At 40.4% G+C, this 72089-nt stretch overlaps 1 protein-coding gene across 1 annotated transcript; it reads right to left on the bottom strand.

Moving 5' to 3' along the window:
* Nucleotides 1-30778: 30778 nt before the first annotated feature.
* Nucleotides 30779-33646, bottom strand: LOC134577879 (cyclin-dependent kinase inhibitor 1B-like). The gene is made up of 3 exons (XM_063436791.1): nucleotides 33000-33646; nucleotides 32448-32564; nucleotides 30779-31666 (listed from the first exon to the last, which is right to left on the bottom strand). The coding sequence occupies exons 1-2, from the start codon at nucleotides 33535-33537 to the stop codon at nucleotides 32455-32457; spliced, it is 648 nt and encodes a 215-aa protein (XP_063292861.1). The 5' UTR covers nucleotides 33538-33646; the 3' UTR covers nucleotides 30779-31666; nucleotides 32448-32454.
* Between the last annotated feature and the right edge of the window lie 38443 nt (nucleotides 33647-72089).

Genomic DNA, 72089 nt, shown 5'->3' with positions numbered 1-72089 from the left:
TTAGGGAGTTATCTACTAAGCGGCTGCGAGATGCAGCCGCGGCACAAATCAGATCGGAGTTTGGTCCCTTGTTCCTGCCACCGAAACACAGGTTTTCCCACTTCCATATTCTTCTCAGAATCCTTAATTCCTAGGAGCCAAAGCGCGGGAGAAGGGGGGATCGTTGTCCCTTTGTCTCCCAGGCATGAAAAGTATGCCACTCAGTGTCTTCCTCCCATACTTCCTCCCTACTTGGAAAGGACAGCGCAGGAAACCCCCAGCCTCTTTGTTCCCCAGGTAGCAGATAGCCCACCAAAGCCACCATTGTCCCCAAAGGATGTCCACACCAATCCCCAGGGACCCCCTTAACGTTACCTGCCTCGAACAGCCTCCGTTCGCGGGGTCCCCGTGTGAAACCAGGCAAGAGAAGCATCTCCTTTCGGGGTACGAATGCTCCCCCTGGTTGGCGCTCGTCTGTACGAACAGCGGCCACACAGGGAAGCACTCACTCTAAATGAGGTATCGGGGTAGTCCCCGTTCGGGAGGTGAATGAATTCCCTTTGTGGAAAACCTCCCAAACAGGGAGCAGGCACATGAATAGACATATTTAAGCTTGTGCTTTCTGGATGGTATGTGCAAAGCTCTTGCCACAAATCTGAAATGACTTAAGCCATCTTCAAAGCTGAAATACGAAACATTGGACCTCACAGGCTTCCATTATTGAGTTGTAAGTTAACGCATTAATGGATACCAAGGTGTGTTTTTTTTTTAGAATCTACCTATATAATGCAATACATGGATCCCAAGTCTATTGCCAGTTTAAAGGATCACTATAGCATTATGAATGCAGACTTGTATTTCTTCTAACGTTATAGTGACCTAGCTGCAGCATAGTTTTAGCCTCCCCTCCCCCGCCCCCTCCCCCCCCTTTCCGTTTTCTGTAAAAACCTAAAGAGCGGTTTGTACTTACCTCTTCTCCAGCACCAAGACTCCCATGACTCTGCCAGCCACTATACCTTCGCAATGTTTTTCGGCTCTCAAGCCGATAGCCAATCAAGTGCTCATCACTGGATCTGATGCACATGCGCAGCAAGAACCACACAAACATTCAAATGTTTCTCATAGGAAAGCATTGAAATAAACTCTTTCCTATGAGCTGTAACTTCACATAGCCTGGTTTTACTGTAATTGTAGAAGAAGCGCCTCTAGTGGATGTCAGGAAGACAGCCACTAGAGGTGCGTTTATCCCCACAATGTAAACATTGCAGCTTCTACAAAACTGCAAAGTTTGACAATGCATGGTTATAAGGACAGGGATGAAGTGGTCTTGGGGATTTTAGCGGTCCTTTAACCCCTTAAGGACACATGACAGGTGTGACATGTCATGATTCCCTTTTATTCCAGAAGTTTGGTCCTTAAGGGGTTAAAGAGATTGAGATGGCTTACAATGGCACTACAGGTCATCCACCAAGAAAAATGTAGCCTGCAAACACCTGAAGTAATCAGATTAGTAATCTCTGGTTTAAGAACACAGCAATCTTTCTACCGCTCTGTCATTTCTTAGGGACACCATAAATCCACTGCTTGAAGACATGTACCTTTTTTTTTCTGTTCCTTCACGTGTCTTTGCATTAATGAAGACGCTTATAAATCTTGTCTTAAACTCGTAATAATCTCTCCCAGACTCAATACATTTAAAATAAATCTTCCCAGAGGCAGTATTAGTAACAAGCCTTATCATGATCACACTGCAGTTCTGAAAAAAATAAAAAAAATAAAAAATAAAACTTTAAAAATTGACTGCTATATCTCTTTAACCCCTTAAGGACACATGACATGTGTGACATGTCATGATTCCCTTTTATTCCCAAAGTTTGGTCCTTAAGGGGTTAAATGTTAGACAATTTATAGACAGCAGGGTAGAGGTCCAATAAAATGTAAAAAAAAAAAAAAATGATCTTAAATAAACAGTACAGGGTGGAAAATGTCCCTACTGAAACTCCCTAGTAGAAATTTAACCTTCTGCAGCGTGCCTTAAAGGAAATAAATAGCTACACGCTGTGGTTTTGTTCAAGCCTTCCTTAAACCAGCCATTCCCCCTCTCTACTAAAATAACATCTATGGAAATGTGAGTGGAAGTGTATTTACATTGAAATACAGGATGGCTGTCGAAAAATTCATGCTCTTTGACTGCTGTGAGCTCTAGCATGGTTTTATAACGTTCCTGTGTTGAAATTCGAAGAATAACTACATTATCCAAAACAGCATGAACCCAAATGCCAGATTTAAACCTTGTTTTTTGTTGTTTTTGGACCACATTTCACTTCCGCGTTGTCCGTACAAACACGTGTACAAATTTGTACAGAAGTGATAGCATACCTTCCAACAAATGGACAGAGAGATAGCCTTTAATTTTAGGGATGGGAGTGCGGGTGTGGCCAGAGGCTGGGCTGCTTTGAGAAATTTTAAAGGACCACTATAGGCACCCAGACCACTTCGGCTTAATGAAGTGGTCTGGGTGCCTGGTCCAGCTAGGTTTAACCCTTTTTTTAATAAACATAGCAGTTTCAGAGAAACTGCTATGTTTATATTAGGGTTAAGCAAGCCTCTAGTGGCTGTCTCATTGACAGCCGCTAGAGGCGCTTGCGTGCTTCTCACTGTGAAAATCACAGTGAGAAGACGTCAGCGTAAATAGGAAAGCATTGTAAATGCTTTCCTATAAGACTGGCTGAATGCACGCGCGGCTCTTGCCACGCATGCACATTCAGCAGAGGAGGCGGAGAGGAGGAGGAGAGTTTAACCCCTTCCGCCCCCTAGAGCCCGGCGGGAGGGGGTCCCTGAGGGTGGGGGCACCCTCAGGGCACTATAGTGCCAGGAAAACGAGTATGTTTTCCTGGCACTATAGTGGTCCTTTAAGGTTGCTACTGTTTTTTGCTGTTTAGTCCTATTTTGCTACATTTGTATCCTTTTGACTAGGTGTGGTGCTGGATATACTGTGTACTACTACTTCTTAGGCATATAGTATCTCTCCTATTTTTTACCTCCTTTCATTAGGCTACATATATATGCTTTACCTCAGTATTTTTAAGAGTTATTAATAAAGCTTTTGTTATTTTTCTAAGACCTTTTTTAGATTGGACTGGGACCTAATCCTATTGGTCACTTTTTATGAGAGTGGTCTCTTTAGAATTAATTTTATTCCATAAACTACCTGCAGATTAATGATCAAAGTATCTCAAACGTATCCAAAATGTTATATTTACACGTATTTGGACATGCCATTGGCTTCTTTTGGCTTGAATACGTATATCGCAGTCGTAAGTGTCTGGTTTCCAGCCAGCCATGCAGCAAGTCACCATCTTTATGTGTCCTCCGTCTCTGCACATTCACCATCAGTGTGTTTGACACCAGATGCTCCGACCCCATGCCATTTAATGACACCGACACCAGTGACATTGTGCCATAAGTTCCTGACCCTGGCTTGTCTCGGTCCTCACCCCAGCACTGACCTCACGGCTAATTTTCTGCTTCCCTGACTTTGCTTGTCTTTGTTTATGATACATAGCTACCTGCCTCCAGGTACACAGATTCCACTTTAAGGAGGTGTCTACTTGTATGTCCTCTTAATGTACAGTTATTTGCCTCTTCTGTCTCTTACCTGATTTCTGCAGTTAATGATCCAGCATATTGGCAAATTATCATGCAGCGTCGGTATCTGAACAATAACCTTTTCAGAACTGCAGCCAGTATTACGTATTTTGTTTTTTTTTAAATGTCACAACTTCTTCTGTCAGTAAAGCTGACAAAGTTAGAAAGTATTATCAATTTAAAATCAGGCCTAATTTCAGTCATCCGTGTTAAATCGGAGAATCTAGATCAATCACAGATCAATACTGTTCCGTTTCTTCCCGATGAGTGATGGTAAGAAAGAAAAGAACACTGCCGTAAATAGAATAATTTGAAATAAAATTAAAACGTAACTTTTAATGGTGAAGAATGGTTTATTGAGAGTAATTTTTGTATACACCTCTATATGTATATTTTCTTCACCATTAAAAGTTATGTTTTAATTTTATTTCAAATTATTCTATTTACGGCAGTGTTCTTTCCTTTCTTACCATATTCTATTTAGGGTTAACGCCTTCACTGCCCTACCAACTTACTTTACACCAGTCTTCCACTTTGTTTATTTCCCCGATGAGTGAGCTTTATTGGTTATGGTGCTAGGACTGTTCTCTTATTTGTTTACATATGGTTTAATGGGTCCTTTATTATCAAACTGAAAATGGTACAGCTGCTAATGAGAAGTATTTTAATGGTCGGATTTATTTAGATATTTATTAATATTTTAATATATTTTTTATAAAGCACTGCTGTCCATAACAACTGGTAAAACATAACAGTTTGTTCTAGGTTATGTCACAGACAAAGGTATAAATTGGACATACTGGTACACACAGGAACTGGAGAAAATATTGTGTGAATGTATTGGTTTTGACATTGTTAACAGCTTATTATTAGCAATAGTTATAACGCGCCAACAAATTCCACAGCGCTGTTCAGTGGATGGACTAACAGACAAGTATTTGTGACCAGTTGAGTTGGACGCACATGAACAGATTGGTCTGAGAGCCAAGCTCAAATGAGCTAACATTCAAGAGGCTTATCTAGAGATGTTAATGTGCTGTGCAAACGATAGATTGTAATTTATAGAACAATTTCAACTTCATTGAAGGTTCCCATGGGAACTGGGACCTCCATAATTCTTAAATGGAAACAGTTTGGAGCAACCAGGACTCAACCAGGACTCAAGCTAGAGCTGGCCAAACCGAGCAACTGCTGGAGAAGGACCTTGGTTAGAGAGGTGACCAAGAAACTGATGGTCACTCTGGGTGATCTCAAGAGATCAAGCATAAAGATGGGAGAAACTTGAGGAAAGACAACCATTCCTGTCATACGCCACCACTCTGGCCTTTATGGGACATTATAGTCACTGTATAGCTTCTGAAGTCCCCTGGTGCCATCATATCATTCAGCATTAAACAGTTTTGTGATGTTATATGTTTTAAGGTTAACCAAAAGTTCCCAGCAGTCCATCCTCTCTGTGCTGATTTGGCTAATGAGGAAGTATTCACCTGAGCAGCAATGGGCAACTGTGATTGGTTGAGAGTAACAGCTGATCACTTTTAGCCTATCAGAGCTCCAACTGACAATATGAAAGGTATGACTACAAGGAAGTGTGTAATCTCTGCCTTAGCCACACCTCCAATAGGGGCCAGACTGCGGGTGGCCAGGGACCCATATTTAGTAGTAAACTGTACGAGTATGGTTTAACACTGAATGGAGGGACAATGGCAGGGGACTCCAGGCACTATAACCAATTCAAAGACATGAAATGGTTATAGTGTTTACAGTGTCCTTTTAATGGCAGATTGGTTGGACTGAAGCCTCCCCTTATGGCAAAATGCATGAAAGCCCACTTGGAATTTGCAAAAAAAAAAGCACTCAGAATGTGAGAAACAAGATTCCATGATATGCTGAAATGAAGATTAAATCATTTGGCCTCAATTCAAAGTGGCATGTCTGTAGATAACCAGGCACTGCTCTTCAACTATGCAATACCATGCCAATGGTGAAGATGGTGGTTGGTGGTAGCAATATGCTATGAGTGGGGTTTTCAATGGCAGGGACTGGGAGAATGGTCAGGGTTAAGGGAAAGTTGAACTGAGTAAAACACAGATATATCCTCAATGGAAACCTTGGCTAGATTGCTCAGAACCTCAGACAGGGCTGGAGGGTCATCTTCCAACTGGACAATGAGCCTACGCACACAGCCAAGACAAAGCTAGAGTCACTTCGCAACAACTCTGTGAATGTCCTTGAGTGGCCCAGCCCGAGCCCAGACTTAAACCCAATCCAACATCTCTGGAGAGACCCGATAAAAGCTGTCCACCCACTGTCCCCATCCAACCTGACAGAGCTTGAAAGGATCTGCAGATATAAATGGCATAAACTGCCCAAATCAAAAGCTTGTCGCATCATAAGCAAAAGATTTGAGGCTGTAATAACTGCCAAAAGGGCTACAGCTAAATACTGAGAAGGGTCTGAATACGTATGTCAATGTAATTTTTCATTTTTTTTCATGTTCAAGATATTTGCAATGGTGTCAGAAATCTATTTTTTTGCTTTGTTATTGTGGGATATTGAGGGTAGATTGATGTGGAAAAAAATGTAAACAATTGCAGCATAAAGCTGTAGCATAAAAAAAACAAACAAAAAAAACAATTAAGGGGTCTGAATACTTTCTAAAAGCTCGGAATGTATATTTATGTACATGTAGTAGATCTGTGAGCTCCTATCAGAGAGTGAGAGAGAGATAGTATCACATATCTTCGCAGTGTTTCAAAATCATGATATATTTTTAACCCCTTCTTAACAGGAGGACAGTTATAATATCATGTGATTTTCCCAACTCCTCGACTTAAATGGGCCAAACAAGAATACCAGCATGTGCATTGTGTTCCTTCATTTAGGAATGATTAAATCCATTTATAATGTATGAGACGGACTCTGATATCTTTTGCCTCAGGGCAACTTGGTGACCCCTGCATGTACCTGACAACTGTTATAATCAATCATGAATAGTATTACCCTATAGAGTAATGACATTAAAATATTTTACAAGGAAAAGTACAGTTAGCTTGTCACTTTTTTCTAATAAAATCCTTGGTTCTAGAGGTTATTGAGATTATATTCACGGTAATTATTTTATCGACCATGAAAGGATGAAAGGTCAGAAATCACATATAAAACAGCTTACTCCTATCAGCCTCAGCCAGCACAAGGAGCGCCAAGGCAAGATTACAGCTCATTGTGATGAGTAGACCAGTGCAAGATACTTCCATGTTACCAAACAAAGTTTGACTTGTAACATCGGATTTAGGAACAGTATTTTGTGCAAAAATACCATTACACAAATAAATGTGTAGCTGGTATATAGAACAGGAAAAACATACAAAAACCTGCAACCCTCTAATATGCTTGCATGCACCTAATTTTTATAACATTGCATGTTTTAGTCATAGGGAGCTGCTGCCCACGGCTTGAATGCTCTAAGGTTCCAGAACAGACAAGTTAGATGTAACAGTGTCAAAGTAGATTGAAAGCAGTTGATCTGATAGCTGAACACTGAAATAGTATTTGCAATCTGTAAAATGAGATATCATACCATTTACAAAATCATTTACAAAATCTAGGTCAAAAAGATTTTTTTTGAAATGGAGAATTTTTCTAGCTAGACTTTTGGCTTTTTTTCTTCAAAAACGTAAACATTGCACGCCAACTCATTGTTTGGTTAATAAACCCCAATTAAATCAAACAAGCACCATGACCCACTAGGCCTGACTAGTATAAGCTAGAAGTCTAGAGGGACGGAGCTTGTTTTAGAATTAAATGTAACTCTGTGTTTATTGTCAAAATTATTTTTCTCATTATGGTATATGTAGAGCCAACATGTTCAGCAGCGCTGTACAATTTTATTAATATAAAATTAAGAGAAAGAACTGCTCCATTAGTACTATGATTTATTTGTTTAATTTATTATCAGTATGGAAGGATTATTCTCCGATATACGCATAGTTATACCCTGTTTTCTGCCAGCATTGGGGCTATCTCTAGCTTATATATACACAATATGCCCATTTAAATAAAAATAAAAAACTCTATAATCATTTCCATGTTACTGGCATTCCCTGTTCTTTCTCTGAAAAAAATCCTGCCAAGCTCTGTCACCTTAAACGACCAGAAAATCAAAGCTAAAAAGATCTAAACGTTTGTGGTTTAGAAAACATTCTCTGAGCCGCACCTCAGAATTCTCCGAACCACTTTACTGGCATGAGAGGCTGCAGCAGCGACCCAGCAAAATGTGTTCAAATTACTGCTCAGTCTGGGAGGAGTCTTATATTTTTATTTATTTCTTTTTTTTTTTTTTTTGTCCTTCCTCCCCCCCCCCCCCCAATGTTCTAGTTCAAGTGTTATTGTATAAACACAAAGAAAATCTCTACCAAATCCGAACTGGAAAGCCAAGATAATAAAGATTGGAAAAAGTACACTAGCGGACTGTTTGCAGCAATATCTTGAAATTCTATGTATGCACAGCCAGTTTACACACTGTCCAAGTTCAGTACCAGAGTTTGGGATTTTATTTGATGTTTATACAGAATTTGCAGTTTATACTCGAGTTTAGGATACTATTTCTTCACTATACATTACATTCTTTTAGATTGTAAGCTCTTGGGCTATCTAACTAAGCACTTTGTGTAAAAGATCATCAGTGGCTTGATCTCAGCTTACAGGCAGGGCACTCTGTACTTTTTGTGTTTGTCTGTGTATGTCAGGGGTCCTCAAACTCCAGCCCCCCAGATGTTGCTGAACTACAACTCCCATGATTCTCTGGCTATCTATGTAATTCAAAGAATCATGGGAGTTGTAGTTCAGCAACATCTGGGGGGCCGGAGTTTGAGGATCCCTGGTGTATGTTGTGCGTTCTCCCGTAATTGTACAGCGCTGTGTGGAATATGTTGGCGCTTTCTAAATGTCAGTACTAAATAAATAAATTTGAAAATATGAGTTGATACGGTAAACTTTTATGCAGTGGAGGTTGTTTACTAAACCGGGGATGGAGGAAGAATAAATACACCTGAAAAATTGCCCATGCCAACAAAGATAAGCCAAGGTTGGTGTATAAGGCTCACTGCACAGTAGCCCTCCCTAAACCAGAAGCAGCAGAAAGAAAAATGGGGAATTAGACCGTAGAGTCCAAATCAATTAAAGACCAGATAGCTGGGCAGATGTTTTGCAAGGCTGTCTCGTTATTACCTACCCATCCCAGGCCTTTCCTCCCCTGCAGTTGAGTGTGACTGGTACATAGTAGTTATGGTGCATATCACAGTTACCTGACTGCACTGCATATGAAGATAATCTCACATATTGTACACATCCCACCAGTAGCATATGACACCACCCACCCAGGGAACATTCTGACTTATACAACACGGCACAGCCTACTGTCTACCTACTGCTTTATTGTCAAGCTTGGAGACTGGGGTACCCAAAGGCAATTAAACACACAGTCATTTCATCCAATCACAAAACTCTACCCTTGATAGAGACCTCATCAGAGGTTGAAACATTGCTGTGTTCTCCAATAAACCTCCCTGATTCACACACCATTAGTGTTTATTTAGTTTTTTAAACAATGACATACACCCATTACACATTAATATTATTATTATTATATACAAAGCGCCAATAGATTCTGCAGCGCTGTACAATTACACATGCATCTTGAATCATACCAGTACATTTGAATTGGGTGCAATTGGCACACATATACGTGATACCACTGAGGCTAGTTGAGTATAATGGAAAACGTGGTTCACACAATTCTGCAGGTGCGAATGTTAAATGGCATTACATTTTTGACTGGTGACCACATTTCCGAAGCTGTTAATGATGCTTAGTTAGCCAATGGAGGTAGAGGGACAGGATTTTTGAAAGGGCTGCTAAACGGGAAGAACTAACTTATACACACCTACACTTGGTGCAAAAAAAGTCTGTCATTCAACTTTTGCCTGGTGCATTTCAGTCATTCCCACTCTAATCTACATATTATACTACTTCCCAGAAGCCATTGAGTGCACAGAGGGTGGAATACACAAAGTATGGGGGGGCGTTGTTTGGAGACCTTTGGGGAGATGGTGGAAATACTGATTCCAATACAGATACATTGTGGACATAGATAGGGGTGTTGGGAGATTACGAGAATGTGTGAGATATAAGAAACCACAGGAAGAAACATAGCAAGGGTAAAAGATTGTAATTCAAGAGGGAAATCGTTAAATATCTGCAGGGATAATGCGACTGTAATCACAGGGACAGCAGTAACAGCAACACAGGGACACAGCAGTTCATAGCTTCACATGAACCATCAGCAATAGCCTTGGTACAGGTTGGTGATATAGTTAGTTATGGCTAAGAACTAAATTAGAGGGGATAATGGAAGCAGATGAAATTAATACCAACAAACAGGAGGGCCATGACTGATGATAATATAGTGTGAATGCTGGAATCATGTTCATTAATTCTGTCCTGTCTTGTCTTTAAAGTATCTATATCTGCTTCTCAGGTTTGGTAAATACGTTTCCTACTTATGACCTGGGAGAGGCTGTTAGGTGGCAGCTCCAATAGCAGGTTCACTCCAATCTGCATCTCAGGTACCACGTCAGGCAGGCACATGGATACACCTACAGCTATCTCACTGGGAGCTTGTCTCACAATCAGCAGGTAGGAACTTCACGTTGCTGCAGACAGCGCCAAGCTGAAATAGACGCAGACAGCAGCCTACTGTCCAAGATAAATGGGTATGAGAACACAACCTGTAGGAACAGTAGACAAAACATGACACATTATTGCCCCAGCATCGTCACATCTGTTTCCTTTACCCAGTGGCGACTTGGCCATTATTCACCTACCAAATCCTGTTGCTCCACCAGTACTAGCAAGTGCAACCACTGTTTGTCCATGAGGAGAGGGAGGAAAGTAAGTAGGTTTGTCATGGTAGGATCACACCACCATGTCTTACCAGCAATATAAGCAAGTCACACAGCTAACACCATCTACAGCACCACCATCCATTCCACCTGAAACTCCACCAGATCCACCTGTCTTTGCTCCTGGTCCTGTAATGATTTTACTGCTATTGCCATGATCCCAGTATGGCTGTCACAGATTCCACCAAGCTCAGCAAGGCTCACCGATCATGACGTGAATGGTAGCTCACTGGCATCTATGCGGCTAGCAAAGCTACATCTAACCTAGTAGAAAGGATGAGAACTCTGAGAACGGACAAAAGCTTAGAGAGACTCGATAGCTTGTCCTTCAGTAAATCCCCGCTCAGGTCTCAAAATAATTTTGCCCACTTGTGCCATTACAGTGAGAACACATCTGAAGCACATCAGACTGGTACCATCCATACGGGCAGTCCAGAACCGAAATGGCCGCAAGTTCTCTCTGCACGAGAGATACAGCAACCCCAGACGATCGTTTCAGCCTAGAGGGATATCAACTACACCTCACTGACGAGGCCCAGAGAAGGTCAAAACGATCGTCTGGGGTTGCTGTATCTCTTGTGCAGAGGAAACCTGCTGGCATTTCGGATCTGGGCTGTCCGTACGGGTAGGACCAGTCTGATGTGCTTCAGATAGGTTCTCTCTGTGATGGCACAAGTGAGCTAAAATAATTTTGAGACCTGAGCAGGGATTTACTGAAGGACAAGGTATCGAGTCTCTCTAAGCTCTTGTCCATTCTCAGAGTTCTCATTCATTCTTTTTTACTTTAATGCATTAACTTGGCTCTCCTTAAGTTAAAAGAGTAATCCAGACGTGGACCCCGTACTCACTTTGTTAACTAAGCTCGCTAAGCTTTTGTCCGTTCTCATTCTTTCTTTTTTACATCTAACCTAGGCCTTGATTTAATAAGCGTTACAAATGATTCAATACCATTGGAAAAGCTTCAAATGATTTACAGTCACCATTATAATCTATGGGATTTCTTGTAGATAAATCAATTGGAAATTTTTCCAACAGTATTGAATCATTTGGAAATCCTATTAAATCAAGGCCCCATATAGATGTGGGACATTCACTCAGTTATACCCATTCACTGGGATTTGACAGGCTGTACATAATGATTGATGTATGGGTTGGACGGGCCCCTTAAAACAGGCACAGGAATGCCCTCCAACGTTGTATGTTCCCCATCAATATATTCAAAGCAAGGATGTGTAAAATACAACATTCTATGGTGATATTACATTCCTTATTGCGGTTGATGATCTAGGTCTCCCCATTAATGTCAGTACATGTCAGTCTAAGTTGTGAGCAGGCAGGAGGTAGCTATAGATTCAATTACATTCCTATTGTCGAGTGAGTCTCATTGTACTTGAGCTGGGGAGGTGCTACGTGGATGGGTAGTGATCAATGTACCAGGTGTGACAGAAAGTTAACTGACAATATTGTCTTCATCAGATACTTTATCCACCAGGTTCTACATGTGTTGGCTAGACCTTGCTGGGACATTCTATGACATTGACTTTTGTATTCAAGACCACTCCAGTGTTATTATATCCTTGTTATTCTGATCATTGTCCTTCTGAAACATACATTTTATCCCAAATGTTAGTTTTCAGCTCAGTCCTTGCTGATGAGCAGTTTCCGCAGAGCACGATGTTGCCACCACTATACATCACTTCAAACTGTGGCCAAAAAAACTATATCTTGGTCTCATCTGACCACAAAACCTTTTCCCACATTGCAGCTGGTTCGCTCTCAGGCTTACTAACAAACTCCAGATGTAGTTAAGACGTACAGATGGTATAAATGTATTTTTTTTTTCAGTAACGGCTTCTTCCATTGTTATGCTCCCATAGAAGCCCATGATGTGCTGAGCTCCTGTCATAGTAGACTGGTGCTCTGTTACCGCTCTTTCAGAATGATTGTTGGCCTCTTCATGGCTTCTTTCACAAGTCTCCTCTTGTCTGAGCTTGGGTTTTGTATGATGGTCAACTCTTGGTCCTCTGATTGCTGATCCACCAATACTCACAGGGACAGCCAAGTATCTGAATATCATGAAATATAATAACCTAACCTATTTATATTTCTGAACTTCTGTTCCATGGTCATCATTTTCTTGTAGATTGTTGAGCCCTGATTGTGGGATGCTGTGATTAAGTAATAGTGAATTTAATTGTAGACTGGTGGAAGACCAGATAGAAAGGCATGGTGTCCTCATGGTCCTACATGTGAGTAAACTAGGAGCTTCTGTAGTACAGGGGTCATAGTATAATGCAAACTATATACTTACTAATTTTTCTTAATTCTTCCATCAACTGACTTGCATTAAAATCTACTACACAGAGCAAAATATCAATGTATAGTTTGCAAATCAGTACTGGGAAATAATGTGTAAGGTACTGTACATAACAAAAACCAGAAGCTGACCACTGATGGATACTGTAAAACTTGAATTGTTTTGCCGGTAATTGTTGAGTAAAACAAAGTAAAATAGTTACTTTTCTTTTGCTGATCGCTCAGTTTACCTCTTGGATCTTGTCACTGTTTGCCTCTGTATCAAATTGGATGTCTGCCCAATGCTTGAAATTCTCAAGACTCAACGTGTATTCTTCTTGCAGACTAAGCCTCTTTTTTTTCTTACTGTTAATGCTGCAATTATCATCAGTCATATACCACAAGCTCGTTGACTTGGTACAATCTTTGACATTGCCCTCTCTTTCACATCCAGTCAATCTAGAATCCTACAAAGGCAAAGTGTGCACAGCGTATTATATTAGGGTGTTCACCCGTAGAAAAGGACCATCTGAACATTACCTAAAATACACCACATTAAAAATGGAATACAAAAAAAAAATTTCCTCTAAGTAGCACTACAGCTGGTTGTCATTTTATTTCTTGAAAAGCATAATAAACTCACCTAAGATCACATAAATGCGCCCATATAGACATAAATAGAGGATATGGACAAGTTGGCATGGCATTTTGGTGCCCCTGAGCAGACTCAGCATATGCCTAGTTTGTACAAGGGGTTGAAAGTGCTCTCATTGTGTATAACGGGAATATAGCAATCTCTACCACGGGAACTAGCAAGAATGGTGAATTAACAATCGTTCAATGCACTAGGAATGTCAGACGCCTAGCAATAGAACATCAGTGGATAATTACCTGTTAAAGTCAACCCTGACCTTGGGTTGTCCTTGGCAAGGAGAATGCATTTATGAGAATAAAGTTCCCATTCATTATTACATGTTATTCAGGGCCTAGAGGAGAGATGCATGGCAGTGTAAAGATTGACCACATTCCCACTTTGCTTTGGTAAATAACCCCTCTAGGCAAATTTTAAAATAGAGCTGGAAATGGTGTGTGAAAAGAATGGTGAGGAATTTTACATAGAACATTCTTGTATAAGTATAAAAAGTAGGTAAAATGTTTATCTTTACTACAATAGGTCTTCGTTATCAATTTTTCACAATTTTGCATCAAAATTGTTTTCAGATCTTTTTTGACTGGTCGTGGATTATCAACTAAATCACAAGACCAAATAAATGGAAATTATAATTTTAGTCCTCCTGGGAACAGAGACATTCACAATGTTTTATTTTAAATAGCAAAGTTTAAAGTAAAAAACGCGATCCACAAAAAGTCTAGATTTAGGTCTATACTAAGTAGAAGAACCTCCTCAGCAAATATGGACTCCAATAGGTGACTGAGAAACTGTGCAAAGAGTTACCACAGCCTCTATTCTACAAGCAAGAGAATCCAACAACACGTGAAGTCCCAAAACACATATTTATTGGAGCACACAGCAACGTTTCAGACCATTAAAAAACTTTTATCTAGCATCAGCCTCAATTGACGGGATAAACATCCTACAATTCTCCCACCATGCAGAGTCAAGCAAGGAATTATGGGACGGCACTGCGTCTCTTGGAGGTCACTACATCACTTTTGAAATCCAGGTTTGACAATGGCATAAAAGCAAGGCGCAGGAAGGTCAAAATATTAAAAGGTTAAATAACATTCCACGAAAACATTTGCTACTACTTTACATAGATCACAGATTACAGATTACACAGATCACAGATTATTATTTTTTGAAGTGACATCAAGTCATGTTGATCGTAACACTTTAATCTTGGAAATGCGACCATAACTCTGAAAGCCAGTATTTATTTACTTACTATGAGCAGCGTATTGCCTCAGTTTACTAAAAATGTGTCCATAAATATCCAGATTTCTCCCAATACTACTTAAAACATGATTCCAATTTGAGTGAGAAGAACAGGTTGGGAAGAAGCCATCGTTGACATGTTATATTCCTAAAGTGCAGTGGTTCCCAAACCTGTCCTCATGGCCCACCAACAATCCAGGATTTATGTATTTCCCTTTTTTATTCCAATGGAGATACTGACAAAACCTGGACGGTTGGTGGGTCTTGCACCCTGGTTTGGAACCAATATAGTGAAAGGATGTAATAAAACCCCCTTGTGACAAAAGCACCTTTGTCACTGGGATTTGGAGAGGCCTGCTTGCCTATAAGTAGGCAGACATCTTGGGAAAAATCACTTTTAACTTGCCTGCCTGGCTGAGTTTGTCCCACCCTCCCTCCCTGGGTTTTTGGCAGTAGTGGGGTCCCCGTTTTGTCACAGCGGCGGGATAGGGAGCTCTAGGAGAGGAAATAGGCTCCCCAGTAGGAAGGTTATGTTATCCTGCCTAAGCCCTTCAGTAAAGGAAAAGATTGTACAGCAAATGCTGATGCCAATCATTGATTATGGGGAAGTAGTATATGCATCTGCATCGCAATCCCACATTAATAAACTCAACACATTGTATAACTCGTTCTGCCGATTTGTGCTACAATGTAATTACAGGACCCACCATTGTGACATGCTAAAAGAACTAAACTGGCTGTCGCTGGAATCCAGACGCACCCTCGGATGTGACTGTGGGGACATGTTGTTTTTTGGGGTACTTTTTGGGGTTTGTATGTTTTTTCTGCTTAGAGTTAATTGAGTTAGTCCATTGTTTTAGTTAATTTTATCACAGGCAGAGGGGAGGGCTTGTGTGCTGTATGTGGGAGTGTTGGACATTGTTGTATTGTTCTGATTGGTTTGTGTCCTTTGTGTGCCTTCAGGTCCAGGGGGTGTGCCTCTGACCTGAGGAATTGTATGAATTGTGAGTGCTGGCTTGCATTAAACAGACCTGTTCTACCCTTCACCCTTCATGAAGTCTTGGCTCATGTTTAGGGGATTGGAGAACTACACTCTGGTGATTGCTATAATTACTACACTCCCCAGACTCCTCTTGTAAGAGCTGTTCCTGTTTCGCTCTCTGGACTAAGGAGAGGTTCACCCACTGGAAGCTGGAGCCCGGTCTTGGGTTCAGGGTGGGTGGAGAACGGCAAAACCTCAACCAAGCTGCGGCGGTTCGTGGGGTTTACGGTGGTTATGGTGTTACAGTGCAGTGCTTATGGTACTCGCCAGAACTAGGAAGCAACGATTGATGGAGGTACCCGGTCGGTGTGCCAGGTGGTCCATCACACCCCTGATTATCAGAATTTATTATTTACATCCTGTACTTGGGATCAAATGCTATGACAGTTAAAGTTTCCAAAATTTTGTTTTTGTGAAATTTTTGTTTTGTGAAGAAGAATGAACATTTAAAATCACAAAGTGTTCATTTTTTAAAAGAAAAAAAAATATGAATACCCGAGGGTAAGAACTCAAAGTACCATATTGACTGAGGCCTCCAAGGTGGGAATGCATCCTTATTACGCCCATATTTCTTGGAAGAATCAAGGAGGGGTGTGACAGATACCATCATCTCATTAGGAGGGTGGAATTTCAGTCCAGCGGTGTACGTGAAAAAATGAAACACAATTCTATAGATATTTAATGAATTGATTAATTAAAACAGTTGAACAAGAGTCAGGAACACATAACTGTCAACCAAAAACCACTAGCAGCCAACTAACCAGTAGGACCTTATGGGATATCAAGTGATGTCACAATCTACAACAGGAGAATGAAACAAAATAGAATCCCAAGTCAAATTAGCCTAGTACGTGGGTAAGAAAGGAAGGACAAGGAAGGATACAGAATGCATGCACACAGACAGTAGACAGACAAGACAAATGGTCAGTGCAGGTGGCAAACAGCTGAATCGATAAACAAACCAAGGTCAGAATGAGCAGGACAGGAAGTTAAACAATCCAGGTTAAGATGAACCAAACAGGAATGCAATATACAGAAACAGAATATAGAGAATGGAGGTTTATTTAGGTCTCTGTAAGCTACAGAGTATCTCTGATTGAGAAAGACCCAAGAACAGAGACTCATTATGATGTGCAACATCGACATGCAAACTGTTACTCCACGGACATAGACTGGAATCAGAGTGACCGCTCAACATCATATAGACTTAGATTGCAAGCAAATGTTTCTTCGAGGCATGGATGACACCGATTGTGGAAATAATGATACAAGACATCATTGACACTCCGCTTGCACGCCAAGTAATATTGCATCACGAAAATGAAAATGTAATTTTCTGTCCGAAGCCCATGTGCAGTATGTAACAGGAGGAGAGTGCAGACCAATATCTCCCAAGTGTCCCTAGTTAGAAGGGACAGTCCCTATTTTGGGCCCAATCCCTCTGTCTCCCCTTTCTGTCCTAATATCCCTCTTTTCTAGGAGCTCCATATTGTTGCTGTGTTTGAATGTGTAACAGAGCTCCAGAGCAATAATACTCCCAGTAATGTGTCTTTAAACTACAATAAATATGTTTAGAAATCAGCCTGTGTTAATAAGATACATTGTTCTTGTATAAAGTACATTTTAGTGCAATAATTGTTATTAATATGTCACCTAAAATTGGCCACACCACCACTCACACCGCTAAATGTAAAGTGTCGCTTTTGGTCCGTTTGAAATGTTTGGAGGTATGTAGACCTGTTAAGTTATTGTTATTAATATTATTATTAACATTTATATAGCGCCAACGTATGCCGCAGCCCTTTACAATATTATAATGGGGGACATTAAACAGTAAATGAGACAATTATAAAATGTTACATGAACAATTGAGGTGGACCTTGCTCAAGTGAGCTTACAATCTAGAGTTGTTCAGTAAATGCCAGTCCTGTCTAAACACCACAGATTTTGCTCGTTCCTCACCATTTACCTTCACCTCAGTATATGTTCTAATATTTCCTCAGACGTTTTTTTTCCAGGACTTGTTCGAAGTGCATGTAGGATTAAAATCTGGCTTTCAATGCACAATAAATTGGCCCATGTAACAAAAATGTCTAATTGTCAGAGTTCGTATTCTCTGATTCTATCTCTGAAAGCAAAGGCCAAGTGCTTACATTTCCAGCTGAGATGCTCCTGTATTTCTTGGCTGGAGAACGTTGCTTGCTGACGATAAAGAGACATGATTTGTGGGAAGGGAAAATAACACGATTCCTTGCAGGAGAGGGAGGGACAAAGTTTGGAAGGGAGTTTTGTTTTTTATTTTATGGTTGAATGTGGAAATCAATCAGATTGCAAGTGCACGAGGTCAGGTGTAAGGCAGCACAGTGACAACAAGTGAATCTGTGCTGGACACAATAACTGAGGGACAGTTACAAATCAGACGCTATTCAAATATTGACAGGGACATCTTTAAAGGGACATAATAGGCTGGAACCGACCCATACGTTTTAATGGATTTTAAAAATAATGCATTGAAAAGATATGTAAAAACAATAAAAAAGCAAATGATATGTAAAAAGTACTCACATTTGGTGTTACTGCATTTTCAAAAAATACCCAGGATATGAAGGTTCGGCAAAAGGCTCTCACCAAACCAGGAAGTGACTGAGCTCCTTTAATTTTCTACAGTATAGGTGAGCTTATCATATAGCTGCTATAATAGCTTTATGGGAACAGCCAGGGCCGGATTAACATAGGGGCTGATGGAGCTGCAGCTCCAGGCCCAGGCCCATGGAATAGGCCTATTGGTTTAAAAAAAAAAAAAGATTATTTTTTTACATTTTTATTATTTTTTTTTACACACTACTTAGGGTTGCCAGGTATTTTCCATGTATTTCTTAGGGTTGACAGGTATTTCTCAGAAGTATTTCTCAGGTATTTGAGGCTGCCTAGCCGGTGCCGGTATTGCAGTAATACCGGCAATACAAATGTCTGTCTCAGTATAAACATAGATTATTCTGCAATACCAGCGCCGGCCAGTAGGGGTCACTGTTTGTGTGGAGAGAGGCAGTGATAAGAAGTTACGGCATCTCCCTCCCTGCCTCTCTCTACTCACTGATGCGCGGGGGAGCAGCTCTGCACAGAGAGTCCAGACAGCAGCTCCGAGACATGGGGACGCTGAGACATTGGGACACTGGGGAACATGGGGACCCTGAGCATGGACGTCCGCAGGAATTTTTCTGGGGGGGAGGGGGGGGGCATAATTGTAATGACATCCATGCTTGGCCCCTTTTTGACAGTGTCATGAAAGGGAAGGAGCATAGTCATTTTCACATAAAGCAAGGATGAATAGCGTTTTCACAACTATGGTGTCAGGAATATATGTTTGTATTCCTGACACTATAGTGTTCCTTTCACCAAATTACAGGAACATTCTGGTCACCATAACAACTTTATCTAAATGAAAATGCTGTGATGCAAGGCGGCCCCTGGGTGCTCTTTCTTTGAAGGGGTGAAACCGCTCTCAAATGGTTTACCCCCAAAGGCTTCCTTCAGCTCCAGATCTCCAGGCCGCTCAGTGGTATTCGACTTCTGAAACAGAGTGTCAGGAAGTGCAGATTGACGTTGGGCATGGGTGCCGCTGATTGGCTAGAGTGGTCATCTGACACTCTAAGCCAATCGCTAGTTCCCGATTCATAAAAATGTTTTACGTTTTTATGAATGGGGAGCTACTGATTGGCTTAGAGTGCTAGCTGACCCATGTAGCCAATCAGCGGCACCCCTACCCAGCGGCCCTCTGTGTTTCCTGACACTCAATAAATAAAAGTGAACACATTAACACTGATATTGTTTGTTTTTACCTGGTTTGATGAGAAGGTCCAAAGTTTCCCTGCCAGGCCCAGGTACCAACGCCTTATGATGTGGTGTCCAGAATGAAGTGCTCCAATCTCATTTTCTTCTCCTTCATTTGACACAGTCTTCTTTGTCTTCTGAGGCTCCTTCTGCTCCTTTACCTTTCTGCTACTTTCTGCTTATTTTGCACCCTTCTGCTCCTTTCTCTTTCTGATCCCTTTCTGCTCCTTGATGACTCTTCCTGCTCCTTGATGGCCCTTCCTGCTTCTTGCAGACCCTTCCTGCTTCTTACTGCCCTTCCTGCTTCTTGCAGACCCTTCCTGCTTCTTTCTGCCCCTTCCTGCTTCTTTCTGCCCCTTCCAGCTTCTTGCAGCCCCTTGATGATCCTTTCTGTTCCTTCTGATTCTTCCTGCCCCTTCCTGCTCCTTGCAGACCCTTCCTGCTTTTTGCAGACCCTTCCTACTCCTTTCTGCCCCTTCTTCCTCCTTGCTGCCCCTTCCTACTCCTAGCAGACCCTTACTACTCATTGCTGACCCCTCCTGCCCCTTGCAGACCCTTTCTACTCCTTGCTGACCCCTCCTGCTCCTTGCTGCCTCTTCCTACTCCGTGCTGCCCCTTCCTACTCCATGCTGACCCTTCCTACTCCATGCTGCCCCTTCCTGCTCCTTGCAGACCCTTCCTGCTCCCTCTTCCTACTTCTTGCTGCCCCTTCCTACTCCTTGCTGCCCCTTCCTGCTCCTTGCTGCCTGTTCCTACTCCTTGCTGACCCCTCTTGCTCCTTGCAGACCCTTCCTACTCCTTGGTGACCCCTCCTGCTCCTTGCAGACCGTCCCTACCCCTTCCTGCTGCCCCTTCCTATTCCTTGCTGACCCCTCCTGCCTCTTGCAGATCCTTTCTACTCCTTGCTGACCCCTCCTGCTCCTTGCTGACCCCTCCTGCTCCTTGCTGCTCCTTCTACTTTACCCTCCTGCTCCTTGAAAACCTTTTGACCCCTTCCTGCTTCTTGCTGCCCCTTTCTATTCCTTGCTGACCCCTCCTGCCCCTTGCAGAACCTTTCTGCTCCTTCTACTTTACCTTCCTCTATGCGGTCTCCCCCACCCCCCATCCCTCACTTGCCTGCTCTGTAGGCTGCCTCTGTGCTGCTCCCCTGCGGTTTCAGTCATGAGAGAGAGGCAGGGATACGCTGTAGCTTCCTGCCTTTCTCCATTCACAGCGCCACCTACTGGCCAGCGCTGGTATTGCACTGTATTCTCACACGAAAAATAGTAGCACAAGCTGAAAAATCCGGGGGGTCTCCCAGTGTTCCCTAGTATCTGTGTCCCCCATGTCTCCCAGTGTCCCAATGTCTCTCAATGTCCCCTAGTGACATGGGGACACTGGGAGACATGAGGACACATACACTAAGGGACTGGGAGACATAGGGACACAGACATTCCCCCTTTTTGTGTATGTTCGCCCTTTCGGCCGTTTTGGTTATGTGATTTGTGTCAGTAGCCCACCCTTTTACCGCATCCATAGACTTCCTGCTTTACTGGACCCTGCTGTTAGGGGGTATGGGTTTACTTGAAAGATGAAAGCATGAGATTAGCAAAGGGTATGTGTTTTCTCATAGTTGCATCCTATGAGTTTCCCTACAGCATCATCTCCATCAGATACATGATGCTTAGGAGGTAGGACTGTTTTAGTGTTTTTGGTCAATAAGATTTTGTAATAAGGCCCATCATAATTATCAGCACCAGGCCCACTGGGCTCTTAATCCGGCCCTGGGAACAGAAAGGCTTTGTGGGAGTTGCAGTGCATGTCCAATAATATGTATGGCCATGAAACAGGGGTGTGGAACTGCACTCAATCCCGATGAATCTGGGTGCAACCAGGCCGGTCCCAGTACCAAGAACCAAATACTTGATTCTTGGTTCAATAAATTGCCTTCTTTGTATTCTGGTGTGCCTGGACCTCTTTCTAATTTTCGCCAATAATATTTATGGAGCAAAAGCAGAAAGATTGTTAGAAGAAAGGGATGGAAAGGTTTAGGGAGTTCAGGGGGCATTAGCATTGTTCTGGCACTCATAGACCATTCCCTCTGCTGCCGTAGACATAATGCAGAATGTCACATTTACATTATCGGTAAGATGTGCCGTGCGTATATATTGTTAAGAATCTCAAATTGATCAAAAATCTTAATTTTCAGTCATTTAGTCAGAAAAAGACAGAATGACAAAGTGACCGAATGGCTCACAGACAAAATCCATTCGGTTATTCAGTCATTCCCTCAAGCAGCCACTGTCTGCTCGCTGTTTAGCATACATGCCCCCACTGACGGCATGGCAAGCAGGGGCATGGAAGAGGAACAGTTGTTAGTAACATACCCGCCATGCCCCCAATTTACAGAATAGAGGAATTTACTCCCTGTGCCCCACTGTGTGGCTAAGCCAACTATACTAAAAAATATTATTAAAACGTATCCTAATGTCCGTTCCTAATGTCATCCATGTTGAGCGCTAATTATTATTTAACAGGAAGAATCTAGTGTGCCCCCTAGGCCCTCACCCGGGGAGTCAGGTTGGGGCTCTAATGAAAACCCAACAAAAGGTCAATAGCTTTCCAGTTACTAGTAGTTTTGTTTAAATTACAGCAAACAGTCAGTGCCACTGGCAATCTGCTCGCTCTTTAGCAGACTTTTTTTTAAATATATTTTGTGGCAGTTGGCTAGCCAGTGCCACCACATGGCTAACTGAGAGCTATTAACTAGAAACATAGAGAACGGTTGACTGGAAATTTGGTGATCACCAAATATTTTCACAAAATTTCAGCCAAAAAGAAGAAACATTTGAACGAAAGTCAATCAAACCGAAAAAAAAAATTATCTGAACAAATTACAGAATGCACCAAATATTTTCTGTCTGTCTGGCTGGCTGTGAGGACTTGGTGACAATCACCGCTGTCCGCGTTTGGACAGATTCTGCGGAAAATGTAGAAGATGTGAAAGTAAATTTGGAAACTTTATATATAAGTTTACAGATTCCTCCTTCCTTTGAATGCCATTGCTTAACTCCCTGGGTGAGCAGTGCTTGCATATTTTGGTTTTCACTATGAGGGTTTCTGGCTACAGTAAGAATTCAAAGTGAAATTAAAATTTAAAGCCAATATGGATGTATAGCTGACTTTTATCAATTAGACTATTTTGAGCTTAGATTTGAAATTCACTTTGAATTCAAACTTTAGCCTAGAACCCTGAAAATGTACTTATATTTTCTGTTTGTTGTTTATTGCCTTATTTTTTTTTTTTTTTTTGCAGTGCATAGAGTTGGTACATGCAGGCTCAAAGTGCCCCAAAGGCATTCCTCAGCATTTCCCTCGCGTAACAAGCGGGGCTTTGTAGTATCAGGCACAATTTTATAATAACATAGCAGGTTAAACATTGTAGCTTCGACTATAGGTATTCAATTATGCTATAAACAGGCTTGGTTTGAGCGTAGGTTAAAGTAGTAGTTCACGTTTGGTATATGCATACATTGCTAGGCAGGTAGATCATGCACAGTTGTTATGGTTAATGTGCTTGGCTAGTGTCATGTGTTGCTGCTCGTGTTTGGCATTGAAGTGTAGTGTCTATGTGTGACAAGCTGAGTAAGCAACAGCATATATGACAAACATAACATAGCTTTGGAAGATAGGGTTATTGTTGCTGGCTATTGTGAGGCTAAGTTGAGGTACTGTTATCAGTGTCTAAGTGGTGTGGTCAGGGCTCAGGCCGGTGTCATGCTTCAGGAGGTGAGCTTATGGATGTGTTGTCCGTCGTCCTCAGCCTATGCCTCTTGCTTGCCTCAGTGTAGAGTCCGCGTCGAGGTCTGCTTTATCTGATCCATTTCCTGATGTGTGTGAGCATGGGTTGCCCTGTTCGCTGTGCGAGCGCGGTGTGCAGCATGGCAGGTCCCTGTCTCTTCGGCTCCGGGCTTTGTAGGGAGCTAGTGCCCTTTGTCCGTGGATCTTCCTCCATCGAGAGGTCAGCGGCTTGCGGTTGTCCCCGCAGGTGGTCGGACTGCGGCCTGGAGTCTCCTCCAGTTGGGCCCCCGACCCGGAAGGGAGGCAGGTGTCCGCTGCTGTGTGGCAGGTAGGTGCTATGTCAGGGGTTGCTGGCAGGGCCCCACGTTTGGCTATGCGGTCCCAGAATGCTTGGCAAACAGCCTCATAGCGGGTTTCAAAAGACTCTCTCCAGCTCTGGTGCGGTAAGCTTGGTGGACTGTGCTGGGATTGCGCTGCGGCGGCCATCTTGCGGGTGCCTCGTGGCTCACCCAGGTTTCCCGATCAGGCCCTGGTACAGTAGCTCTCGGTGTGTACTACAGTCACTTGGTTGCTTAGTTTGGGCTGGGATATCCCCCACCGGTCCAGGGGGGGGTGGGGGGGGCAGGAGTTCGGAGGTGTGCTGAGCCTGTTTGCCAGATCTCTAGTGAGGAGAGCGGCCGCCTCTCCTCGGTTCAATCTCCAGCAGGCCTTAACTGGGTTGTAGGGTTCCCGGCGGCTGTTAGGTTAAATTCGGGTGTCAGGCGGTGCCCCCGGGTATCCCCTTCTCGATTATCGTCCTCCTGATACCAGACGTGCCGGTTTTTGGGGGGTTTTACCCCCAAATCTTCAGTTTTGGTCAGGAGCTCAGTTCCTGCACGTCTGTTCAGGCTAGAAGCTAGGCTCCTCCCCCCTATATTGCCTTATTTTGACATTGTTCTCAAATATACACATACAGCTACATAGACGTGAATAATTTCTACTCAAATCCCATAAAATCCACATTATAAAATTTGGGCTGAAAAAGTCAAGATGTGATATTTTTTTCCAGGTCTGATATTTTAGCCTGAATTTTGCCATTTTTATTTGAATCTGTTGCCTTAGTGGATAACCCATGATGATTACCCACTAAACTGTGAATTGTTGACAATTGAAATAGAATTTCCAATTTTAGGGAATAAATTAATCTCAGCGATGTTGTTTGTTTTGGCTTAAAAATATTTTTAATTTGAATGATCAACAATTCACACGTTAGTATATAACCCGGCAGATGCACTCTGCTTCAGCAATTAAAAAGTTAACATTATTCCCAGTTATGCTGTGAAGTGAAGAGATTTAAATCATCTGATGTGACAGGGTCCCATTATTGCCAAATGTTACTGGCCATCCAGTGACGCTTTTCTTATCTGGCCAACACTTGCTCTTGGCTTCCCAAACTAGCCATCCAGACAGCTGGGCTGATGACATGTTCTCTTAATGCTCACTATTTGTTTGTATGAAGCTGTAAAACTCAATAGCAGTGGTAAGGAATAAGGAAGGGGGGGGGGGGGGACAGGGGTGATTGGGTGGAGGATAAGGGCACTTTAAAAAAAAAAAAAAAACACGCACACAATAGGAGCCACAGGCAGCCAGCTGTCTCAGAATGATTTGGCTTTCCAAATAAAATACACTACACTACAAAATGTAAGTACTTTATCCCATCCCCCACCCACCAAAAAAAAAATAATAATAATAAATAACAGTAATAAAGATCAAAAATAGCACAAAAAACATAAAAATAAATAAATAAATATACTGGGTTTTTTGTTTTTTTTAGTAATAGGATAATTTAGTAATGGGATTTAAAAGAAGAAAAACTACCACAACAAGAGGACATAGTCTTAAATTAGAGGGACAAAGGTTTAAAAATAATATCAGGAAGTATTACTTTACTGAGAGGGTAGTGGATACATGGAATAGCCTTCCAGCTGAAGTGGTAGAGGTTAACACAGCGAGGGAGGTTAAGCATGCGTGGGATTGGCATAAGGTTATCCTGCTAGACTTAAGATAAGGCCAGGGACTAATAAAAAGTATTTCGTAAATTGGGCAGACTAGATGGGCTGAATGGTTCTTATCTGCCGTCACAGTCTATGTTTGTTTAATTGAAATTTGTAAACAGGATTTTATGACAAGTGTTATAAGTATGCAAATAGCGTGCTGCCTACATATCCTGCAATGCTTTATGTTTATAAAGCAGGGATACAGAACAACAGGTAATTGACAGAAAAAACTAATGGGACAGATACAAGAAGTAAAGATGACGCTGCTCAGGTGAGCTTACAATTAATGGCCCTCTGTGAAAATAGCTAAAAACTCAACATTCTGTGTCGGCAGTGACGCTTTGTTATGTCTACTGGAAATTTAAAGGATGATTCGCTAAACACTGAATTGGAAAACAGAGGCCAAAAAATGCCAATTTTAAAATATCAGCTCAGCTATAATCGCAGTTCGGCTGTTTAAATATGGATTTTTGGTTTCCATTTTACTGCAATTTGCAGTTTAGTAGCTTGTTGGAGTACAAAAGGATAGACATCACAGCTCTTTAGATTATACAAATCTTAACGTATAGTTAAGGTTACATTCAGAGACGCACCTTTGGGTAGGGCAATTCGGACACTGGCCCTGGGCCCCACAAATTCAGGGTCCCCGCAGGTGTGAGAGCTGTGATTGTGCCGCTCCCACCTAGAGTTCCTGGGGTTCATGATGCGGCACATTCAGGAGAGCCACGTGTTTACAGCTCTCACACCAGCGGGGCTCCGAGAGTGGTAATAAGTTGGTAAAAGGAAGTGGATGCCAGGATATGATGTCACACGATCCATCACACCTGCAAACTGTATGAGAGCAGACCGAACCCTTCCATCTTCCTCCCTGATTACAGTGTGAATTAGTGTCAGAGGGAGTCTCTGTGTGAGTCAGTGAGAAGCAGTTTTCATTAAGCTGTGCACTTTATTGATGGATTGTGAACTAATGCTTGGTAAGTCCTAGTGGGAGCGGTTGATTACTTTTTAACAAAATCATGTTAAAGGTAACATTGTTGCACTAAAGGGAACCAAGCACGAGACTGAAGCCATGATATATTTTTGTGAACTTATGCATTTGTGCAAGTGGCTAGTTAAAGGGACACTATAGTCACCAGAACAACTACAGCTTAATGTAGTTGTTCTGGTGTCTATAACTTGTCCCTGGCAGTGTTTCAATTACTGCCTAGTACAATGGTGTATCCTGGTTTTGTGCTGCCCTAGGCAGGACAAAACTCAGGCGCCTCCCCCCCCATCCCCACCCAACCCTTCCACGCGCCACCCCCACCCAACCCTTCCACCCTGCCCCGCATTCTAAATACACACACACACACACACACACACATTCACTGACAGAAACACATACTCACTAACAGACACTCATTCACTAACAGGCAAACACACTCACACTCACTAACAGACACACACTAACAGACAGACACACACTAAGAGACAGACACTAAGAAACAGACACTAACAGACAGACACACACTAACAGACAGACACACACTAACAGACAGACACACACTAACAGACAGACACACACTAACACTAAGAGACAGACACTAAGAGACAGACACTAAGAGACACACACTAAGAGACAGACACTAAGAGACACACACTAAGAGACAGACACTAACACTAACAGACAGACACTAACACTAACAGACAGACACTAACAGACAGACACTAAGAAACACACACTAAGAGACAGACACTAACACTAACATACAGACACTAACACTAAGAGACAGACTAACAGACAGACACACACACTAAGAGACACACACTAAGAGACACACACTAAGAGACAGACAGACACTAAGAGACAGACACACACTAACACTAAGAGACAGACACTAAGAGACAGACACACACACTAACAGACACACGCACTAAGAGACAGAAACTAAGAGACAGACACACACTAGCAGACAAACTCACTCACATTAACACTCACTTTTTTAATTTTATTTATTTAACAACCCCCCTAGCCTCCTTACCTTTAGGAATGCTGGGGGGGGGGGGGTACTCTCTCTTCCTGGGGCTGTTGGTCGGGCTGCTGGGCTGGCTGTTAGGCGCGGGCGGCACTGGCGAGGGAGCACTTTCCCCTGAGCTCTCTGCTCAGCTCCCTCGCGCGTCGCCCACAGAGTGAGGCTAGGAGCCGGAATATGACATCATATTCTGGCTCCACCTCCCAGCCTCACTCTGCGGGCGGCGCGCGAGGGAGCTGAGCAGAGAGCTCAGGGGAAAGTGCTCCCTCGCCAGTGCCGCCCGCGCCTAACAGCCAGCCCATCCCGGCATGTCAGTTAGCCGCAAGGCTAACAAGACATTTGCCCTGGGCGTTTGGGGGCGGCTTTTTTTGCCGCCCCCTGGAAAATGCCGCCCAAGGCAAATGCCTTGTTTGTCTCGCGGCTAATACGACCCTGGCATAGTAGCACCTCTAGCAGTGGTCACTCAGACGGCCACTAGAGGTGCTTCCTGGGTCAGTGCTGCATAACGGTCAGCGTATTCTCACTCTGCATGGAGGCACTTTATGTTTCCCGTAGAGATGCATTGATTCATGGCATGTCTATGAGGAGATGCTGATTGGCACAGTGCAGCGTTTTGTTGCGCATGCGCAATAGCCTCTCAATGCATTTCTATGGGAAAGCATTGGATTGGCTGAGATTGTCAGTTTTGATGACCTCGGTCAAGAATGCAGAGCGGGGACGGAGTCAGTCGCAGCGTAACTGCTAACTTTATTACCTTTTTAATGAGTACCAACGGCCTAAGTTGTGTTTTTTTTATGGTGACAGGAATACATGGTTTTTATTCCTATCACGAGAGAGAGAGAGAGAGAGAGAGAGAGAGAGAGAGAGAGAGAGAGAGAGAGAGAGAGAGAGAGAGAGAGAGAGAGAGAGAGAGTGTGTCTAATAACATGTATGTGTTTTTCAATGGGTGAGGGGGGGTCCTGGTTATGATGATTATGTTTAGGATTCATTTAGCTAAATGTGAATTTGTTTTAGTTCAGCTACTTTAGTTTGAATTTTGCTAATCCGGTCCTCAATTTATCATATGTGGGGTGGGGGTCTATTCACTAAATGTCAACTGACAAACAAACATTATTACTGTTGTTTTATCCAAATTAAACAAATTTAGAATTTCACAAAAGGCTGGAAGTGTAATACATAAAGGATTTTATAACACGTGAATGTTGCTTTAACCTACCTAACCTTAAGCGATCCTATGTCTGTCTCTAGCCTACCTTTTACCTAAATAGTACCCCACCCAATGCCCCTAAACCCCCTTTCTGTTACCTTAGCATTCTCTGTTTTCCTAGCAGGTAACTCACCTGCTGCCGGGCTGCAATTTTATTAAGCTATTTTCTCACTGCAACAATGAGCTCCAACTGAAATCAGCAAGAATTCTTTCTGACTGCTAAAGAATTGTCTCGAAGTTAGTAGTAGCAACAGCGAATCTGAAAACCAAACATAGAATTATATGCAAAAAAAAATAGCTAATTTTGAAAAATTCCTCCATTTCACATCTTGTTTAATTAAGCTTGATTTTTTTTCTATAATGACTTAATTTCACTACAATTTGGTATTTAGCGAATAAGCCCGAGTGTTTCTAGTGACATACTTCGTGTAGTCGTAGTTTATGTAAAACTTGCGAAATGAACTCGGTAACCTCACCACCCTGTCCTAGAAAACATACGAATGTACTCTCTGAGCTACACATCTGAACGTCTCAGATAACATGCTCGTAGCTATTAGCATTGACGTCACGTAGTGCAAGATATGGGATGGGTTTATTTTCTAAACACTAAATCAGAATCCTTGAATCTAAATTATAACATTTAGGGGAATGTTACCCCCCAACTTCTCTACAACGTGACAAATTTTCCCTAAAATTTGCAATTCTGTTTTCAAGTCCCTGCGATTCAGAGTTTAGGGATTACGGTACCTATCGTATAACATCTAAAATCAAATTGCAAAATTCAGGCTAAACTACTTAACCTACTATTATAGCATTATTTAGAATTTTTTCTAGATCAGCTTTTGTAGCCTTAATTGTACGTCAGTCTCTAATTCGCTGAATTTTGAAAGTTTAGTTTAAAAAATACTTTGGGGTTAAGGAGAATTGATGAGGTAATTCCAAATTTTATTTGAAAATGGAAACATTTCTTCAACTGTATTTTTTTTTTTTTTTACCCAAGGCTAAATTTTCCCCCAATTCCTTTGACTGGTTTTCTCCAATTCACAGTTTAGGGAAAATAAACCTATTAACATGTTTTTGCTGTATACATTGTGTTTAACTGCCACAAGATATTCTTCAGGGGCTGCAATGTGTTTTTGTTTTAACAGCTGCATTACAGAGTGTGTAGAATATAAACTGTGTACAGCGCTACAGAATCTGATGGAGCTATATAAATAATAATAATAATAATATGTAGCTCTGTGTTTTTTTTTAAAAGAAACAAAACCACAAAAATAAAAAAGTGGTGTTGTTGTACTGCGTACATTGAAAACAATAGCTTTCGGAATGTTAGGCTCGATAATCTATGCTGAGATTGACGGTCAAAAAAACTCCAGTATCCCCCAGGTGATTATTTATGACAAGGCCTTTAACATAGGGTTATTGTGGCATATTAAAATGTGAATAGCAAAATTAAGGCTTCAATAGCCAAACTTTTACCTATACTGAAGACTGAGAATTTTTCTAGATCATCTAGTATGGCCTACATTTTGCCATACAGATTTTAAATCCCTATAAATACAGTTCAGTGTAGAAAGACATATGAGTTTCAGTATATTTTTTAAAAAGTTCCCAAAACCAACAGACATGATTATTCACTTGAGTGAGAATTCAAAGTGAAATTCAAATTTAAGGCCAAAGTAGCTGAGAAGCATAGCGGATTAGGAGAATTTTTCTGAGCTGATTTTTTTTTTTTTTTTACCACCTTAAATTTGAAATTTGCTTTGAATTCTCACTTAGCAGATAATCTTATTTTGCATCTAGGGCCTGCTATATAACATAAGAGTACAAAGCAAGAAATTATCGCTCCAGCACGGTTTGTATTACAGCAGGTATTGAGAGCCATGGGACACCGCTTTAACCCTTTCAATGTCAAGATGCACACATTTAGAAAAACACTCACAATAATTGGGAATAATAATAAGGTATAAAAACTTTTTTTTTTTTTAAATCCCTCCTCCCAAATCTTTCCTTCCCAAACGATGATGATTCATGGCACCAACCTTAAATACGTTACAAAATATTTTTGCAATAAAAAGATAGACCAAAGTAAGGTATAAAAGTCATATATTTTACTTTTTGAAGATATTGCAATAATCTGTACATTTTTTTCAAAACAAAGTTACAAAACAAAAAATATATATAGAACACTGTACATGCATAGTTACGAAACAATTACTTTTATCTCTCCAAAATGGAGACATACGTATAACATCTATTAACGGTTTTTGTAGCCAGTATTATGGCTTAACATTGGAATATTCCAACACGTTATATAAATATATAACTTATGTTTTTGTTTGTTTTTTTTTTGTTTTTTGTTTAAGCTTTGTTACATTTTTGCTGTACATAATGGTGTTATATTAATAAAAATAAAACAGTGCAAAAAAACAATAAACATGATTACACATTATGAAATGCTCCATACATCACTTGTGCATGTCTATTGGCTCTTATTAAGTTGCAAAATTTAAGATATTTAAGTTAACATTCACAGCACAAAAACAGGAAAAAAAATGGTGGATTGCTCTGCTAGCTCAACCCTTAAAGAAAAAAAAAAAAAAAAATTCCGCTTCCCCTCAAAAAAGTATTAAATGTAAAAAAAAAGAAAAAATTTAAAAATGCTACAGATATCCAATATATGGATCAAAAGTTTGTGGCGTCAGTTTTTTTGTTTTATTAACCCATGCGTAATATTTAGAAAGTCCTCATCCCAGACGCTGCATCAACCTCCACAACCGTAACAGGAGCCCTCATTCTCTCCTTCAGAACGTTGTCGACTAGCTCCAAGCACATAATGAAAAAAAAAAATACGAAAAAAATACGAAAAAAAAAAGTCTCTTTTCCTTCACTCCTTCGGGAGGTGGGCAACGGAGATCGACGCTTGTCTTCTGGCTGCTTTATATATTCCCCTGATCAGTCAAAAAAAAATCCAGATCTAAAAAATTCAATTAAAAAAATAAAATTTTTAGTAAAAACAAGTCACGATTAAACTATATAATGCAGAAGTCAGAGAAACACAGGTAACGTAAATAAAATTGGAAGAAAAAAAAAGAGAGAGGAAAGTGCTATTGCATAGCAGATATGAGCTTTTTCTCTTTTTTTAAGCCCTGCAGCACTCAGCCATTTGCAAACCCTGCCCTTGTTTATTCACTAGGCAAGCAGTCAGTCTCTCTCTCTTTCAAGCTTAAGCTCCCATCCCCCACCTTCTTCCCTTCTTGTAACCTCCTTTCCCGCCAGTACAGCTTGTTTTGCAAATTTTTTCTTTTTTTTTTTTCTTTTTTTTTTTTTCAGAACTTTCCAAGGAGGAGCTTGAAGCGATTGAGTAACACTCCCGTGGAAAAAAAAAAAAAGCAGAATCATGTGCAGTCAACAACTCCCACTTTCTACAACCAAAACAACTCTTGTAGGACAACTCTGCACTTTTTTTTTGTTTTTTTTTGTTTTTTTTTCTCTTTTTTTTTCTCTTTTTTTTTAAAGACCCTTCTCCACCCAACCTCCTAAAAGCAAATGTCCTTAACTCACTCCTGTGGTTTATTATGCATGGTTTCTGATAGATTATTTCACCCAAAAAATGTTGAAAAAGATATTTTAAAAATTCTAAAAAAATTTAATAAAAATAACAAAAACATTTGTAAAAAAAAAAAATAATAATAATAATAATAATAACAATAAAATAAAAATAAAGCACAATATTCCATCCACTCTGAAATACTCACCAAAGATTCATCGGATTTTTTTTCTGGGGGTCTGCTCCAAAGTGCAAAATGGGTGGGTACCCTTCAGACTGTCACTCTTTGCAACTGATGTTACTCTTTTCCTTTTGGGGAAATAATCTGCAAAAAATAAAAGGTTAAAGAATATTATTAAACTAGAAAAAAAAACTCACAAACAAAATACACACACACACAGACACGTTTTGTTTTTTTCTTTAGAAAACATTGAAACCAAGAACTACAAGTGACAAACATAAAACCCCATTATAGCCAAAGGTTGGCAAAAAAAAAAACATTAAACCAAAGGGGGGGGGGGGGGGGGGGGAGGAAGCCAACAATTAATTTACCAAAAAAAAGTGGCAGATTTTCATGATATCCCAATTTAAAGCAATTGCTCTCACTATGTCTGCCCTGGCATTGCACATTTAAGGACAACCTGCTCATTCTCAATAGTCCAAATGACACTGTTAAAAACAAAAGAGACTGGCATGACAGTGTGCCCTCTGAGGTGTCTGTGGCAGGGATGTGAGTTATTCCTTAAAGCAGGGATCTTACCTGTTATGGTAGTGCTGACCTCCCTCTTCCTAAGCTGGGAAGTGATGTGAGTAGAGGATTTGGTCGGTACTTTAACTCCCTGACACCTCCTGATTGCCAGCTCTGCGTTCTCCTTTGCGCAATCTGTGCCCCCAAGAGTGAGCAGAGCTGCTTCCACTGGTGCCTCCTCCTTGCCCTCTGTTGGCACAGGAATTCTGCTGTTTACAGTGGGCTGCTGGGTTTGCCTGGGCACCTGTGCTGTGCTGACAGGGGACAGTCTGCTTTCCCTGTAGACGATGGGCATTGATTTGCTTTCCAGGGGCTCCCAGCAGAAGGCACCCTTCAATGGTGTGCCAGCTTCAAAATCAAAGTTCCAACGCTGACAATCTGATGTTTGGATCTCCTTGAGCTGCCTCTGCAGTTCAGATCTCAGCTCGTCGTGGTCTATGGGTCCAAACAAGCTCCTGCATGTCCCCCTGGTACTGCCAACTCCAAACAGGGCTCCTCTGGGCAGCGCTGGCCCCATGTCCTCCGGCTGGGCTAAGTTAAATGTGGCCATTGCCTTTGCCTCTGTGGCTGTACTGTTGTTGTTATTGGGGCTTGGGGCTGAGTTGTCTCTGGATAAGTCTGGGCAGGGTTTGGGAAGCTTATATAGAAAGGGAGCAGAAATTGAGCTACAGAGGGAGGAGGGAGAACAGTTAGGAGGAGACAGACAAAAAGTGGGAGGGGGGACTTCATTTTAACTGGAGAGAGGAAAAAAAATACACAGTGTGACATACCAGGTTACAAAACTGGGGAGGGAGGACAGTTTGGCAAACCCTTCTTTATGTTACCTATTTAGCCTAAAAAAAAAAAAAATAGGGGTGGAGATGCAGATCAGGTTGGAAGAAAAAAATATAGAGATTTTTTAGCCATGTCCCCCACCCTACGCCCCCTCCCCTTCATTCACTGCTGACAGAGGTGGGGTTGTAGGCTAGAGTTGTAACATTATTTTGGGGGCTAGGGAGGGGTCTGGTACAGTAATATTGACTTACAAAATAAGCTGTGACTGTCAGTGCAGTGTATAGAGGGGTTTCCCCCTCTTCTGATATTAATATATTAATCTTAATTATTCTTTTATACCATGGGGGTTCTCTGTTACACTCCCTCCCCCAGATTCTATGCTTTATGGATAAATAAAACGAACCGCATTCTGTGAATTGTACGATTGCTATGACAACAAAGAAAAAAGGCAGATATTACCACCCTATCCGCCCCTAACGGACAATAACAGAACGTGGTGTAACGCAGACTTGTTACAATGTATTGCATTCTATCGCACGGCGCTACGGAGCTTGCTGGCGCTATGCAAGTTGTAGTGTAATAATTATAAATCTGGGGGAAGGTCGGGTGTCTGCAAACACATACACAAATCAGTGGGTATAAAAACTGCTCTAGTAAAAAAAAAAAAAAAGACAAAAAATCACAATTAGAAGTTTTCAGTCCTTATTGCTCCTTTGACAGCCATCATTTTATTTTAACCCCAGATTACAATCAGTTGCTGTGGTGGTATTCGATGAGGCTACCCACCCATCTGATGTATTTATAGCATACTATGTTGGGCTCCGACTACCATTCAATCAAGGCTTAACCCCTTGTGTGCCAGACAAGAGTCTCTTGTCACATCCCTTTATCCCTAGAAGGGGAGGGGTTAAAAGACTTGGCTTACCAGTTCTTGCTCTTTCTCACCCCTCCCTCTCCCCTCTCCATCTTTTTCTCTATATATTCGATAAACTATGGCAAATAATAATTGGATCACCAAGGATCAGTTAACTATTAAACAGTTAATTCCTTATACCCAGTGCCTTTAAATTGCTACAGTCCTGCCCCCCCCCCTTTTAGAGAACCATACATGTACATGCAATTAGTGAGTGCCTTACTGAGAACATGCTGTTAACCCCTTAAGGACCAAACTTCTGGAATAAAAGGGAATCATGACATGTCACACATGTCATGTGTCCTTAAGGGGTTAAAACAGTTTGCATTGCATCAATTGGTAATATATGTGGAATAGTTATTATAATACAAAATTAGACTATAATAAAAAATGTATTACTCACAAAGTTGCAACTGTGCAAACTCGTATTAAATAAAAAATGCAAAAGTCACTGGAAATATACAATTAGATCAAATTCAACACTTCACCTTTGACATATAAAGAGGAATATTTGGGGAAAAAAAGTGTAACTTTTTATTTCAACCTCATTATTTGATAGAGAGCAATTCAAGGGGCTTATTCGCTAAACAGCAACACAATTAGAAAAAGCAAATCCAGACGGTTTGATAAAACAATTAATTTGTTTAATTAATTCAATGATATTTTTCCAGTTCTGCTTTTTTTTGGCCTACGTTTCAGTGTGACAAAATAGCAGAAATGGACACATTTACTAAATACAGTTATTTATAATGAAAACTGATTTGCGTAATAAAGTCTAAAAGGGGAGGATTGTAAAGAAATGTCCAACCTATTTACAGACACAGCTTGTCTATTTAAGCCTGAATTCTGCATTTCTGTTACTTCCATTATGCTATATATATATATATATATATTACTTGGCAAGTCACTTAGGGTTATTCACTAAATTGTGACTTGTTGGGAATTTAACCCCTTAAGGACACATGACATGTGTGACATGTCATGGATTCCCTTTTATTCCAGAAGTTTGGTCCTTAAGGGGTTAAAGGTTATTTTACATTTTAGGCCAAAACCACAAAGCTGAAACCATGGAGAGATTTTCTTATTTGGTTCTTTTTGGCTAAAATTTGAGAGTCACTTTGAACTCCTAACAATTTGCCCTGATTTTTAAACCCAGCGGCGGCGTACTGGAACGCACAATTATGTTTGTTTCATTTGAACTCCTTGACCCAAGGATTGCAAACAGCTCTGGATTTATGAAAATTACTGCTTAAACACAGGTGGATCAATCAAATTGATTGAACCAGTTTAAGTCACCCGTGGTCCAGCAGCGTTATCCAGAAACGGCTTTCCATTTTCTGCCCTTTGGCAATTTAATATTGAACTAAACAGTAAGCCTGTTTAAGCACAGCTGTCTTCACCTCCAGCACCTGTAAGTCAATCAATTCTGTTGCTGTTGCATGTATATTTCTTACATCCATTGTACAGCACTGCTGAATGTGTCGGCGCTTTAAACATAACAAACAGAACTAACGTTTACGCTGTTGAGTCCGAGCTGTTATAGACACACTAGAACAGGACTAACCAACATTATAGACTTCACATCTCCCCTGATGCTTTGCCAGCATTATAGCTGTAACAGAATTATGGGAGATGCAGTCCCAAAGGTTGCCAACCCCTGCACTAGTATAAGAATCCAATTTTGAGGAATAAATTCAGTCACTAGCCACAACAATTCTGCTACTCTAGAACCTGTTAGACAAAGAAGAGTATGAATTGCGATTGGCTAGATTCCATTTTGATCACGGTTTCCATACACATGTAATGTTATCCAAAACATGCTGATAATTTTATATAACAGGCTACAGGCTGTTGCTGAACCTCCATGTCCCCGGAATGAAACATCCTAATCTGCTATTGAATGTTGCCCCTCCTTTAGTGACCGGAGGATTGTGTAGAATTGATACACAATAAGCTGTGAATTGGCACAAGGGCTGCATGGATCAGATCGTGATGACAACATAAAAGGTCTTTGGGGTTAAACTTTGCCAGTGTTTCAAGCTGACAAGGCAGTTGACAAGATCATTAAGACATCAAGCCGTGCTTTTAATCTATATAACTGCACGCATAGCGTAGTGCAACAGCCATCCCTGCAGTAAGACACAACAAAAAAACTGATTATGATAATGATGGTACTTAACAATATAAATCCAAAATTGGACCAGGAATTTGGAAATTTATGGCAAAATAGCAGTTTGGAGAAAGAGAACGTTTTCAGTGTGCATATCTTATCCTAAAATTTGAAATTCTCTTTTCAGTTCTCAAACAGGTCGCAGTTTATAAACGATTTAATAATTTATTTTATTTAGCAGTTCCTATATAGCGCCGTTATCCAAAGCGCTTTGCAATTTATGCAAAAATAACATCGGTAGTTATAGAAGCAGAGAATAAATGTATAGACACAACGAACATATACAAATACATACACATATACGAAGATCACTTTTCAAAACATAAAAGTCACATACATGTAACATCAGAGTGTCAAGGATTTTTTGTATAACTGCCAGGAAAGTCTTCGTTACAATTCTACAAATTCAGCCGCTTCATAAAATTGTATTTCGCTCACCAATTCATGCCGTTGTTTGTCAATGTCAAAAATTTTAATACACTTTGAAGTTTGCTCACTAAACCAAACATCTTAGAGAATTTAGAAAAATAATATATTTTTTTTATATTATTGGTTTTTATCAGTATTTTCAAAACAGCAGAGAATCACCATCAAAAAGTAAAAAAAAACAAGATATTGCAAATTATAGGCCCCTATTTCTGAGATGGGGAATATCCGTTTTTTGGGCCTAAAATTTAATTTATTTTTAAGTTTCCTGCTACAGTTCTCAGTTTAGTGATTACATCCATGTATTTGGTAACACACCCACAACCTCCTCCCTTCTGAGCCCTTGTCTACACTCATAATCTTCATGGTTTTATTTTTACACACCTGTAATCCTTATTTATAATAACCAATATTCCATTTACTGAACATGTCGGGATACTTTATAGCTGCGTGGTATTTTAAGACTGGGGTTTTAGTGTTAATTTGCTCCTTAACAAAAGAATTCATTGCTCCTATAAGGATTAATGAGCGCAATAAAACCAGGGGAATAAAAAAAGAATAGAAATAGCGGGAATTTCGTAAATGTAATCTCTATGTATGCGCATATATAAATGTATTTCACCGTTTGGCTGTGCCTCCGAATGGCTTATTCACTAAACTCTGAATTTTAACAACTTAAACCTAAATGTCAAAATGTAGGCAAAAATAGCCGTTCTGGAAAAATTCCCTGTTTGAGCTATCATCACAACTCGTCTAATTTAGTCTTAAAGGGTCATTCGCTAAAGTGAGAATTTGAAGCAGTGCTACGGAATATGTTGGCGTTTTATAAATGCCAATAATAATAAATAAGTGAATTCAAATTTAATTTTAAATTTAAGGCCAAAGTAGCTGAACCGGAAACATAGGTGACTTAGAGAATGTTTCCTTTTTGACTACTTTTACCTTAACGGTGAAATACAATTTGAATTTACTTGAAATTCTCATTTTAGTGAATAAATCTGTTTTGCAGTTCAGATTTAATTTAATAAAATGGAGATGTTTAGTTAATTGTAGCGATTTGAAAACTGAATTTATAAATCCAAGCAAACACTGTGTGCCTATACATGAGTTGGAGAATGTATGTTTGACACTGGGCATTTTTGGTTTTCCCACGTGCTACATTTCAGCGTTTAGTGAATAAGCCCCCACATTTAATTTAGGCACCACTTTTTTTTTTGCATCAGTAGGGGAAGATGGGAGCGTGGGCCTGCGGTGTGTGCTTGCAGTCCTACAGAGAGCAGCACGTTCCTGAAGCTTAGTGCGTGTGTATAGGGTGGAGATTTGGGAATAAAGAGGTTTAATGAGCTGTAAAGAGGATATCTCGCTAAGCAGTGTAATATAGATGGACTGAAAAGGCACATTTGGCTATGTTTCTTAAACAAAAACTAAAGATCTCACAGGGAAACAAAACAACAACGTAAAAGAAAAAGAGACAAAAGAGAGCAGCAGTAGACCATTACCCTATAATTTGGGGGACTTTTTATAGAGCCATCATTAGTGTTCTTTAAAATGTCAGTATGAATCTAGGATTTTGTAGATGGCCTTTTACCGCCTGCAGTTGTATAGGGTTGGTGAAATGATTTTAATTGATATTCAGATGACCCAGTAGGTTTATAAAACTTTGATTTTTGGAAAGCTTTTTCTTTGAGGGTGGGGGACACACACACAACATATAACAGATGGAAGAACAATGCATGGAAAGACTGACCTTTGTGACACAACTCCCCCCCATTGCACGGTACCACATTAGATAGCCTTTTGTAGGGGTGAATGAGGTTAGGAGGTGTATAGGATACACAGATAACTATGTAAAAGACTTGACATGTGATGTCCTGTAGTGATGCCTGACCATTTACATTGTACAAAAAGGAAGGGCTATCACTGCTCTTGGTGGGCAGAGTTCTTCGATTATGTGATGTTGGCTGGCTGCGCACTCTTAGAAGAAGAAGGGTATTCCACCACGTTTGGAGTTGAGAAGGTCACAAGCCTCTGTTCTAGGATACGGTTCAAGTCATATGCTGGACCTTTATCTATACAAGTGCCTAGAATTACATTTTACATCAGCCACTCCTGAAAATCCACATCTGCCCCGTTTGCCCACTGTGTTCCCTTTAAGGGTCTTTGATTATTTTGTCGAATGAGAGACAGAAGGGATATAAATTAGAGAGAATGGTTAAACCAAACTGAATGTGAGCTGTTTAGGGCAGAGTTCAAGACGTAAAATAGATTGCGCTACATTCAACAGAACACTCTAAAGGATTAGAAATTAGATTGTTTCCTGAAATGATATATAGCACAGTCAGTAGTTCGTTAATTCATATGGGACCTGAAGTATGTCCAGACGTTTCCTTGACTTACTGGCATTCGCGCCTACACGAGGTAAGTATCTCAACCACTTTTATATATGTTTCTCAACATTTAAATAACTTACAATGAGAAGAGATTAACATTTCTCCAACTTATAAATACATTATTCAGTAACTTTTTTTCTCTTTCATATAAAAAAGGATTGTCAGTTTGTCAAATCAATAAGGCAATACTGCCAAACTCCCCTCCACTGATTCTAGTAGATATACCCCCTCAATCAAAACATTTAGGTATTTAATTATGCATTTTTCATTGGGTTATATCTAAAAACAGCTAGCAAATGCTGCAGATCTATTGGTTGCAGCCTTTTCAAGCCCTCCCCTTCTAAGCCAGCCCAGACTTTATGTGGCTGTCCAATCACAGACTTCCTAGTGCAGCTCAATTAAAAGTCTTTGCAAGGCAGGTGCTCTGGGCAATTGCTGCCTCTTGTGTGTACTTCCACTGAGCTAGCCAAACCAGGAAGTAACGGGACCGGTTGTCAGATTGACAGCCAGGAGGGTGTAACAAGGTTAATTTCTATTGAAATTTGCACTTTTTCTAAAATGAAAAAAGGAGACATAACTCTTCATGCACAGAGCACTTCACAAGTTAAAGTGTTTGGAGTATTGGAATTTCACAATACTGTGTGGCACATCAATTCCTCCTCCTTTCCAGGTTTCCCCATCCTACTGCTCAAGTGAACCATTTCTCTCCTTATTGGGGTTTAAAGAGAATGGCCGCTTTCTACACAATGAAGGCCCAAGCATACAGGATTTGGGTTGTTGTATTTTTGTCCAAACCATTGCTTTGAGTTGAAGTCTCTCCTGAAATTTCTGGGTTTTTCAATGCAGTGGCCTGAAGTTGTGACCAAAAAAATCTATTATGTGGTCTTCGTGTCTCGTTTGAACTGAGTCTGAAAAGCCACAAGACATTACTTTTCAAGGAGAAGCCACCAGTGACACTTACCAGCGCATCCTCACGTGGTTTTCATGAGGTCTCCAGCCACTGGTGGGTGCAACTCCAAACCCTGATGAGGGTGGCATCAGGGTGATGTTTCCCAAACACCAATCAACAGTTAATAAATAAATGTTTAATACAGTTCAGTCCTTTAGATTGTAAGCTTGTTTGGGCTAGGCCAGACGTGCCCAAAAGGTAGATGTTTTAAAGCTACAGCATCCATGATCCTTTGTCATGTTAAAAGCTTTCTAAAGTCATGCAAAGCACCATGGGAGTTGTAGTTCTACAACTTCCACCTCATACAACAGTTAGTGCATTAACCTACTGGACTATCTCAAATAAAGTGTAGTTATGTTTATAGACTGTTTTTATGTTAACATTGTTTACTTTACATTATTACATAAGACTTTTTTTATTGCACAAATGATATTTTTCCCCAAGGGTGTAGATGTTTACGTTTCAAAACTCAGTTTGCAGTGGGTTAAATATGTGTGTATAGTACTGCCAACAGAAAACACATAACACATGATCGTGTCATGTTACACACCCACACAGCAGCAAACAGACTAAGTGGAATAGTGTGATATTAGTTTATAAACAACATAGCTTCACACTTTCTCTGCTAACTGCAGTGTTAATGGGTAACAGTGGAACAGTTATAAAGATAAGCACTGGTTTGTTAAAGTGGTACGCACACTTTAACCATTTCCTTTGAATCTAAAAGGTTAACATAATGTAGATTTACATAAGTGTTTGTTTTTTTAAGCAAATACTGTTATTTTACTTTGTTAAACAAAGGAAGGACCACAAACACAGTGTAGCAAGAATTTCCTGACATTTAAAACATATTTAAAAAATATTTATTATGTCTGACATTTAAAGAGATTTTAGTGCTAGGAATTCAAAGCTATATAGTGCCCTCTGTACTCCCTCCCCCCACGACTCCCTGCTCCAGCACATAATGGGTTTAAAACCCATTAGGCACTCCCTATAAGAAAGCATTGCCTCTTACTTTCCTTTGGAGTATTCACTGATGCTGGATGTCCTCATGCAGAGCGTGAGGATGTCCAGCGACGTTTAAGAGACTCAGAGTTCGTTAAACTTCTGTAAGTGCCTCTAGTCTAGTAGCTGTCTGAAAGACTGCCACTAGAGGCAGTTTCAGTCCTGCAAAGTAATCATGAAAATGCTATATTTTACATTGCAGGACTAAGTGGGACAGATATGCTACCCCAAGACCACTTCAATAAGATGACGTGGTCTGGCGTGCCTGTAGTGTCCCTTTAATTAAAATGATCCTGATTAATTTGGGAGATATATCTGGCAATGTATGTAAGTACCCCTTACAGAGAACTATGTGACAGATGAGCTCCCATGTGTTCTGCTGAGTATTTTATTTGCCCACCTTTGCACAAAATCAAGGGAATACACATTCAGACAATATGCATACAATAACACATACTGATCTACACAGTATACACATGATGACATATTTCTACACATATACTCAGACACAAACACACTGTATACTCAGAAATATACTCAGAAACTGTGTGTACACAATGGTACACACAGACATAGTACACACATTGCAATCCTATAGACAATGAATTACTGCAAAAACACTCAGGGTTACTATTTACTAAAATGTGAGTTGTCATGAATTGAAGGTGAAAATAACCAGAATTCAAGGGGAATTTCAAACTTTAGACCAAAATACACGAATTGGAAAAATTCAGCTATGCATCAATATGGCTAATTGGCCAAAACTTTGAAATTCACCTTGAATTGCTGACTTTTAACGATTTAGTGAAAACCTTGATTGAGATTCCAGGAGATTCCAGGAGTGAAACAATATTACCTAATGCACAGTAACCGAGAGGTAGGCCTGCCAGATTTTAACTACGTACCTCCATAAACCTGTCAGTCTGTGCTTATCAAAACTTCTGAATGTACTCGTCTACAGGCCAGGCCCTGCTTAAAGAAGCTCTTCCAATTTTCAGTATTTCATAAAGATAGAATCTTAGAATCTTTATGAAATATTGACGTTCACTGTGTTGGAATTTCATTGAAATTCCAACGCAATCCGAAGATATAATACGATAAGGTAAGGGCTACATTGTCTTACATTAGAGGCTTTACAAAAATTACATTAGATTACAAAATTACATTATTACAAAATTACATTAGAGGTTTACAAAATGCCGTCAAATTTAGTCCAATCCCAACAGCCATCACAGGCATTGCCTTGTTCGGAACGAGACGTCATTTATGAAGGCTCCCTTGGTCTGACAAGATCATCAGTAGACCCATGTTCTCCAAAGACCTCAGTGCTGTACTCTTGCATCATCTGATGAGGCTCCTAGTAGAAGAAGCTACAGGAGTTGAAGAAGGACATCAGGAAGATGATTGAGGCAGCCAGAAAAGAAAGTTCCAGGTAAGTAAACCTAGCTCCACTGCACGTAGTGGTCACCAGACTCTAATCAGAGCTGTCACCTTCTGAATTCTTTGCAAAATATGCAAAGATCCATGAAAGACAGTAGGTCCCCCCCTTTTATCATTTAAGTGCCACCTCTCGCCGCTCATGGGTGGGGGCTGGAAAAGGGCTCATAGGTCCTGCATTTAGTTTAATAACCCCCACTTTTGGGGCACAGGTGGGGACACTATGTTCCCCCTGTTAATTATTTTAATAGGTGCCCCACCATGGAGCACCTTATTGGATTAGGGGGGTGGAGTTGCTCACTGTTTAGTAAACAGGCCCCATACTCTCGGCATAGCGAGAACATATCCTGAGTGAGGAAGAGGAAGCGATTGGGGAAAGGTAAATTCGGCATGACGGTGCCGCTTTAAGAACCAATGACAAGCCATACCACCGCTACAATCTGTTTTTTAAATGAAGACTCTACTGGATTTATTCACTAATCTGTGAAATTCAGAAAATTGATAAAGGAATACAAATTTTAGGACAAAATTTTGCAAGTGGAAAAAAAATCTCCAGATGATATTCTAGCTCTGCTATCTCAGTTTAAAATTAGCAATTCCTGTACTTAGTTGCTTCATTTTAGTCCCTGACTATTCACACTTCAGTTAACAAACCTTTTACTCTTTAAGTAACATTTGGATATTGTTCTCTTACGTGGCTATGTGTGCCAAATAAATTATGATGGCAATTGTAACTATTGTGTATCTACTACAACTATAAAGAAATGGAAATAAAAAAGAACGGGAACATTACTCAGGAAATGTGTAAATGCTCAGACAGGGGGGATTCCTTATTATGGTGAGTTCTAAGCTGCAGTGGCATATTTGCATACTTAGAAACAAAACAAGGAAATGTCTACAAAGGACTGCAGATGGGAGATAAAATCTCTTAAAAAAAAAAAAAAACATCTCTGGACCGAAGACGTGGAGGAAGATTGAATTATATTCAAAACAATAAAAACTTTATTTTTCTTTCACTAACCAACTACGAGGTGAGCAATCTGTACTCCACAATATGTTGTACCAGGAACCCCATCATCACCCTCAGGAAGCAGACTGCCCCCCTCAAAACCAAATGCATTCATTTATACTGGCAGGGTTAATTGCAGCAAATTGAAATCCAAAATTTCAAAAATGTATGCGAAAAGTGCTAATTTGGAGATATACAGCTCTTGTCACGTCTTGGCTATTTTAAAGGAACACTATACAGTCAGGAACGCAAACAAAAATTGCAGGCCCTATAGTGTTAAAACCACCATTTAGGTGGCTTGTCTCCCCTTAAAAGGTAATAAAACATATTTTATTTACAGAGCTGCATGGGTCTGCCAGCGCTGGGTCTGCCAGAGCTGGCCCTGCCGCGCCTCCTTGGCTGACATCATCAGAATTCATGATTTTAGCCAATTAAAAGATTTCCTGTAGGGAAAGCATTGAATTGGCTGAGATTAGCAAGGAGACGGGACAGGGGACAGGTCAAAAGCCTGCTTGGCCAATGAGCAACTCCTCTGAAAAGACAGTGTTTACATGAAAATGCCTGCAGGGACATATTATACTCATGAGTAATGAGTTGTAGTTTATAGCTGTACACCAATGAGATGGAGTTGTTCTGGTGACTATAGTGTCCCTTTAAGGAGCATTCCAACCAGCATAACCACTATAGATTACTGTAGTGGTTATGGTGCCAGGAGTGCTCTGGTGCCATCCTAAGATGTCATCCGTTTTCACAAAGAGACAGTAAGTTTTTCATGAAACACGTTGATTTTAATCGTCCACACATTTATGCCTTTTAAAGCCATTTATGGTTTGCTTTAGTGTGATTTTTTTTTCTATATTGGAAGAAAGGATATATATATATATATATAAATTTTTTTAAAGGGATTCTATAGTATTGGGGATGCAAAGTTGGATTTCTAACACTATAGTGCCCTTTGATCTCCCACTCCCGAGTGGCCCCTTCTTTCAGTACATAAAAACTTTTATTTACTTACCCAATTCTAGCACCAATCTCCCTCGGTGATGGGTCGGCGCTCTGCCTCCTCCGATGGGAGGGGCGGGGGGGACGAAATGCGCCTGTGTGGCAAGTGCCACCTCAATGGTTTCCTACGGGGATTACACTGACATTGGATGTCCTCATGCAGAGCGTTAGGACCTCCAGCATCAGTTAGGCGACCCAGAGTCTGGTGATCTCCCGGAAGCGCCTTTAGTGGCTGTCTGGTAGACGGGCACTAGACGCTGTCTTAGTACTGCAAAAGATTCTAAAAAAAAACTGTAATGTTTTACATTGCATAACTAAGTGGGACAGGGAGATTACACCCAGACCACTTCAATGAGCTGAAGTGGTCTGGGTGCCTATAGTGTCCCTTTAACTGATTAATATATGTTTGATAGTGGGACATCATGTCTTTATTTTCCCTTTGCTGAACCTGGATCCGGCTTGGCGCCTCCAGCCACTGCTTCCCGTCTTCTGCAGCAGAATCCAGATTTCTCTATAGATCAAACATAAATTAAAGGTCTCTTAACCTTACATAAAAGGGCTGGAAATAAGCATTTTCCGTGTATAAAATGACTAATCATTTTCATTGGTTAGAGATCCTGAATTTCCTCAAGATGCTGGCATTTATTCCCCTGTCTTTACTTAATTATAGCCTGCCCATGTTCATTATTATATGATGTCATCCATCACAGATATATTTAATCATCTAATATATGTAATTTGTCTACTAGGTATGAAATTAGCACAGGCACATTTCAAGAAAATATAAAATATTTAACCATAATTATGAGACATTTTAATGCGGTCATTGTATATTGACTAAATGGTGATTTGTGGTAAAACCAAACACAAAAACCTAGTCCAAAATATCGGTTATGATAATATCTATTATTAACTAATTATAGCAGTAACAATTTGTTTAAGGGCATTTTTCAGCTCATCACATGTCACCGGATTAGTTATGAATACCCAAATGCATAAAATTATTTAATTAAAGTGGCTTAAAGTGTCACTGTCACCGACTGAGGACTTTGCACAATTTCCAAAGACGCCTATTGGTTACATCAACGCTGGGGGGGAGGAGGGGGGGGGGGTAAGGCAAGCGTGAAGTCTACTGAGCTGAACCTGTCCCTCGTGGGTGCCGCCATCTTCTTCCAGGCGGTCCTCTTCAGAGGTGACATCACTACTGTACTCTTGCACATACATGAGAGTACAGCATTGAGGTCTATGGGATCCTCCACAGGTAAATCTAATTCCCTGCAGCCATCACTGGTGACCCCTAGCAAGATTGACACTTCTAGACAGCGGAAGCTTCACCCAGTGTCTATAAGTGTCAGGTGTAGGAGAAATACTGAGACAAAGTAGTCCCTAGTCTCAGTGACCGGGTATTCCAACACAGTCGAAATTAGCATTTCATGTATATTCTTTACAGTTGCCAGTGTTACAATATTTTATTGGAATTATAGGACACCTTCATACGGATGGGTGGTACATGAAAATGTCTGTACTGTAGTATTTAGAACTCAGCAGTGAAGGAGAAAAGTCCACTTATTGATCAAGGTATTCCCCTGGGTATCTCAGGAATTGATGAACTGACTTGTATTCTGCACCATATGGATTCTACGTTCTATCGTTTCAAGTACTGGACAATACCATGTAGAAGTGATGTGTCTGGGAAGCATGTTGAATCTGCAATATTTGGTCTTGACATATGCTTGGTCCTGAATGGAACAGTGCCTTTGGAGTATATAAACATTTGTTTGTGTTCAAAATAAATTGGCGTTTAACCCCCAAAAAATACAAAATACAAAAAAAATAAAAAATACAAAAGACTGAATACATTTAAAAAAAAAATAAAGAAACTTTTTATAATGGTGCTCCAGAAATCTTCATCCTCTGTCTCAACATTTAAAAATGAACATGAAACATATCCAGAGGGGTATTTTTTATTAATAATTGCTGCTTGAAATAAATAATCTAAAAATATATATATATATAAGAATTTTCATTCATACAAGAAAGTCTACAGTATTTCACACAATTCACACATCATAACCACATCCACAACATTGTATACACAAAATGTGCTGTATTGTGCTTTGCTTCGTTGCAGTGTAAGGTGCGCAGTATCACAATATAAGGTGTAGTCTCACAGTTTTAATGAGCAGTATCACAATATAAGGTGTAGTATCACAGTATGAGAGCCAGTATCACAATATAAGGTGTAGTATCACAATATGAGAGCCAGTATCACAATATAAGGTGTAGTATCACAGTATGAGAGCCAGTATCACAATATAAGGTGTAGTATCATCACAGTATGAGGGGCAGTGTTACAGTATAAGGTGTAGTGTCACAGTATGAGGGGCAGTGTTACAATAAATTACATTGTAGATCACAGTGAGGAGGGAAGGCAAGCAGTACATACAGAGAATGGCTCTAGCTCTCTCTCTCTATATATATATATCTGTCTATATATCTCTCTGTCAGTCAGTCTCTGTCTCTCTCTGTCAGTCAGTCTCTCCCGCCCGGGTTCCCTCTCTTGGTAGCATTTTCCCGCTGCCGTGGCCGCTGTTGCTGCTGCAGTTCCCGGGACACTGAGAGCAATCCCCGCCTGCTGCTGGATCCAAAGGCGCCCTGAGAGCAGCCAGACCCTATCAATCCCATCCAGCACTGTAATACAGGGGCTGTCAGATCCTATCAATCCCATCCAGCACTGTAATACAGGGGCTGCCAGGTCCTATCAATCCCATCCAGCACTGTAATACAGGGGCTGCCTGGTCCTATCAATCCCATCCAGCACTGTAATACAGGGGCTGCCAGGTCCTATCAATCCCATCCAGCACTGTAATACAGGGGCTGCCAGGTCCTATCAATCCCATCCAGCACTGTAATACAGGGGCTGCCAGGTCCTGTCAATCCCATCCAGCACTGTAATACAGGGGCTGCCAGGTCCTATCAATCCCATCCAGCACTGTAATACAGGGGCTGCCAGGTCCTATCAATCCCATCCAGCACTGTAATACAGGGGCTGACAGGTCCTGTCAATCCCATCCAGCACTGTAATACAGGGGCTGCCAGGTCCTGTCAATCCCATCCAGCACTGTAATACAGGGGCTGCCAGGTCCTGTCAATCCCATCCAGCACTGTAATACAGGGACTGCCAGGTCCTATCAATCCCATCCAGCACTGCCGAATATCAAGCCCATCCAGCACTGTAATACAGGGGCTGCCTGGTCCTATCAATCCCATCCAGCACTGCAATGCAGGGGCTGCCTGGTCCTATCAATCCCATCCAGCACTGTGTAATACAGGGGCTGCCTGGTCCTATCAATCTCATCCAGCACTGTAATGCAGGGGCTGCCTGGTCCTATCAATCCCATCCAGCACTGTGTAATACAGGGGCTGCCTGGTCCTATCAATCCCATCCAGCACTGTAATACAGGGGCTGCCTGGTCTTGTCAATCCCATCCAGCACTGTAATACAGGGGCTGCCAGGTCCTATCAATCCCATCCAGCACTGTGTAATACGGGGCTGCCTGGTCCTATCAATCACATCCAGCACTGTGTAATACAGGGGCTGCCTGGTCCTATCAATCCCATCCAGCACTGTAATACAGGGGCTGCCTGGTCCTATCAATCCCATCCATCACTGTTCCTATAAATCCCATCCAGCACTGTGTAATACAGGGGCTGCCTGGTCCTATCAATCCCATCCAGCACTGTTCCTATAAATCTCATCCAGCACTGTGTAATACAGGGGCTGCCTGGTCCTATCAATCCCATCCAGCACTGTAATACAGGGGCTGCCTGGTCCTATCAATCCCATCCAGCACTGTAATACAGGGGCTGCCTGGTCCTATCAATCCCATCCATCACTGTTCCTATAAATCCCATCCAGCACTGTGTAATACAGGGGCTGCCTGGTCCTATCAATCCCATCCAGCACTGTAATACAGGGGCTGCCTGGTCCTATCAATCCCATCCAGCACTGCCAAATATCAATCACATCCAGCACTGTGTAATACAGGGGCTTCTAGACCCTATCAATCACATCCAGCATTGTAATACAGAGGCTGCTAGACCCTATCAATCCCATCCAGCACTGTAATACAGGGGCTGCTAGACCCTATCAATCACATCCAGCACTGTAATACAGGGGCTGCTAGACCCTATCAATCCCATCCAGCACTGTAATACGGGGGCTGTCTGGTCCTATCAATCACATCCAGCACTGCCTAATATAAATCCCATCCAACACTGTAATACAGGGTCTGCTAGACCCTATCAATCACATCCAGCACTGCAATACAGGGGCTGTCTGGTATGCAATGCCATGATAAGATACATTCTGTACTATGCTGTTACACATTATACCTGTATAATATGCTATATAATATATCTGTGTCCTATACTGTTACACATTATACCTGTATAATATGCTATATAATATATCTGTGTCCTATACTGTTACACATTATACCTGTATAATATGCTATATAATATATCTGTGTCCTATACTGTTACACATTATACCTGTATAATATGCTATATAATATATCTGTGTCCTATACTGTTACACATTATACCTGTATAATATGCTATATAATATATCTGTGTCCTATACTGTTACACATTATACCTGTATAATATGCTATATAATATATCTGTGTCCTATACTGTTACACACCTTATTCCTGTATAATATGCTATATAATATATCTGTGTCCTATACTGTTACACACCTTATTCCTGTATAATATGCTATATATCTGTGTACTAGGTTTTTGGCAAGATAGTGAAGTATTACAGAAATTTGTAATGCTAAAGAGAGAAACTCCTGAAACCTTGTCACTATAAATTTATGTTAGTGCAATAAAAAGGTATTACAAGATACTGCAATAGTTCATTATTTTGCATCTCCATTACTAGACTGATACGGCAACTCAAATGTCACGACTACTATGGTATAATAACCCATACATCTGTATACTCTGCTGTAATAACATCTATCTTTGTACAATGTTACAATAAGATATATCTGTATACTATACGTGTATTTATATTTACACTATATGGACACAGGTATTCGGACACCTGGCCATTACGTCACTAGGGACTTTTATGAAACTTTCTAAATACATAGACATTAATATGTAGATGGTAATCCCTTTGTAGCTTTAACAGTTTTCCCTCTTCTGGGAAGGCTTTCCAAAAAAGTTTAGAGTGTTTATGTGGGAAGTTCTGCCCATTCATCCAGTAGAGCATTTGTAAGGTCAGGCAGGCAGGCACTGGCGTTGGACGAGAAGGCCTGGCTCACAATCTCCATTCTAGTTCATCCCAAAAGTGTTAGATGGGTTGAGGCCAAGACTCTGTGCGGGCCAGTCAAATTCTTCCACACCAAACATCCCAGAGTGTTGTGCTCTGGGGCAGAGTTATGCTGGAATAGAAAAGGACCTTCCCCAAACGTTTCCTTCTAAGTTGGAAGCATAGCATTTTCCAAAATGTCTTGGTATGCTGAAGCATTAAGATTTCCTTTCACGGGGGCGGAGTCGGACCAGCGAGCAGGGCAGACGTGCTCTGCAACAGCTCCTGACAAGCGAGCACGAAAACCACGTCTAAACCGACATAAAGTGCGCTCACCCTCCTGTAAGTGGGCTCATTGGACCGGGGCAGTCGACCTGAACCCGAAGATGCTAAACACGGCGCTGGGGTCCCCCAGGCACCGCTTTTGCAGACTGAGGCCTACCGGAGGAGGAGGCGGAGAGAGGCGGCCGCTTTCCCGCCAGACGCACCCAGACACTAGTAAGCTGGGAACTAAACCTTCCCCCCCCCCCTATGGATCGGCGGGGGATATCCCGATCCCCGCCAGACGGAGAACCCAGCACCCTGCAATCTTGGTACAAGCCTGTAGCCCATGTCAGCAGCACGGGAGCGGGGGCCTCCAAAATGGCGGACAAGCACACCTCGGCTCTGCAACTTGGACAGGAGGGAGAGATGCGGCCTGCAAGGCGTCGCACACTTCACCTACCGCCCGAGAACACGGAGGAGCTCTACAACAAGCTGTACACCAAACTGTGGTCACGACTTTATGCCCGCAGACAAACCTTCAAGGTGGCGATCAAGGTAGTGGAGGCATGGATCCGCCCGGCAACCCGGCGCCTAATAGGCCGGACCCTCCCTCGCACCCCCAAAGCAGCCCATAGGCGACAAAGTAAACAAAGACCTACATGGAGGGTGATCACACCACAGCTACAGGCAGGGTACCGCCGTGGTAGCCATCCCGAACACTACAGCTCACAAACCCGACTAGCACAGGGAACCCCCCGCACCCCACACTTAGCCCAGCAACGTAAACCCGCACCGCTGAAGGGACCTGGGTGGCACCCCACATGCCCCCCCTGCAAACCAAGCAAGGACTCCACTCTTTACCCGGAAAAGCGGGACCAGCTCAGCAGGGGCACAGAGACTGTACCCACATCGGGCTCAGGCCCCCTGAAAATCTGGAGCAGAAAGGTCACCAAGCATCACCGAGAGCCAAGCACTGACGGCAAGAAACATGCCCAGGCACTGGGTATCGGCTAAAGGGCCTATCTCAGCGCCCCTCAGGTGGACATATTACTCCTGCATTTAGAGGGCACGCTTACAGCCATCGCTATGCGGACTCATCGCATCCAGTGACTATAAATCTTTTCTAAAGCTGCTGCCGCTGCGACAGACCGTTACCAGTAACCTTTTCCTTCAACAGTTATTGCCACTGTGACTCTTATTTACGTTTTATATGTAGTATCTCCCAGTGCAAAGCGGATAACCCACTAACTTATAATATAACATACAATTGATTTACTAACTCTGTTCCATGCGCACACATAAGCCTTATACTACCCTACAGAATTGTGTTGCACTATGAAAAGGTGCAATGCACCTATAGTCACATGTATGACCAGTACTTAGCCTAGCATGATTTACTGTAATTATTTTTTTTTTTTTTTTTAATATTTCTTTATTCAAAAAAGTTTTCACATTTTATATTACAATACAATTCGAAACATACATTATACACATACATATTGCATATTGCCCCAAATGCTGTAAATAGATCCTACTATATAAAAAGAATGCATTCATTAAGGAGCAACAAGCCATCCCCCACATAGACACAAAAAAAAAAAAAAAAAAAAAAAAAAAAAATTAACTGAGGAAGTCGTTATTATGTTATATACCCAAAGTCTGTGGAAATATGATAGGGAGTATATCCCTAGAAGATGACCACAGACTAAAAAAGCTATTATCCATACAAGTATATCTACTGAGTGGTTTAGGCAACTCCTTCAGACCCCCGTCCCCTCCCCCAGCACATGAAAAATTTATAAGTTGCCATATAGTAGGGAACAGGTGTTTAACCAAGATGAATACCAGTCTCTTTTTTTTGAGGCCAGTGACCAGGTATTAAGAATATCATTTTCCATTGTTAATTGAAGTTTAACTTGTTTAATTAGAGAGGCCTTCTGGAAAGGCTCGGAAGATTTCCATTGTCTTGCAATGGTAACTTTGGCTGCAATAAAGCAGTGAGTAGCTAAACATCTGTATTTACTTGATTTGAAAGGCCAATTCAAATGCAGGAGGGCCGAGGCTGGATTTTTGTTTATATCATTAAACGAAGCCTCATTCATTGATATTTCCGAAAAGATATTGAAGGTCCAGGCCCATAATGGCTTAAGTGCTGGGCAATACCACCAAATATGAATATATGTGCCTGAATAGGTGCCACATCTCCAGCAAGTTGAGTCTTGAGAAGTGTACATTTTAGCCAACCTTGTTGGAGTATAATACCACCTATATAAAAGCTTAAAGTGGCACTCAGTCAGGTTCAATCCATGAACAAATTTGTTTACCCAAATTAAGGAGGAAAACCAGTCGTTTGGGGAGATCGCTAGATTAAGTTCCTTTTCCCATATTTTAACCAGTCTATGCGGGAAGGGATCTAAGCCTTTAAGTAGCGAGTTGGCAACCGAGATAATCTTGGGTACAGTTTGAAAAGAGAATAGAGTTTGCAGCTCTTTAACACATGGGAATGTAGATTGAACAACATGTTTCTGGATATAGTGTTTGATACGAAAGTAAGTAAATATTTCTTTAGGTGGAATATGCAGATTATCTACCAACTGTTGAAAGGGTAAAATATTATCACCCTGCATAATATCCGCTATGGTTAAAGTGTCCTTATTAGGCCAGTGTCTCAATGATAAATCTTCTACATTAGCTTCTAATATATTTAGTTTGCAGGTTCTAAGGATTCGGTTGGTTAAACCCAAGATTTTCTTGATTTCTGTCCATATTTCCAAAGTGTGGGCCAGCGATATTGGGGAGTACGGTAGCACTCTCGAGAGCTTACCAGTATCTGACCAGATATAGGAATAAAGACTAGAAGCGTGTATAGCTTCGGATTCCATTTTATACCAGGGTTCAGTAAAAAATTGTGGTTCTTGTAAAATGTAAATGTGTCGTATAATGTTCGCATGATAAAGATTTATGATATTTGGGAAGTTTAGCCCTCCCTGGGACAGTTTTCTTGAAATATTTTTTTGACTTATTCTAGGCTTTTTATTGTTCCAGATGAATTTATTAATAGCCGATTGGATCATTAAAAGCCAACTTTTAGGGATTTTGAGAGGGACCATTGAAAACAGATACAGCCATTTCGGTAAAATATAGGAGTTAATAATATTGATTCTACCTGTCCATAAGGTCTCGAGGTTTTTCCATTTTTTTAAATTTTGATTCATATCTTTCATTAAGTACATTACATTCCTCTCCATTATGTGCGAGGCATTTGCTGGAAAACTAAGACCCAGATAATTAATTTCTGTGTCAGTCCAAATAAACTGGTATTTTTGGGATAGTGTTTCAACCTGTGTCGAAGATAAATTGATGGTTAAAGCTGTGGATTTAGATACATTTAACTTGAAATTAGAAATATTAGAAAATGTATCTATTTCTTTCATGAGTGCGGCTAATGATTCCTCCGGAGATATAAGAATAACCAGGGCGTCGTCCGCGTATAGTGCAATCTTTATCTCCTGAGTTTTAGTGGGGACCCCCTTAATTAAATGGTTGTTTCTAATGTTAACCGCAAAAGGTTCGAGAGAAAGAATATATAAAATCGGTGACAGGGGACACCCCTGTCTTGTACCGTTTTTAAGATCGAACCAGGACGAAGTAATATTGGGACCTACAGTTCTGGCCGAGGGGGAAGAGTACAGTACCATAATTGCAGTATATATCCAGCCTTTAAAGCCGTATGCCTTAAGGAGTTCTCTAAGGTAGTCCCACCCGACCCTGTCAAACGCTTTTTCTGCATCCAGAGACAGGGCCAGGAGGGGCTCCTTATGGTCTTTTGCTGAACCGATAACATCTATAAGCTTTCGAGTATTATTTGATGCCCATCTTCCGGGGATAAACCCTATTTGATCTGGGTGGATCAGTTTTGTAATGACCGATTTCAATCTCTCAGCAATAATGGCGGAATATATTTTCATATCTACATTGATTAATGCGATCGGTCTGTAGTTTCTTGGGTCCCTACTATCTTTACCAGATTTTAAAATTGGGACGATATTTGATTGTAATAATTCCTTAGGTATGGCCTCATTTTCTGCAAGTTGATTAAACATTTCCATAAGAGGTTTTAAAAGATAGGATTTCATATATTTGTAATATAAGTTTGAAAAACCATCAGGGCCTGGGGTTTTATTTGTAGCTAATCTCTCAATTTGAAATTGTACTTCTTCGGTTGAAATCTTTCTATTTAAATTGGTCAAATCCTGGGAAGAAATTCTCGGCAATTGGGAATTTAATAAATATTCCTTGATGTCTTTGGTTTCTGGGGATAGCCTTAGATTGTAAAGGTCTTGGTAAAACTGGTTAAACTTTTGTCCAATCTCAGATGGAGTGGAGTATACAATGTGGTCAACCACCAGCTTTTCTACCCTGTTTTTTGCTTGTTGGTTGCGTAATCTCCTAGTTAGACCTTTACTCGCTCTGTTACCCGAGACGTAATGATTTAATTTTAGTTTATATATATTTTGCTTAATTTTTTCCTCTTCTTTTAAGTTAATTTGAGTTTGTAAAATTTTTAATTGGGTTCTCAACTCCGGAGAAGATTTTAATTTATTCTTTTTAGAGCATGAGTAGAATTCAATATATAAGTCAGGCAGTATTGTGCCGTTCTTTTTCTTAAGGAAGTGGTCTATTTTAATTAGATAGCCCCTCATTACCGATTTATGCGTGCACCAATTTATTAACGGAGAGGTATCTCCCGGGTTGTTTTCTGCCCAAAAATATTTCAATAATTTGGTGAGGTCCTCCCTATTACTAGGGTCTTTTAAAATGTTATCATTTAGTCTCCAAGTATTACGATGTAGAGGGGGAGAATCCCCGAGATCAAATAGGACGAAACTATGGTCTGACCAAGTGTTTTCCCTTAGATTAATATGGTTAAAGAGCGGGATGGTGTTGGCATTTGTTAAGCAAAAATCTATCCGGGAGTAAGTACCATACACCCCGGATAGATGAGAAAAATCTTTTTCAGAGGGGTGTAATAGTCTCCACATATCGTATAGATTATATTGTTTACAAATATTATTCAATTTTTTTGCTTGTTTGATAGCTCCTTTGTTGTTTGATAAGGGAGATAAAAAAGTTCTATCCATAGCTGGATCACTAACACAGTTAAAGTCCCCGGCAATGATCAAATGTCCCCTGCAGATTTTATCAACTTTGTCCATTATCAGGGAAAATTTGGTCATTGGGTCGACATTAGGTAAATAGACATTAACCAGAGTAAAAACTCTATCATCAATCTTACATAATAGAATAATGAACCTCGCTTCTAAATCCAATTCAATATGGAGAATATCCAAGTTAATATCTTTTCTGAATATAATTGCCACACCTCTTTTTTTTTTTTCTGTTAGTGAGGCCTGAATCACCGTTGCAAAATTTTCTCCACCCCAAGTTTGTTTAGTGTCTTTAAGCCAGTGCGTTTCTTGTAGAAACGCTACCTGTATGTTTAGTTTCATCAGCGAATCATACAGTCTGTGCCTTTTCTTATTTGTATTAAGCCCCTGAACATTCAGGGATAAAAAGTTCAACATAGAAATACATATAGACAATATTTTTTAACTTCCTGAAAAAAACAAAACCAAAAATAACTTGTCACACTATCATTAAAATTAAAAAAGGAAATACGACACCCAACATGTATACCATCAGATGGAGGGCACTGAATAAGCCCCCCATCTACATTCAACCGTTTAGGTAAAAACCTAATGCTATTGTAGTCATTGAAAGCCATATAGGTACAATGAAAATCGAGTAGCATAGCTACACAAGAGGGGAACCCTGAACCATGCCTGAGATAGAAACCAGCCCCTGAATTGCCCTCCCTTTGTTGTGTTGCTTCTCTCCCATTATATAGCAGGGGGAGGGAGACAATGAGAGGGAATGAGAGGGAAAGAGAGAGAGAAAGAAAAAAAAAAAAAAAAAAAAAAAAAAAAAAAAAAAAATATCCCCAAATTTTTATTTAATTTGTAAATATCTTAATTAGTCTATCATTATTTATACATAGTGCACACAATAAGAATATTTTGTGTGTAAACGTTAATTGCTAGTGACTTAAGCTTGTGGAGAAATTAGTGAATTTGTGGTGAATTATCTCACTTGGGACAACTCCCTAGTGTTAGCTTTTAAAGTGTTAATTGTTTAGCAGCAGTTTTACATAAGACCTATAGAGTGATAGTGAGTTTAGTTAGACATGGGTATCCTTCTACTAATACAACACCTATAGGATACCTATGGTGACTAATTTATATTTTTAATACATTAATACATTATGCAATATGTGAGCACAAAAAGTGATATCCTATGTTATTTCCCCCTTTTCTTTCCCTTTTTCTTCCCCTTCTCTCTTCCTTCCCCCTTCCGGGTGGTTTTGCCCACGAATATAGAATAAGGGCAAACAAAAAAAAAAAAAAAAAAAAAAAAAAAAAAAAAAAAAAAAAAAAAAAAAAAAAAAGGCAGAGCATTCTTTTATCTATCAATACCTTAATCTCAATGCCTATAATATATGTCTAATTTGTTCTTGCAATTGCTATATAATGTGTTACATTTGTATATACATTCACAAATATGTACCATATACCACCGCCTAGGGCATTGAGAACAGCATTACCTGTCCCTTTCTCTTTTTTCTTCCTTTTTTTTTTTCCTTGCCTTTTGTTACCCCCTTTTTTGACATATTAATTAAATCAAATAAGATTTACTTTAGTACATGTAAAATAATATTGGAGTTATTTACACATGGATATCCATCTAGTGGGGGACGCCCAGGCAGTGTCTACATTTTCAAAGATTAAGATAATTAGTATATTTATAGAGGCCCAATGAAAACAAGTGAATGTTGCTTTTTCATATGTTAACTTGTAAAAAAAAAAAAAATAAATTACCATAATTAATATAATTAATATAATTTTCAAATACCCTCCCTTCCCTCTCTCTCTCTCATCCCATTTCTCTTAATCCACTTTCTAACCACCCAAGGGCGTTTATCCCCCTATATTATACGATTATAAATCTACAGCAATAATTTATTGTTTTTGAGCCAATCTATTAGAGATGCATTGGTCTCAAATATTTCTCTCTTGCCTTCAAAGGAAAGGCTGAGTTTTAAAGGGAAAAGCCACTTGTATTTTATATTGTGGCTTCTCAGAGATCGAGTGGCAAAGCTGAATGTTTTTCGTTTTGTTCTAGTTTCGAAGGATAAGTCCTGAAATACTTTGACTTTCTGAAAAGGACCTTCAGAGACTGGGTTGGTTCTTGCAAGTTTCAGGATGGTTTCTTTGAAGTCAAATGAAAAAAAACATGCTATAATGTCTCGAGGAGAATCATTTTGAATAACTTGTGGTTTGAATGACCTATGGCATCTTTCTATTATCAAATCTGAAGATTTAAAGGGGACACCCAATATAATTAAGTACTCCGTCACGGATTGCTTAACATCCTCTTGACTGCCTTTTTCTGGGATATCTCTAAAGCGTAGATTTTTCCGTCTAGAGCGATCTTCTAATTCAGATAATTTGTTTTGAAGATTTAGAATGACCCGCTGAGTTTTATCGTGATCTTCTGTTAAATTTTTTACTTGGGAGTCTAGTTGTTTAAGATGGTCTTCAAAAGTTTCCATTTTTGCTACGAGAACTTTTATTTCAGTTTTAATATCCAGTTTGATTTCTGCGGCAGTTGAAGCCAATTCCGTTTTGAACTCATCCAGGTTGGTCTTTAAACTAGTTTGGAGCAAGGAAATGGTTATTAACTCTTTATCAGGATTACTTATTGGTCCTGGATCCAAAGTTTCCAAGGTCACATCCATCTCATTTAATCTATGTTTGGAGTTCTTATGTTGCTGGGGGGAAAAATATGTTGTGAGTGATTTATCCTGAGATTTATCTTGGGAGAGGTCTTTTTTGTCTTTCCTAGAAGAGAGTTTGGTTTCATGTGTTTTTTTCGTAGCCATGTTATAGCAATTCACAGCTTATGGAGCGAACAAGCCCACCAATCAATCTTTATTCAGTCTTTGGTCGGACTTGCTTAGATCTTCCTTAAGTCTTTTCCGTTTTCTTTTAGTTTTTCTTTTGCTTGTCTTTTACTTTCTCTTACTTTCTCTTCCTCCCTGCTACGTGCAGCCTTCTGTGAAGTCTTTTTTTTTTCTTTTTTTTCCCTTCCCTTCCCCTTCTTCTCTCTCTTTTTTTACCTTTTTCCCCCCCCTTCCAACACTGCTCTCCTCCTCTCGTCCTTTCTTTAAGAGTGTTTTAAAATAAATTGTCGAATTTGCCTGATATCTATACTGTGGTCAGGGTTGTTTCAGCCTTTGCCTCTTATTGCACGGTAATTGGTGCCTCAGCCACAGCCAGAAAGAGAAAAAAAAAAAAAAAAAATAAAAAAAAAAAAATACAAAACCTGTGTGCTTATAGCGATATCGTGTCTCTCTTGTTTTTTATTTATATATTTTTTTTTTTTTTTTATTATATATATTTTTTCCTTTTTTTTTTCTATTTTTTTTTTGTTCTTTCCCGTATTTTTCCTTTTGCCTTTTTTACTTATTGAGCTGGATTAAGCTCAGAATGTAGAGAGCTCAAGGTATAACTGTCAGCATTTTTGGGTTTACACTCAATATCAGGCAATTAAAGTATGCGTTTGTACTCGCTACGACCGAGTGCAGAAACAGTTTAAAGGTTTCAAGTATATAAAGTTCTACTTCACCGTATTATTCCAACGTATGTACAATAGGGATACATAGTTTACTTCCAGCAAGATTTCAGAACGCCAACCAAGTGGACACAAAACGAAGTATGTTTTAGAGAGACAGCACTCCGGGTCTAGAGCTGAGGCTGATGACACACAGTTTTCGGCGGTTACCGTTGGCGCTATTGTTCGGTTCTGCTTCCGTTCCGACACCAAAGGCCAGCGTAGGGACACTCCTTGAGGGGAAAATATACAGGTTGTTTGATCGATCTCTTGCACAGCGCGGGAGAGTTTTCAGGCGCGGCTACCTCGACGAGGCATAGCGGGCTCCCCTCCTACTCCGTCATCACGGCGAACGCACGCACTCACGCCCACACGTCATGACGTCCGATTTACTGTAATTATACTATATGGCGTGAACACCAAAGAAACTAAGAGTTATTATGTCCGACGCAAGTATGTTTAATATGCCTAATACATAGCAAATGTAATCGTGCCTTATTTAGCATGGTACCTCATTCAGAATGTATCCTTCTTTAGCAGGTTCTCAAGCAATTGAGCAATGCCCAAGCAGTCCACCCATTTCTACTCCACGCCAGTCTTACCCATATTATATCTTAAGCATGATACATGCCCTAACACTGTTTTACCTTGTCACTCAGAACACTGACGATTATTGTTGGGGCACAGTGAGCAACGGCACCGTAATACCCGAGCTCTAACTCCTGATTTAAACTAGTTCCGTAATCACTCATTGTTTGTTAACGTTTCTTGTTTAATTTTATTCTGTTTATAATGCGCTACGAAGACACACACCTAAACGACCAGCCAACTCCATATCTTAAGCGCAACTAAAATTGTTCTACGCATGCCTAACTTGGCCTGCCACAACGTGAAAACGAGGTTTAATAGTTAGATACTCTCATTTATTATACATTTCACTCAACCTCAAACGTGACTGAACCACACACTAGCTTGTCTAGCCTAACGATTGTAAGCTTACCTAATATTGTTGAACAGCTTGTTATTTTCTTTCTAAAACAAAAATGTGCAAACCACTCATGCCACTGTTAATCCAAGGTTTAACCATTCATGCACGCTGTTGTGGCGTATGTTTATGCTTTGTAACCATCTGCACAACAAAAATAAAGAATTTAAAAAAAAAAAAAAAAGATTTCCTTTCACAAGGGCACAATCCCTGAAAAACAGTCCCATACAATGATCCTTCCTCCACCAAACTGTACTGTTGTTGTAGTCAGGCAAGTAATGTTCTCCTGGCATCCGCCAAACCCAGACTCGGCAATCAGACTGCTAAAAAGAGAAGCGTCCTGAAGAGTCCAGTGTTGGTGTGTTTACGTGACTCGATCCGATGCCTGCCGTTGTACTTGGTGACGTGAGACTCGCACAGCACCTGCTCGGCAATAGAAACCCATTCAATGATGCTCCCGCCACACAGTGTACATGCTGATTATGCCAGTGGAAGTTAGGAACTTTTCAGCTATGGAATCAGCAAAGCCCCGGCAGCGGCTCCGAACCATGCGCATCAGCACTCGGTGATCCGGCTCTTTGACTTTATGGGGCCTTCCGCTTGAATAATACCACTTACATTTGACCGTGGAACATCTAGCAGGAATGGAATTTCACCAACTGACTTATTACAAAGGTGGCATCACAGTACCACGCCGAACGCTGAATTCACCGAACTCTTCAGAACGACCCATTTTTTTCACAAATGTTTGTAAATACAGACACATGGCAAAGGTGCTTGCTTTTATACACCCGTGGCAATGGGTCTGATTAAAACACCTGAATTCAATAATGAAGAGGTCTGTTTCAATACCTTTGTCCATATAGTCTGTATACTATGTATATACATAAAAATATGATATATATCTATAAACTATATATAATATATAAGATAAACCATATATTGCTGTATTTGTATGTAATTTTATTTGGTTGACTTGTAATTAAGGCTTTTTAGAAGATATCTTGTGCAGGACTTGTAACTAATTCATAGCGGTCCATAGAAAAAAATGTAAGGATGGATAGATAGATAGATAGATAGATAAATAGATAAATGATAGATAGATAAATAGATAGATAGATAGATAGATACTATTTGGTAAAATTGCACAGGTAATATAAATGTGCATTGGAACTTAAGTAAAAGAGCCCGGCATCCTCTAACAATTTATCTGGAGCCTGCTACACTCCCCATCATGCCCAGCCAGCCAGGGAAGGCTGAATCCCCAGCAGCTGGAGTGGCAGATGTTGCAAGGTTTGCTGACAGGCCTGCATCCAGCTGATCTTTAGATGTTCTCCCAGTGAGCAATCAATTGATCGGATCCTGAGGGGGTTAGCCATAAACTGTCCGTAGCGGGTAGGGGTCAACAATGGGAATTAGGAGACATAAAGGTCCCTGTCACAGCCCTCCCTCTACTTAAAATCAGTGGCACTCACTTAGGCGGGAGATTTAAATCTTAATTTCTGGATATCCTCACCTGCAACCAGGATAATGACTAATTACTGTTAACGAGATTGTGTTTGCAGCAGATATGATCGTTTGTTTGTTTGCCAATTTAATCCTAATTAATTTCTTCTCAGATCTGGCTTGAACAGAGGTCTGCAAGTCTTTTGCCCAAAGCACATATTGTCTATATTACTGCACAGAGCTATAAATCCTCATCTGTTCCAAGACTGGAGGGGTGTTACATTAACTCTCTCTGTGCCAGAGGGGAGTCTCACTGTATCTGAGCCTCAGAATAAACATTAATTCTCCCAGTGCCATAGAGCAGTGTTACTGTATCTCATTTCATTTCTCCTCCACTCTATATGCTTTCTCTACGATGACTGCCTGATTTTATAACAACAATTAACAGGGAGCCAAGATGGAAGCACCCCAGCTCAGGATAGAGGTAAACACAGAGGTGTCAGTTTATGCACTTAATTTTATTTTTCACACCTAAGAAACACATATTTGCTTAATACAGGGAATAAGTAAACGTCATATTAAAAAATTCTGGGATGTGACAGTTCCCCTTTAAATTCAGAATTCAAAGGGGGATTTTAAATGCCATGTGTACAAAAAAGAGAATGGATAGGATAAATGCAATATTCCACAAAAGCAAATGTAAAATATTGAAAAAAATCCTATACATGGCCTACCTCAGAGCTGCAAAATAGGGGGTAACCCAGAAAAAATACACAGAAAAGGAGACCCTTGAGTCAAGGGGATCCTGAGAAGCAGCTTTGGACACGGAAAAGGCACTTGAATGCCTGGTAACAGGAAAGGGAGAGAGAGTAATAGGAGAGAAAGCAGGTAAAGAGTATCCCTATGCCGTCCCCCCAACTTCCTTAATATACCACTCCTAGCAGGGTAGTGAAAATCAATAGCCAAACATAGGAAATATAAGGAGGTAAAAAACAGGACTCTCCAATTGCTGCCTGAGTAATATTGCCTGTGGAAAACTTCCACCAGGACTAAGGCCAGCTAACCTAAAGACCTGAAACCACTGGCAAACTCGAAAGTCACCTAATGATAACTACACAAGTGCAACCTAAATAAAGTGCAAAACAAACATAATAATCACCAACCCTTCCTGACTATACAGCACTTCCAATTGACTACCCCTTTAAATCGGGGTGGCTAAAAAATGCAGCCTAATTCATATTCTCCTTTTCTCTAGTCCTATGATCGTTGCAAATGGGGTTTATTTATTGATACTCCTCAATGTGTATTAGCATGACTTATTTGGACAGTGGAGTTATTGAATTGGTTCTGCACTGTGTGTTTAATTACTTTGCAGTCTTGGAGTAGTGAAGAGGCCGAAATTATTCGACCCTCCACCCCCAGGCACCTTTAAGTTTATTACCTATCACACATCAGCCATCGTTAACACCCTGTAAGGTGTATATGCGATATGTCACTTTGGTGAGCATTATGTTTTCACTGACCGGTCCGTAGTATGTGGGACCAAGCCCCGCCCTTTAGACGGGACTTTTACACTCCCACTCGTTCAGACCGCCCAGTGATAGAGGACTTGTTGTGAGCAGCTTGTCACTAACCGCACCTCCTTTCCTGCCCACACTTGACGGACGTGTCGGTCAACCTATGACCGCCGTCGAGTGCGTGATGCAGTTAGGAGAGGCGGACCTTGTGGGATCGACATTGATTGACCCACATAATCACCAATGCATAGCCGCGGGAGGCTATGACGTGGTAAAGGAGGCGGAACAGAACGGAGCTCACACACACGCCCTCCCAAAATGCTCCGATCAGCTGCAGGACTTTTCGCCCTGATTTGTCAGGTATTTAAGAGGTTTGAGTGCACACAGTGGCTGACTGGCTCCTGACGACGGCGTGTATCCACGCTGAAACGCGCGTCGAGCGTTTTTTCCTTCACTTTATTATTTTTTTCTTTATGTTTGTTTTGCACTTTATTTAGGTTGCACTTATGTAGTTATCATTAGGTGACTTTCGAGTTTGCCAGTGGTTTCAGGTCTTTAGGTTAGCTGGCCTTAGTCCTGGTGGAAGTTTTCCACAGGCAATATTACTCAGGCAGCAATTGGAGAGTCCTGTTTTTTACCTCCTTATATTTCCTATGTTTGGCTATTGATTTTCACTACCCTGCTAGGAGTGGTATATTAAGGAAGTTGGGGGGACGGCATAGGGATACTCTTTACCTGCTTTCTCTCCTATTACTCTCTCTCCCTTTCCTGTTACCAGGCATTCAAGTGCCTTTTCCGTGTCCAAAGCTGCTTCTCAGGATCCCCTTGACTCAAGGGTCTCCTTTTCTGTGGTTAAATGCCATGTGCACTGCTGTTCATTTTTTGGGTTCTGCCCCCTAGTTTTTTATTTTGTTAGACCAGTTTTTGAGCAGTTTGACAAAAACTGGATCTCTGTCTGTTGTTAAAGTCCGGATGAGCTGCAGCAGAGGTACTGACTTTTAGGTACTGGGAGAGCCCTATTTTTTTGCTGAAATGCTTGAAAAAGATTAAAACTAATTTTGGGTAATAAAACCTAAAGACTTTTTGCACCATAACTACAATGTGGATTGTAGTGATGATGGTGCTTAGAGGGCTCCCTATTTATACTAGATATTTACTAAAGGCTATTGATTGTGGTAAAAGGAAGGTAGGTACTCTTTTTGATAGACCCACGCTAATTATTATAAACACATACCCCTTGCCCATGGAGCATAACAAAAGAATAATTGAACACTTCCTCCCAGTTTAATGCTTTACTTTTATTTTTTAATTACTTGCTGACTGCCTGTTTGTTTATTTCAGGGCTAATTTGGCAAATTTTTGGAAATCAATTCCCGAACAATCCCAGAGTTACTCAACCAAAAATTATGGGCAGCCCCGGCAATTCCAAATCGAAACACATTTGTTTAAACTCTAAGTTTGGTTTCATTCAGACAATAATACATTTAGTAAATTTTATTCAAATTGAAGGCCCCACGTTGACTTATTTGTGACAGTAAATTCTTCCTTTTGTTCCCTAAAGTGCTGGCTGTAGGTATAGCATAATGTGATGGTGGATACAAAGAGTGTGTCCATAATGACTTTTCCTGCCTCTGCTCAACACCATAATGTCATTTGTAGAGTTCTCTGATTTCCATAAACATTTAAGTGCTCCTCCGATGCCTCATCAACTAATCCCATCAGCTGGATAACAAAGAACAGTAAACAAAATGCAAACAGCAGGGAATGAGTATAAAAAGAAGAGGACAATAATGGGACTATCTGTTTTAAATCCCTCATTGACAAAACAGTTGGCTCTGGCAGACGCGGGATATTTAAATCAGATTCTCCTCTCTGTTCTGCAAGAGTTTAGAGTAGAATGCTGTGTGGCGTGCCCCTTAAACACCAGCTAGGCAGTCACTTGGACTGATAAGCTTTAGGGCAATATTTTTACTACCCATTTTGGAACTCCAGCTTAGAGAGCACTACAGATCCCATGTACCTTTGTGTGAAAGTTGCTCTAAGTTTGGCTGAATATGGTTTTGTAGTTTGCTATCAATTGGAGGTCCAATATTTGAATGCTAAAGATCTAGATCTGGGCTTTGGTCAGTTCTGTTTGAGCATGGATGCTTGATAGTCCCTGAGATTTAAAATGGCACCTTGTATCTTAATAATTATACACCCCACCTTGCCACTTGCCTATATTTATAGTTATTCTTATTTCCTCTTCTCACTATTCGGGCACTGCTATTTTGTTCTCCACTGTCCATGATGTCCTCAGTTTGCCCTTCTATGGGGTTCGTTTGACTTATGGAATGTAGATAAACTAGCAGCTGAAATGGAGCCTTGCACACATATATATAAAAAATTTATTATATATATATTTGACACTTCCGGGTTGAATCAGTCTTCGGGCTGTCCTATCACTGGATTGGTAAGTCACTTATGTATTCTCTTATTTATGCACATTATTGTAGTGACACTGTTATCTTGGTAAAGACCTGAACGGGTCGAAACGTCGATTTGATTTTTAACACAGCTGAATTTTGGAAAAGAGTAAATAAAAAGACTATTTGCACGATTTGAAGACCGGTGAGTGCTCCCTAAACGTTATTTTTGTATATATTGCACCCACGCGGATTTCCTATTTTATTTTTTCTGTTGGTGGAGTGCCATGTTGCTTTAATTTAGAATATATATAGATATATATTACACAAGATCCAGCGCCCTCACTTATCCACTAAACAGCAACTTCAATGTTGACACATTGTATTAGTTATAATAATGGGGATTTAGTTACATTATATTATCATACATTGCATAAGTCTGCCACAACGTCAATGTACCCCATCAAAAATAATGTCACAGGTGCCTCATCCCAGGGCCCTATTTAGCCTTGTACTGCAGAGAGCCCCAGATGAAATACTTTCCCCAAGTAAGTGGGTTAATCTCATAAGAGCAGACATCAGGTTGTTAGAGTAGGATCTGCCAAAGATGGGGTACATTGACGTTGTGGCAGGCTTATAAAATGTATGATCATATAATGTAACTAAACCCCCATTACTTGTGACAAAGATCTTGAGGAGGAAGAGAGTTCCTTTAATCAATTGTAAACATCTATCAAAAAACGGGGGAGTGATGACGTAGACGCGCTCACAGAAGGACACCGCGTCTTGCTGGTTTTTCCTTGGCCGGAAGACAGGAGACACTGAGTAGGGAAGGGCGTTATGAGGGAAGCCGCCCGGACTAACCCAGTGAATGTTGCGGATCATGGACAGTGGAGAACAAAATAGCAGTGCCCGAATAGTGAGAAGAAGAAATAGCATTCTACCGATCCTAATACTGGAAAATAACATGGAGGATCTAAATTTAAAAAATTGGACCAAAGCAGGCATACAAACTATAGAAGATTTAATGACAGGATCAAATCTCAAAATCATATGAACAAATACGTACTAAATTTGCTCTTCCAGAAAATGAAAAATATAATTATATAAGGATTAAAAGCTACTTAAATAAAGTACTAGATAGAGAAAAATCAGAAGCTAATTGTAAACTAAGTAACTTAGTAAAGGCGAAAGATATGAGAAATCTACTAAAAAAAAGTGCAACTCGATACTGAGACATGGGGAAGAAGATCTCACATTCCCGGCCATAGAGAAATGGGAGAAAGATTTGAAAATAAAAAAAAAAGTTTGACAAAAAAAGAGTGGAAAAAAAGCATGGCTAACAGTTGCTAAACATATTAAATGTTTAAACTTAGTAGAGTTGCATTTTAAGATAATAAACAGACTATCTGGTCCCTAGCCGTATGAATAAAATAGATCAGAACATATCAGACATATGCTGGAGGTGTGATAAAGAGGTAGGAGATTTGTTACATATTTGGTGGAGCTGTCCTCTGATAGAAAAATTTTGGAAATTGTTTCTAAGTAAATAAATTGATAAATCAATGTTTTATATATTATAATAAGATATGTGGACTGATTAGGAAGGAAAAAAGGGAGAAAAGAAGAAGAGAAAAGGGAAAACATTGATGTACCAAGTACTAATGTACCAAGGCCTGAGTTACAGGAACTGCAGTAGAAATCTACTGGCGTGTACTGTCTGAAAAAAAAAAAAAAATAAAAGATAAAAAAAAAAATTAAAAAAAATTGTAAACATCTATCAGTGACACATTGATTGACTGTGATATATGATTGTATAAATTATTTAAACAGCTTAATTAGACATTTTCTTGTGTCAAATGGTGTTCTGTTCTCTGGGGAAACAATACTGTTACAGTAACCAATTTATTGTGGATCATATCCAGGACTTGATGAATACACTGTGCCAGATCCAACCAATGAGATTCCACTGGAAATAGACTTCAGGCTTATTGTTTTCTTGTTTGAATACCAGGTTAGGAGTTACTCTATTTATATATATATATATATATATATATATATATAAGGAAATATAATTTGCTACCCAGAGTGAGATCACCAAGCATGGCAAATGCACAACAATCATCTAATTCCACCAATCCAATATACCAGATACATTTCGACCAGTTCCAATCATCCTAAAACCTCCTGAGACCCAGCCCATTAACCTATGTCCTCTGTACTGGACATTGCGTTCACATGCATCTCTTTTTATTCTTTTGAGCTACTCTATCAATCCCTGTGGCATTGTAAAGAGGACATCCTGGGCTTTCCAGTGATATGTCATGTGATAGGCTGGGATGGTGGGAACTGTCTCTTTCTTTTTTATCAAAAATGGAAAGAAATTGGAAGACGTTTTTTTTCATCGGTTCCCAGGAGCATATGATAATTGTAACTGCGCTTTGAGGATAAACTACTTAACCCACAATCTTCTGCTGGGTCAGGGATAACACGATAATTTAGGTGAGGATATTGCTAATTGCTAATATTGATAATAATATTGATAATTGCTAATTTGTAAGTATAATTATTGTACTTATATTGTAGCCATTTGGCTTGCAAAAAAACTGATTTAAAAAGCATATTTGGTAGGTGTAATAACTGACGTCAGGTGACAGACCTAGCACACTTTGCTGCTTTCCCCTAATCCATCACATTTAATGTTTTTTAACCCCTTAAGGACACATGAAATGTGTGACATGTCTTGATTCCCTATTATTCCAGAAGTTTGGTCCTTAAGGGGTTAAAGGACCTAACATTCGAACAGGTGGTGTCGGGAGAGACAATGATCTGAAGAATAAAAAGGGAGATCTGTGACCCCAGTAACACTGATCTCTCCCCTTCACTTGTTTGCATTACCCTATGTAGTAGCAAGCTCCTAAGATATAAAGAGTGCAAATGAGAAGTTACTTTGTGACTTAGGTTTCATATATAACAGTAGCCCTCAAGTGCCAGAGCAACATCACTGTACACACTCGCCTGGAGACTTTGGAAACGCTGCCAGCAGCTATTTTTTCAGCCTCTCGAAAAGCCTGGCATTTAATTCATAATCAGCAGAAATGTAGAACACGGTGTACTGAAAACAAAATAGCGTAACATTTAATCTGTGAACATGTATTACATTTATCCCCTCCCTTCCCCCCAGCAACGAGTGTACGACATTTCACTTCTCGCTGCATTAAAGGTGTTTGTACAAACGCCACGGGTGACGTGTTGCCTCTTGGGCATATCTTTAGGCCATGCGACTGCCCAGAGATAGCTACTGGTGCAAAGGTTTTCGACTGCACTGCGAGCGGTAGAAGATAAGGCCCATCGAATGACCTTGATACAAACTCTCAATCGTGTTTCCCATTGAACCATTTGTTTTATAGTTAAATAGTTCTTCATGTAAGTAACATATTTCTTCTCTTGGTCTTACTATGTTTTAAATTCTTTATTTATGAAAGCATCTAATATAATACCGGAATATACAAGGAGTAGCAGTAAGTAAATGTTCTATATAGAGGGAACTTTTAAAAGGCAAATAACAAATTCAAATAAATATTTTGTTCTGCTTTTTTCATTTGAGAAATTAGGCCAGGACCCGTAAACCTGGTGTAAAATAAAGCAATTGATGCATGCATTGAAGAGGCAGTCCAAGCAACATAACTGCTACTATTATAGTGCCAAAAGAGAATTTTTAATTTTTGTTGCTTTTTGGGGGGGGCCAAAACGTATTGGAGACTTTTTGCTTAATTGAAATGCTAAGTTGATGCCTTTTGATTGTGCGCAGTAAATGTTGCAGTAAATGTTGTGTATGTAATGTGGTAAAGCAGCTTATTGATCCAAAAAGACAGCTGATTTCCACTTGTAGGTGACATAAATGGATAAAATCTCAAATTGGGTTTTTCACCTTCTTTTGGATCAACGTAGAAAAGATGCGTGCATCAGGTTTGACTCGACAAACTCTTTCCAACTTGTTACTATGTAACTGTGTCACCTTATTAAAGTAATTGACAGGGTGAGGTCTACGGGGGCAGGTTAACTCAACCTATTATTGCTGTCCAGATATATATAATGTGTAACTGTAAATGACACATGATCAAATTAGCGGAGCCAGTCTTTGGGTGCTAGGGATACCCCAGTTTTTTGTCAGACCATTTCCACACAATTTGACAAAACCATCAGTGGGACGACAATCAGGATGTCAGGAATAGTTAACCCCAACACGCAGAGACCAGGACAACATAAATTATACAAACAATGAGTAAAGCAAAGATACTCATTACCAATCCTTATAGTGGCTGGGCCTATCATAAAAAGAAATCCATTGGCCAGAGTCCGAGACAGAGTCAGCAACCGACCACGGACTAATAATACCCATTGTACAGCGCTACGGAATGTGATGGCGCTATATAAATAATAAAATAATAATAATAATAATAAAGTGAGCCACGGTCAAGGAATACAGAAAGTCAGTAGTCAAACTAAGCCATGTCAATAACAGGAAACCTCCACATTTAGATAAATGCAACTCTCAGGTAGCGAGAACCACGTCACGGCGCAGACTGATCAAAAGTGTGGAAATATATAGGGTGTAATAAAAAACTATTAGACAGCGTCATCACTGTGGTGCCAAATTTCTAGAGAGGGTGCTACCAGAAGGAAGCAGCTTGAGGTGTCCCCTGAATATGATGTAAGTAACATATCTTAAAAGGACATGTTTTTGCAGTGTCCTGTTTCTTTAAGGACACCTACAGGATGCACAGGGTTTCTATAGCTGCGTGGCAACCCTGAGACCTCTCCAAAATACAGTCTACCTGCATCGCAAGAATGCAGCACAGCATCATGGGAAAAGTAAAATCCCCTTGTTGCATTTTCCTGGATCTGAGAATGTCAGAGCACAGGGGGGACAGAAGAGACTGTTGCGCAGTGTCTCTTCCGAATTTGAGAATGCCGCATGACAGCAATGACGCAGAGACTCTTGGCAACATAACTACTACACTGAGCTGTAGCCGGTCTGGTCTTAGAGTGTCCCTTTAAATATGTATTCCTAGTTTGGTAATTTCTTAATATACGGACTGGTTCCCTGCCTGTTTTTTTTTTTTTTTTCTCAAATCATTGCAGCCAAACAGTGCACATTACTCCCAGGAGTCATGAGTTAAAATAGTGATGTGGCCGCATTAAATATAAAGGAGAGCAACGTTAGAATATAGTAATTTTCTCACAAGAAGCCAGTAACGGAATAATGAGTGCCAAGACGCCTGTGGGGAGACAGGTTTGCAAGAGCATTGATTTAACAGATGACGTAAGAACTTCCGTTTCTAGGTCAGACCAAATAAACCATCGCTGTGATTATAAAAAAAAATATAATGATTAAATCTGAGTTTATATTTCACAATGCCCAGTTTTGGCAGAAGCACCTTATAGAGTGCTATCAGACAATGACATTGTAAACTGCCACTAAATACGGACTTGTTAACACTGTTTCTCGCTTTAAAAGTAGCAGACAGAACACTCCAGCTTTTTATTACTTGTAGTAAGGTCAGTTGACATAACAGCAGCTGTGAACTCTTCTCAAAGGAAAGATTCCTGAATGGGCCACCCCGGCCCTGCAATAAAGTTCCCAATGTCATAACCATGGTCAGAATTCTTCAAAAATGTCAGGCGGACATCCATTAACTTAGGAATGAAACAACGGGGGGAAGGGCTGCGCTAAAAATAAGATACAGTAAAATACAGTACAGTGTAAACCAGACCAAATGGTCACAATCTGTTAACAACGGAAAGCGTAAGTCTCTTGAACCAGGTGAAAAAATTGTCTATGGAAAAATATATATATCTTTGAAGAGAGTCTTTGCAGATAAAAAGAGTATACAATGTAAAAAATGGTAAAAATGAATAAAAAATGGATTAAAAATGAATGAATGAATAAAATAGTCTCACTGATATAGCTTGATGGGATATCTGTACAGTCCTCAGGAGTTGATCCGTCCGGGTAGTAGGATAATCCGTATATGTGGAGACAAAATAGGAGACACGACAAACTGCCAATAGTGAAGAATTGCGGCTCCAAAGGTGAAGTGAGAAAATAATATGATAATACACTCACATTTGTGGGAGCTTTGGACCAGCTCTGGACTTATAGGCGTTGCAGCGGTATGATCCCCGCTACCAGGATGTACTGGAGAAAACGTCTGGCGATCCAACCTTGGTACTCCGGAATGTATAGAAAACAACAATAGTGCTCTCAGTAGGCAGGGTATGTGAAATAACAGTAAATAAAAATTATACTTACAAATATAGAGCAGAAAATACTGCTCTATTAATAGGGCAC

The sequence above is a fragment of the Pelobates fuscus genome, chromosome 11 (assembly GCF_036172605.1).
Source record: "Pelobates fuscus isolate aPelFus1 chromosome 11, aPelFus1.pri, whole genome shotgun sequence".
NCBI classification, from domain to species: Eukaryota; Metazoa; Chordata; class Amphibia; order Anura; family Pelobatidae; genus Pelobates; species Pelobates fuscus.
The sequence above is the reverse complement of the archived record's forward strand: the minus strand, read 5'-3'. Positions and strand labels throughout refer to the sequence as shown.

What these genes read in the sequence shown, in the direction of transcription:
- LOC134577879 (XM_063436791.1), bottom strand. Translation starts at nt 33,537, where the DNA reads ATGGCCACATTTAACTTAGCCCAGCCGGAGGACATGGGGCCAGCGCTG. An exon ending in GGTCAGCACTACCATAACAG is followed by an intron (nt 32,565 to 32,999) that starts GTAAGATCCCTG and finishes TATTTTTTGCAG; the next exon opens with ATTATTTCCCCAAAAGGAAA.